At 50.4% G+C, this 68,560-nt stretch overlaps 5 protein-coding genes and 1 long non-coding RNA gene across 10 annotated transcripts in view; 4 read left to right on the forward strand and 2 right to left on the reverse strand.

Annotated features, from left to right (window-relative positions):
• Positions 1–6,107: 6,107 nt before the first annotated feature.
• On the forward strand, positions 6,108–14,037 carry CEACAM18 (CEA cell adhesion molecule 18). 3 transcript variants are annotated; one of them, XM_042970437.1, is made up of 4 exons: positions 6,108–6,756; positions 7,154–7,435; positions 8,722–8,857; positions 13,569–14,037. In XM_042970437.1, the coding sequence occupies exons 1-4, from the start codon at positions 6,648–6,650 to the stop codon at positions 13,585–13,587; spliced, it is 546 nt and encodes a 181-aa protein (XP_042826371.1). In that variant the 5' UTR covers positions 6,108–6,647; the 3' UTR covers positions 13,588–14,037. The 3 variants fall into 3 exon arrangements, 2 of the variants coding, with proteins under 2 accessions (XP_042826371.1, XP_042826369.1); XM_042970435.1 differs by lacking the exon at positions 13,569–14,037 and having other exon boundaries at positions 8,722–9,723; XR_006212128.1 differs by lacking the exons at positions 8,722–8,857; positions 13,569–14,037 and having other exon boundaries at positions 6,665–6,955; positions 7,154–7,234.
• Positions 11,751–22,175, reverse strand: LOC102953054 (sialic acid-binding Ig-like lectin 8). Of its 3 annotated transcripts, none has more exons than XM_042970356.1 (7): positions 21,474–22,169; positions 21,012–21,290; positions 20,739–20,861; positions 19,645–19,893; positions 18,723–18,819; positions 18,132–18,228; positions 11,751–12,744 (listed from the first exon to the last, which is right to left on the reverse strand). In XM_042970356.1, exons 1-7 carry the CDS (start codon positions 21,913–21,915, stop codon positions 12,568–12,570), a joined length of 1,464 nt encoding a protein of 487 aa, XP_042826290.1. In that variant the 5' UTR covers positions 21,916–22,169; the 3' UTR covers positions 11,751–12,567. The 3 variants fall into 3 exon arrangements, with proteins under 3 accessions (XP_042826290.1, XP_015395425.2, XP_042826291.1); XM_015539939.2 differs by having other exon boundaries at positions 20,739–20,786; positions 21,474–22,166; XM_042970357.1 differs by having other exon boundaries at positions 12,652–12,744; positions 18,145–18,228; positions 21,474–22,175.
• An 8,939-nt stretch (positions 22,176–31,114) lies between these two features.
• Positions 31,115–36,877, forward strand: CTU1 (cytosolic thiouridylase subunit 1). The gene is made up of 3 exons (XM_042970376.1): positions 31,115–31,163; positions 34,068–34,612; positions 36,155–36,877. Exons 2-3 carry the CDS (start codon positions 34,105–34,107, stop codon positions 36,727–36,729), a joined length of 1,083 nt encoding a protein of 360 aa, XP_042826310.1. The 5' UTR covers positions 31,115–31,163; positions 34,068–34,104; the 3' UTR covers positions 36,730–36,877.
• Positions 35,590–36,222, reverse strand: LOC122234357. Its single transcript, XR_006212132.1, has 2 exons — positions 36,131–36,222; positions 35,590–35,799 (listed from the first exon to the last, which is right to left on the reverse strand). It is a non-coding gene; the product is annotated as an uncharacterized LOC122234357 (long non-coding RNA).
• An 11,102-nt stretch (positions 36,878–47,979) lies between the features above and the next one.
• Positions 47,980–52,541, forward strand: KLK14 (kallikrein related peptidase 14). The gene is made up of 5 exons (XM_042970416.1): positions 47,980–48,371; positions 49,161–49,332; positions 51,034–51,287; positions 51,392–51,528; positions 52,116–52,541. The coding sequence occupies exons 1-5, from the start codon at positions 48,332–48,334 to the stop codon at positions 52,266–52,268; spliced, it is 756 nt and encodes a 251-aa protein (XP_042826350.1). The 5' UTR covers positions 47,980–48,331; the 3' UTR covers positions 52,269–52,541.
• A 15,092-nt stretch (positions 52,542–67,633) lies between these two features.
• KLK13 (kallikrein related peptidase 13) overlaps positions 67,634–68,560 on the forward strand; it is a 4,531-nt gene continuing 3,604 nt past the window's right edge. Inside the window, exons 1-2 of the mRNA XM_007074203.2 lie at positions 67,634–68,095; positions 68,338–68,560. The exon at positions 68,338–68,560 is cut by the window's right edge and continues 43 nt beyond it. Of these exons, the coding sequence (XP_007074265.1) occupies positions 67,794–68,095; positions 68,338–68,560 (525 nt within the window). The 5' untranslated portion in view covers positions 67,634–67,793. The remainder of the gene's footprint in view (positions 68,096–68,337) is intronic.

Genomic DNA, 68,560 nt, shown 5'->3' on the forward strand with positions numbered 1-68,560 from the left:
CCACCTAGGTAAAAATATACATGTGTGCATGAGTATGTATGACATATCATATAACATGTAACATATCAAAACTGAAAAGTTTCAGACAAAAAACGCTGGATATCTCTCCAGGTGGTCAAACCATTACAGGTGATTTTTTTTTCAATATATGAAATTTATTGTCAAATTGGTTTCCATACAACACCCAGTGCTCATCCCAAAAGGTGCCCTCCTCAATACCCATCACCCACCCTCCCCTCCCTCCCACCCCCCATCAACCCTCAGTTTGTTCTCAGTTTTTAAGAGTCTCTTATGCTTTGGCTCTCTCCCACTCTAACCTCTTTTTTTTTTTTTTCCTTCCCCTCCCCCATGGGTTTCTGTTAAGTTTCTCAGGATCCACATAAGAGTGAAACCATACGGTATCTTTCTCTGTATGGCTTATTTCACTTAGCATCACACTCTCCAGTTCCATCCACGTTGCTACAAAGGGCCATATTTCGTTCTTTCTCATTGCCATGTAGTACTCCATTGTGCATATAAACCACAATTTCTTTATCCATTCATCAGTTGATGGACATTTAGGCTCTTTCCATCATTTGGCCATTGTTGAGAGTGCTGCTATAAACATTGGGGCACAAGTGCCCCTATGCATCAGTACTCCTGTATCCCTTGGGTAAATTCCTAGCAGTGCTACTGCTGGGTCATAGGGTAGGTCTATTTTTAATTTTCTGAGGAACCTCCACACTGCTTTCCAGAGTGGCTGCACCAATTTGCATTCCCACCAACAGTGCAAGAGGGTTCCTGTTTCTCCACATCCTCGCCAGCATCTGTAGTCTCCTGATTTGTTCATTTTGGCCACTCTGACTGGTGTGAGGTGATATCTGAGTGTGGTTTACAGGTGATTTTTTAATAGTATTAATCAAATTAGGCTAAATAGTTATGTATTTTATTTATAAAGATTTTTTTATTTACTTATATTTTTCTTTATACTTATTTACAAATGTAAACATGTATGCTTGCATAAATATTTATATGTATATTTAGATAAATAATTATCTGTTTATTTATCATAAATATGAATATATTTACAAAGGTATATTTAGAGGGGCTCCTGGGTAGCTCAGTCAGTTAAGCATCTGACTTCGGCTCAGGTCATGATCTCGCGGTTTTTGAGTTCAAGCCCCGCCCCCCCACCCCGCCCCGTCAGGCTCTGTGCTGACAGATCAGAGCCTGGAGTCTGCTTCAGATTCTGTGTCTCCCTCTCTGTCTGCACCTCCCCCAGTCATGCTCTGTGTCTCACTGTCTCTCAAAAGTGAATAAACATTGAAAAAAATTACAAAAGAAAGTCTGATGTCTTCTATTTATTGTGCTTTTTGGTATTTTCCAGTTTTCCTAAAAGTAGCATAAGGTGTTTTTGTTGTTGTTGTTGTAACCAGGGTAGAATAGTATTAAAAAATTTTTTTAAACTAAGGTGGATAAATAATAAGCTACAGCCGCCATAAAGTCATTAAGATAACATCCAACTCCCCAGCCCCGCCTGTGCTGTGGTTCAGAGTCCATCCTGGGACTCAGAGGGGGATGGGGACCAGCAGCCCAGGGCTGGAGACACAGGTCCGTGAAGGGGCAGAGGAGGCGGCCCGATCCCTGGAGAGACACCTAGCCCAGGAGAACCTGAGCAACCCATGGACCTTTCCAGACCCCGATGCAGACATTGGAGGGAGCTGGTTCTCCTAGGTAAGAAAGCTGAACCCACAGGACAGGGGAGGGGTAGAGGAGAGGTGGGCAGGAGTGACACCAGGACTTTCATGAGCTCACACACCTGGGCATATCGCGCCCATAGACCCTCTCTCTGTCTCTCTTTCTCTCTCACACACACACAGTGTTCATCCCCATCTGTACCCAGGAGTGATGAACTTGGACCCCCACACGCACTTGCTAGAAATGACCTCCTCTGTGTGCCAACCTGTCCTGACCCCTTTCCCCACCTCTCCAGCTGGACCTCTTCCCAACCACTCTTTCCCCCCAGGACCCTCTGAGCCCCCCTGACAGGGACAACTATCATGCCTCACTGGCCACCCTGGGTCCTGTCCTCAAACACCACCAGTGTCCTCACCTGGAGGCCTGAAGCTGGGGGTCTCAGGTGTCTTTGCCCCCTCCATGGATTCAAGGTTTAGGGTACACAGAGAGTGGATCTCCGTGTCTTAGGTGATGACAGATCCCCACCCACATGAATGCACTCCACTGAACTTAGATGCTAAGTCAAAGACGTGTGTAGACAGTCTTGGGGGACTTAATGTACCCAGATATCACCCGAGCTCATACACTGGGTTCTGCCTCATGATAAGGGATGCTGCGATGTGGCGGTGGCTGAGACAGCCCCCCTGGAGCCCAGAGTCCAGTGTGAGATGTAGATCTATCTCCAGATTCTGATGACCCAGAGTGATGGGGACAGGGATGAGGGGATCCAGGAGGCTGGGGGAGCCCCAAGGGGCTGCCTGACCCAGACTGACAAGGAGGGGACATCAAAGCTGAGAACAGAGGGATGAGTAGAAGTGAGTAGAGAGACAAGGGGGGGGGGGCGGACATGAAGAGGAGGGAGCAGGGATCAGTGTGCCAGAAATGGGGAACAGCAGGTGTGAAAGCCTGAAGTCAGGAAAGAATGTGGTGTATCAAGAAAGCTCTCTATGTCTGGGGCACACAGTGTAGATACTGCGTCTTCTGATAAATGAATGCACGAATGCATGCATGAAGGAATGACTGACTGAATAAGGGGGCTCATGGGGGAAGTGGGGTAGGGTGGGTGTGATCCGAAAAGAAGCTAGATGAATCATACAGACCAGGTCTCTCAAAGAGTGTCTCATAAACCATGCTGAGTGTGAAATTTATCTATAGAGTGCTGGGGAGTCATGGAAGGTACCTGAGCATGGAGAGAGCAGGGTCACATCTGAGACTTTATAAAGATCCACGTAATTGTCATTTGAGGATGGGTTGGAGACTGAGTATCCAAGGAGGAAGCCAGGCTGGAAGAGGGTGAGGAAGAAAGGGGCTGAGGGGATGGGAAAGAGGAGACAGGCTGGGGAGTTAGAAACCCTTGGTGTGCTCACCAGTGTCCCTGGTGATCATTGCCTGGACAGTGTAAATCAATCTTCTCTCTCTCTTTCTCTCTCTCATTCTCTCTCTCTCTCTCTCTCTCTCATTCTCTCTCTCTCATTCTCTCTCTCTCATTCTCTCTCTCTCCTCTCCCTGTCTTTCTCTCTCTCTCTTCTTTCTTTCTCTCTCTTTCTCTCTCTTTTGCTCTCTCTTTCTCTCTCTTCTCTCTCTATTTCTCTCTTTCTCTCTCTCTCTCCCTCTCTCTCTCTCCTCTCTCTCTCTTTCTCTCTCTTCTCTCTCTTTTGCTCTCTCTTTCTCTCTCTTTCTTTCTCTTTTGCTCTCTCTTTCTCTCTTCTCTCTCTCTCTTCTCTCTCTCCTCTCTCTCTCTTTCTCTCATTCTCTCTCTCATTCTCTCTCTCTCTCCTCTCCCTGTCTTTCTCTCTCTTTCTCTTCTTTCTCTCTCTCTCTTTCTCTCTCTCTCTTTCTCTCTCTTTCCTCTCTCTCTCTTCTCTCTCTCTCTCTCTTTCTCTCTCTCTCATGTATGTGTGTTTTGTTTGTCTTCTTCAGCCAGTCTACTGGCCTGTGGGATCCGCCAAGTCTACAGCCAAATCTCCATAGACCCAGAATCACTCTTAGGAATCAAGGGATTTCGGACCATCCTGGTCCTCCAGAATGTCCCCCAGGATGTTCAAGAATACAGCTGGCACCGAGGCACAAATGACACTGCAGAAAATATGATTGTCAGCTACACACCTCCCTCCGAAACCTGGCAGTCTGGGCCCATGTTCAGTGGACGGGAGAATGTGACCAGGACAGGTAGCCTGGTGATCAGGAGGTCTGCATTAAATGACACAGGGAATTATACCGCGAGGGTGGACTTTGGCAACAGGACCGAGAAAGCAACAGGCTGCCTCAGTATTCAAGGTGAGTTGGCAGGTGGTGAGGTTCCTTGAAGATCATAGTGTCCAAGTGTCTCCACCCCTAGGTGACACTGGAAGGCTTGGCAGATGGTAGCCTAGCCTCTCCTGCAGAGATGGGTCACTCATTCCCGTCAAGGGTCCTGTTCCATGGTCAGGGTGTCAGTTATCTACTGCTGTGTAATAAACAGCAGCTTCAAACAGCATCCATTCATTATCATGCTCTCCTGTGGGTCAGAAGTCCAGGCGAGCGCTGTGCTCTGAGACGCACAAGGTGTTGACCCGGGGCTGTGTTCTCATGTATGGCTCTGTCCACTGGCATTTCGCATCATGGCTGTTTGCTTCTTCAGGGTCAGCCGAATTCTCTCCCCATGGTTTGCTAACCAGGAGTCTTAAATAACAAAAGGTAATGTTCAGACTGACAGCCCATCACTTTTGCTTTATTACCTAGGTTAGAAGAAAGTCACGGGTTTCACCCAAATCTGAAGAAAGGGGATTATACAGGCTGGAGATCATGGGGCCATCTTGGAATTCTGTCTACCACAGACAGTTCCTGGGGGCACCACAGGGCTGGAGGGGAGAGTGTGGATTTGAAGACAGGAAGTCCTGTGTTTATCTCTGACTGTGTATATGTTGCATGGCCCTGAGCCTTTGTCTTCCCTCTGTGGTGTCCTCAGTTTCCTCATCTGTAGAATGGGGCTAGTATCTACCATTGTCTGTTGTAAAATTAAATGGAATATTTGTCAAGTGAATGGGACTCAGATAATGGGAAAAGTTATTATGGAGAGTCCAAATGCTAGCTGTCACTCTGAATTCTACCCATGGCTCCTCAGATGGGGGTGTTCTGGTTTTAGGGTCAGAGTTCAGAAACAACCATTAGGTCACATGCCCATGCCAAGAACTCACCATTATTGCAATGGATGCCACAGGGATGGCTCAGTGCATAGGACAGTGGGCTCAGGCTAGTGCCCACACATCAACCACTCATGCCTACACCTTACTTCTCTGTCCCTCTCAGTTCCAGGGCTGCTCTCCTGCCAAGACCCCAGTTCCCACCTTACAACTTATGGCTTCTCCCCAAACCTAAAATTCCCCTTGGAGAGAAGCAGAGCTTGGGGAGGCAGACCCCACCCTTAATGTCTCCTTTCTGCTTCCCCCAGAGTTGGAAAATAAGCCGGGCATCTGGGCTAACGCCAGCTCTGTGGTAGAATATATGGATCCTGTGGCCGCCATTTGCTATACCAATGCCACCAATGTCAACTGGTATGTGGAGTACACACAGGTATCCAGCAATGACCGGATGACAATCTCCCCGGACCTCAAGACCCTCATCATCCACAGGGTCAGCCGCTATGACAAAACACTTCAGTGTGAAACAGAAAGCATTCCAGAGTTTCCTCGGAGAAGTGAACCTCTCTCTCTCTCCGTGGACTGTGAGTGGTCTGGGGTCACAGGAGTGATGCCAGGGGTAGGCCCAGGGCCTCCCAGAGATGTAGCAATGAAACAGAACTGAAAAGCGGGAGCACCATAAGCCAGCCTGTAGCCAGCTGGATCTGGGTTTGAATCTCAGCTTTTTGGACTCAGAATCACCCTCACTGCACAGAAGGACCTGCTATTCAAGATGGGAACCCAATCCCCACTCCCCAGATTAGAAATAGTATGACTTTGTTCAGATCTGGCTTTTGTAAAGAGGGGCCTGATTACAACTAATAGTTTCTTTTTCGTTTTATTTATTTTTGAGACAGAGAGACAGAGCACGAGTGAGGAGGGGCAGTGAGAGAGGGAGACACAGAATCCAAAGCAGGCTCCAGGCTCTAAGCTGTCAGCACAGAGCCCAGTGCAGGGCTCAAACTCACAAGCTGTGAGATCATGACCTGAGCCGAAGTCGGATGCCCAACAGGCTGAGCCACCCAGGTGCCCCACAACTAATAGTTTCTTGAAAATGACATTCAATGGGGTGCCTGGGTGGTTCAGTTAGTTGAGTATCTGACTTCGGCTCGGTCATCATCTCGCGGTTCATGAGTTCAAGCCCAGCATCGGGCTCTGTGCTGACAGCTCAGAGCCTGGACCCTGCTTCTGATTCTGTGTCTCTCTCTCTCTCTCTCTGTCCCTCCCCTGCTCACGCTGTCTTTCTCTGTCTCTCAAAAATAAATAAATGTTAAAAACATTCAATTTATTAAATTTTCAGATCCCAGGTTCCCTTGAGCCTTTTACATCCAATGATCTTTTTATTCCGGTTTTCTAAATTTAGCAAAATTGCCTTCACTTTTCCTTTTACTCACATTGAACTGCTCTCTTAAACAGTTTGATTTTAAAACTAAATGACACATTTCATACATTCTCTTTTCTGCATGACCCTCTTTGGTCGTCCACCAGGGCAAGTACGCAGCCCAGCCAGACCTCCCCAAAATCTCAAACAGGTCTGGTAAAACCTAAGACATTGACTTATAAATACAATGAGCCTTGGGTCTTACAATGAGCCTGGGACCTTTCACCTTGACCAAACTTTCACATCTCTCAACTGCGAAAAAGCACAAATCTTGAACAGTTTTCACATCTAACTCCGGAACCATGTGGAGTCTGTCAGATTTCCTAACAAGCATGCTGTGGCAATCATGTGAAGAAAGTGGTCACAGAACAGATAGCTTCTGACCTCTGTACATGGTTTACTGGTCAGAGGCTTGCAACCAAGAGCCAGGACCCTTGGCCTGTAGCTGCTCGGGGAGATTCCTCCCGGGCCATAGAGGGAATTGGCTTTGTCCCTTCGTGGGTCAGTAGGGGACTACGGAATCCCTAGTCCTCTCTTTTCATCTGTAAAATTGATCACAAGTGTTGTTATGGGAATGAAGCCAATGTGTCAGCCTGTAAAAGAGTCTGGCTTGCAGGGGGCCTGTTGTACGGTTTCTACTCTATCCTTGTTTTACTCTGATGTGAAGGGCAATCACAGGGCTGGCTCATAGTAGGTGCAGGTAACGGAAAACATTATAATTATAGTTGTTTTTGGCACAGCCGCCTTGCATGTGTTGGCTCTAGGGGATGTTTGGGGTGCAGAGTGGGGGCACCTGCTGGTCGGCGGGGGAGGGGGGGCTGCATGCGGGTTGAGGGAAAGAGACAGGATCCCGAGGGGTCAGAAACACGGTTCTGAGACTTTTGCCTTGTCTCTGCAGATGGGCCAGACAACGTGCAGCTGAGAACCAGTCACAGCATCTTAAATGGCATCTTGTCTGCTGAGATCGGCTCCCAAGTACACATGGAGTGTAAAGCCACTTCCCGACCCAGTCCCAAGTACCACTGGACCCACAACGGCTCCCTCCTGAGCCTCTCAGGGGCAAAAATCATCCTCCCAAGTCTGGCCTGGGAGCAGATGGGCAGATACAGATGCATCGTGGAGAACCCCATGACTCAGCTGGCCATGTACAGGGAATTTCAGATCCAGGTGCATAGATCGGGTGAGTACAGCAGCCCCCCTCTGGGGCTCATGCCCCACAAATAACTCCCACGTCCATGCTTTTGCCTCCGTAGTGCCCGTCATCAGAAATGCCGTCTCCACCTTACAATGCCATGCCCACGACGGTTGGGTAAAACCCCCATCCTCTGAGTTCTAAGTCTGAAGCTACCCCCTGTCTGAAGCCCTCAGGGACCTCAGATCAGAGCAAGGGTGAGCTCCAGGGAGATATGGCCAGCCAACATTTACTGAGCACCCTACTAGCTATGTGACCCTCACAGTCTCCCTTCAGAGCAAGTGACTGTTTTTAACACCACCTCCATTGTACAGGTGAGAAAACTGAGCTATGGGAAGTTTAAGTGCTTTATTCAAGGTTCCAGCTCCAATCAGCAGAGGAGGCAGAGTTCAAATTCTGGCAGTCTGACCTTACAGCCTGTGCCCTGTTTTGTTGGACTGCCTTGAAAGGAGGCGGGGTGGGGGAGCGGTGGTGGTGTAAGGGAAACAGAGATCTGTTGTGGACGCGGTGTGTGGAACTTGGCTTGGGAATCAATCTGTAAATGGGAAGAACACCTCTCTGAGCCTCAGCGTCCCCATCTGTAGTGTCAAGATAATAAAGGTCCCTGTATGACAGGGCTTCTGGCAGAATTCTGGCAGAACTAAATCAGACTGTGCACGAGCAGCAATCAGTCTGGCTCATCCCAGAGAGTGAGCCACAAGCACAACTCAATGTGAGCTGGAGATATTTATTCTGGTCTCTCCACACTATTTACTAATCACCTGCTATGCACCAGACATGACTGACAAACGTGCACAATTATGCACCGATTCATAGCTTTCTACTCCGCTGGACCGTGAGCTTTAGGAGGACAGAGCCTGGGAGAACTCTTTGCTCACCATTTGCCTCCATTGCTTAACATGGTGCCTGGCACGTAGTTGGTGTTCAGTGACTGTGCAATGAGTTAATGACCCTGTGTAACCAGCACCTCTGACCCTGTCACTCTCTACCACCTTGAGCGGGTTTATTCTTTTCCACAGCACTTCCTGGCACCTGCGATGATATTAGACATCTCTTTGCTTAATTGTCAACTGTCCACTTGCCAGCTGGAATGTTAGCCCCATGAGGGCAGGAAGGGTTTTTGTTGTTGTTGTTGTTGTGCACTGGTGAATCCCTAGCACCTAGAACAGTGCCTTGTACACAACAAATGTTGATAAATTTCTGAAGAATGAATGTGTGAGTGAGCAAGGTGTTGAGTGATGGTGTTCCTAACCCCCATGTATCCTCTTCTCCAGACCACAGTCATGTTGTGAACAGAGGCTTCTACATCTCAGGAGCCAAAGTGGTGTGGCTCATCGTGATAACAGTCCTTAGCAGCGTCTATCTCTGCGGAATCCTGATCTATATGTTGATCAGCCATCTCTCCACCAGGTGCCTGTTGCCCTGGGTCAAGGGTGGGGTGCTGGCTGGGGGCTGGGTCTCAAGAGCACTGCCCTAAGAGTGAGAGGCAGAGCCAGAAGGGAGAAGGGACAGGCCAGGAACTGGTTGTCAAGAATCATCTGGGGCAGACAGAGAGGTCGAGGACCAGAAGCCAGTAGCAAAGAGGGAGAGCGTAGAGGTGGTCATGCCTCCAAAGACCAATGGGGTTTCACCCAATGACTTCAGCCCATTTCCTTTGTGTTTACGATGTCGATATGGAGGCCCACCTAGAGGGGAAGCTGTGAGAACGAGCGGGGTGGGTGCCGAGCATCCAGCATGAGCCTGGTACATGGTAGTCACTAGTTAGCAAGTGAAGCTGGGGAAACAGATAGTCAACTATGCAGAGGAGGAGACTGGGCAGAGGGAAGGTTCTGATCTGGGTTCAAATCCCAGCTCTGCCTCTAGCCTGCTGGGTGGCCATGAGTAGATCACATTCCCCTCAGGTCCTCTTAGCCCACCTGGAGCATGTGAAGGGGAACGCCTGCCCTGAAGGGTAATGCAGGGGCTAGAACTTACCTGGGAAGATGAAGCAGTCAGCAGCATTCTCAGTATAGAGTAGACCAGAATTTGTCAACCTCAGCACTATCAATATTTGGAGCCAGATAATTATTTCAAGTGGGGATGGGGTATATGGCTATCCTGCACACTGTACCATGTTGAGCAACATCGCTGGCCTCTACCCACTTGGTATCTGTAGCAATTACCTCCACCACTCTAAGCGTAGACAACCAAAAATGACTCTAGGCATTAGAAAGGTCCCAAGGAGGTGCCTGGGTGGCTCAGTAGGCTAAGCATCCGACTTTGGCTCAGGTCATGATCTTGCGGTCCGTGGGTTTGAGCCCCACGTCGGGCTCTGTGCTGACAGCTTGCAGCCTGGAGCCCTGCTTCGGGTTCTGTGTCTCCCTCTCTCTCTCTGCCCCTCCCCTGCTCGTGCTCTGTCTCTCTCTGTCTCTCTCAAAAAAAAAAAAAAAAAGAGGGGCGCCTGGGTGGCTCAGTCGGTTGGGTGACCGACTTCGGCTCAGGTCGTGATCTCGCGGTCTGTGAGTTCGAGCCCCGCATCGGGCTCTGTGCTGACAGCTCAGAGCCTGGAGCCTGTTTCAGATTCTGTGTCTCCCTCTCTCTCTGACCTTCCCCCATTCATGCTCTGTCTCTCTCTGTCTCTGAAATGAATAAACATTAAAAAAATTTTTTTAAATAAAAAAAAAAGAGAGAAAAGAAAAACCTTTAAAAAAGAAAAGAAAAGGTCTCAAGGAGAGCAAAATTATCTTGATTGAGAACCACTGAGGCATGATGGAGATGATGGTGATGTTAATGCCGTGGTGACAATGGGTTTGATGGTAATGATGGTGGCAGTGGTGGCCGTGACCACAGTGAAGATGACTGTGGTGGTATCGACCGAGGTGATGATGACGATTTTAGAAGACACATTCTTTTTTCAAATCATTTACTTTTTCGATATGGAACCTCTCTGCGATCATTGCGTGGTCTCTGTATCACGAAGCTTGCAGTTATCGACCATCAGTGTGACAGCCCATTTGTGCATTAGTTTGCCGTGTGTAAAATGGGTGTAATACTGACATTGACCCCATAGGGATATCTGTGCTCAGGCTTTTTTTTTTTTTTAATTTTTTTTTTTAACGTTTATTTATTTTTGAGACAGAGAGAGACAGAAGAGCATCAATGGGGGAGGGTCAGAGAGAGGGAGACACAGAATCCGAAACAGGCTCCAGGCTCTGAGCGGTCAGCACAGAGCCCGACGCGGGGCTCGAACTCACGGACCGCGAGATCATGACCTGAGCCGAAGTCGGACGCTTAACCGACGGAGCCACCCAGGCGCCCCTGTGCTCAGGCTTTTTGATTTTAGCCATTCTAGCCGATGTGATAGGGCATCTAATTGTGATGAATTTTCGTCTCCCTGATGTGCAGTAGGGTTGACCAGCTTTCCTGTACTTGCTGGCCATTTGGATCTCTTGTGAAATATATGGTTGTGTCTTTTCCCCCATTTTAACAGTTAGGTTATTGTGTTATTAACTGGTAATAATTCTTTATATATGCTAAGTTCAAGCCCCTTTTCAGAGATATATATATATTTTTTTTTTCTCCCAGTTTATGGCTTGTCTTTTCATTTTCTTAATCATGCCTTTTGATGAACAGAAGTGTTTAATAATATATATATTATATTTCTGTCGGACAGCATTGCTGCAGAAGAAAATCTAGGAGAATATTTATGCATATGCATAGATTTCTTATAGGACATTCAAAATAGTAAGCATTATGTATATATTTACATATATATATGCTTACTATTATGTATATATATTACTTACTATTACTACTTACTATTACTTACTATTATGTATATATATTACTTACTTACTATTACTACTTACTATTACTTACTATTATGTATATATATTACTTACTTACTATTACTATTAGCATATATAATGCTTACTATTTTATATATATATATATACACACACACACACACATAATGCTTACTATTATGTATATATATTACTTACTATTACTTACTACTTACTATTACTTACTATTATATATATATATATATATATATATATATATTACTTACTTACTATTAGCATATATATAATGCTTACTATTATACACACACACACACACACACACACATAATGCTTACTATTTTGGATGCCCTATAAGAAATCTATGCACATGCATAAATATACTCCTAAATTTTCTTCTGGAGCAGTGCTGTCCAATAGAAATATAATGCAAAGCAAACACGTAATTCAAAATTCTAGTAGCTATAATAAAAAAAACTAAAAAGAAACTGCCATGAAAAAATGCTCAACATCACTCATCATCAGAGAAATACAAATGAAATTACTTTTAATAATAGTCTAAAAGAACCAGTATATCCAAAGTATTATCATTCCAACAGGTAATCAATATGAAAAATTGTTAATGGGATCTTTTATCTTTTTTTTTTTTTTTTGCATACTAAGTGTAGCACCTCTTCAGGGCCATGTGCGGCTAGTGGTTACCATATTGGGCAGCACAATAATAAAATATTTATAGTTTTCACTTTTACTTTTAGGTTTACGATTCATTTCAGACTAATTTTTTGCATGTGATGTGAAAAAGGGGTCAAGTTTCATTGTTTCTAAACCTTGACCTACTTGTTCTCCCACTACTTGTTGAAAAGTCCCTCCTCTCCCAACTGAACTGACTTGGTGCTGTTCAACTGACCATATACACACACTCTGTTTACGGACTTGATTCCGTTCTACACCACAGTGTCTTGATTACTCTAGCTTTATAGTAAAGTCTGATTTCTCCAACCGTGTTCTTCCTTCACTAGATTGTTTTGCTATTCTAGGTCCCTTGCATTTCTATATAAATTTCTCACCATGAGCTTACAGGTAGGCTTCTCATCCCTATTTCACAGAGTAGGAAACTGAGGCACAGAAAGGCAGGGATTGGTCTGTCGCTTACTTGGTAAAGGCACAACATATGACTTTGCACTTGAAATACTCTGTTTACAAAGCTTGTGTTCTTTCTGTCGTACTCACAGCTCATCACCTGGAAGGCTTCTAAGTCTACAGGAATTGGCCCCTGACTTTTTCTTTGCCCTTCAGGGGCCAAGATCTCTCAAGCCAGGGTGGGGTCTCAGCAGTCTCTCATTTGTGAGTCCTGATCTCTGAGTACTCAATACTAGGGGCCACCTGTTCCTGTGGGCAGCAAGTCTCTGTCTGGTGAAAGTTGAGTGTTGCGTAATGGAGCTCTTCTTCCTCCCGTAAGGAGGGGGTGGCGGCATCTGGGGGAAGGCTGCCTGCCCAGGCTTCAATCAGGAGACCCTGCGTGAAGGAAGAGAAAAGGGAGTCAGAACCAAACAGTGGGGGATAGAGTGAGGCAGAGAATACCCAGGAGAGAAGTCCATAAATTCCTTCATCCATTCATCTCACATACATTTTTGTGGAATTCCCTCCATTCATACTTTCCTCAAATATTTAATACATAGCACTTTATTTGATGCTTGTGAATCTCATTAATTTGCCACAACAACCCCATAAGGAAGATATTATTATTGTCCTCATTTTATCGATACGAAAACTGAGGGTGAACCAAGAAAACAGCGTGCTCAAAGTCCCCGGTGAAACCAGGATCCAGCCCAAGTCCTTTCTGACCCCAAAGCCTGGTGTCCTACTGAGGCCCCCTGTGTACGAGGCCCTGAGCTGGGTGCTGCATATACTGTAATGAGTACAAGAGATGTAGGCACTGACCTCTTGCAGCTGACTCTTTAATCGAGGGAGGAGGCAAGAAGCAAGTTAAACAAGTAAGTATCTAATGGTGAATTATGATATAATGGACAGGAACTGGGTAAGAGAGAGAGAGAATTACAAAGCCTCAATTTGAGCGCAGCACCTGTCCTTAGGGAGCTCACAGTTTCGTGGACAGACAATCAGTCAAAGAAATTATGTCCCTACGACATAGGCAGAAAAATAACCCCCCAAAGATGCCCACACCCTAATCCCCTAGGACCTATGAATGTGTTACCTTACATGGAAAAAGGGATTTTAAGGATGAAGTTAGATTAGGGATATTGAGATGGGGAGTTTGCCCTGGATTATTGGGGTGTAACCAATGTAATCACAGGGGTCTTTATCTTTACAATTAAAAGGAGGCAGAGAGGGACTTGAAGATGTTATACTCATGGCCTTGAAGACAGAGACCTGGGTCACGAACGAAGGGATACAGATGCTCCTGGAAAAAGCAAGAAAATGCCTTTCTCCCCTGGAGCCTCCAGAAGGAACTCGGTCCTGCCTGCCAACGCCTTGGTTTTAACCCAGTGAAAACTTGTGGACTTGGATTTGTGACCTCTGGAACTGTAAGATGATAAATGTATGCTGTTGGAAGCCACTAAATATGTGCTGGTTCATGACAGCAGCATGCTGTCCCCGCCCTTGATGCTCTGCTGCTCCCCGCCCTTGATGAGAGAACACTTCAACGGAACGATTCCTGTTTTTGTTGATTGTTCAGAGTAAGAGTTACACACACACACACAACCACTTCCTGACACCATTGTTACCAAGGCCTCTGCTTCGTGAAAGCCACATGGGCCCCTTTCAGTCCCCGCCTTTCTGGACTTTGCAACAACAGAAAGGTCATCCAACCGCTTGTCTTCCCTAAACAAAAGCGCTTCTTTTCTGGACTGCAAGGTGTCCATCAGCAGTCTCTTTGCTGCTTGCTTTGCATTTCCCTGACCCCTAAGTATTAGAGGGGCCCCGGATACCTCCAGCCCATTCTCTCCCTTGAACTGTAGACTTTGATCCAGTGGTGTACTTGAAATCCCCGTTCCCTCGTCCAAAACTCACACAGAACATATTCAAACGGAACTTCTCCTTTACTCCCCCAAATCTCTTCCTCCTACAACCTTCTCAAGCACGATGATTGGTGCCTCTGTTCTTCTGGCTGCCCACAGGAAACATCTAGGAGTCATCCCGGACCCCCTTCTGTCACTCATATCCCACCCTCAATCCATTAGCAAACTCCATTTAGCCTTAACCTCAGACTTCATCCGGAATGCAATCAAGCCCCACCCTCATGACATCTTGGTTCCAGCCACCATCATTTCCAGCCGGAAATGTTCCTCTAGCCTCCTTTTTAACTTCCCTGCCACATACAGTCTCTTTTGCACTTAGTGGCCAGAGGGATCTGTGAACATGAAAGCTGGATTGTGCCCTTCTTCTGCTTCAAAGTCTCCAGACGCCCACAGTGGACTATGTGTGCAGACATGATTTACAAACACCCTGACTTCTTCAAACTCATGTCCCATTTCTTGGCACTTGCCTCTCTCTGTCTAATTACACAGACTTCCTGCTGGTCCTCCATTCACTGGTCTGCCTCCCATTTCTGAGCATTTGCACCTGCTGTTTCTTCTGCCCAGCATGCTCTTTGATCACAATAGATTGCAAACTCTTGAACCTCCTTCATGTCTTTGCTTAATCATCGCTAACACAAACCACAGGCCAAACCTATGGAATGGGAGAGAATATTTGCAAATCATATATGTGAAAATACCCAGGATATTATCCAGGATAATATCCAGGATATATAAAGAACTCCTACAATTCAATAATAAAAAACCCCAAATAATTCAGTTTTTTAAATGGGAAAAAAAAAACACCTTGAATTAGACATTTCTCCAAAGAAGATATACAATGGCTAACAAGCCTATGCAAAGACACTCACCACTGCTAATCATTAGAGAGATGCAAATCAAAAGTACAGTGAGCTATCATCTCACATCCATGAGGAGTGAGATGATGCCCACTATAACAAACAAAAAAAAATGAAAAATAAAAAATAGCAAGTGTTGGCAAGGATATGGAAAAAATGAGCCCTTGTGCACTGTTGGTGGGAAAGTAAAATGATTGCAGCCACTGTGGAAGACAGTATGGCAGTTTCTCAAAATTTAAAATGGAAACTCCCATGACCCAGCAATTCCACTTGTGAGTGTTTATCCCCCCAAATTGAAAGCAGGATCTCAGAAAGATATTTGCATGCCCATGTACATTGCAGCATCATTCACAAACTTAGCATCCATTTGCAGAAGAATGGATAAAGAAGATGTGCTATATACATTATTATATACAACAGGATATTATTCAGTCCTTGGAAAGAAGGACATCCTGTTACAGGCTACAACATGGATAAACCTTGAGCACATTATGCTAAGTGAAATAAGCCAGTCACAAAAATACAAAAACTGCGTGATTCCACGTCTGTGATGTATCTACGAAAGCCATCAAACCTACAGAAGCAGAAAGCAGAATGGTGAGTTTCAAGGGGCAGGAGTGTCAGGGGAAGTGGGTACTCGCTGTCCGATGGACACATACAGAGTTTGTTTTGCAAGACGAAAATGTTCTAGAAATCTGTTGCACAACTATTCACTTAAAAATGGCTAAGATGGTAAAGTTACCACAAAAAAATAAAGAACAGAAAAAACACAAGCCATCTCCCCAGCACCCCTGGTCTCTGTGCCCTTCACTTTCCCCCAAGTACACGTCTGCCTTTCACATTGTAGTCACTTATTTGTTGTTTGATTGGTTGTTTATTTGGTTTGGTTGTATCCCTCTGTCTAGACTAATACTTCACGGAGCCCCAGATGAACAATTTTTTTTTTTCAGAGATGAATCCCCGGCACCTGCAACCCCTCCCCTGTCACTTGGGAGGGGCTCAATAGCATTTCCCAAATGAATTAGTAAATAAAAGATACATGGTACTCTGCTCAAAACCCTCCAAAGACTTCCAGTCTGAATACAAATGAATGAAAAGCATGACATTTACATCAGAGCATGAAGGCTGAACAGGAATGAAGAAGTGGAAATGAGAAGGAAGAGCATTTGAGGAGAGAATAACAGTCCCTGTAAACACCAGAGGCACAAATACCCTTGTTCAGAGGAGTCCAGTGTGGATGGAGTGGAAAGTAAGAGTGACTTTCTGAGCCAACTAGAGCCTAAGGCAGAAGAAAATACATGTGCATATATATATATATATATATATATAATGTTTTTGTGTTTCTAACAGTTTTTCACCCACATTAAAATAATTAAAATATTATTGCAAACTTGAAGAATGCATGTACTAAAACATTACTTTCAGTTTAAATATTTTATTTATACCCGAACCAGAATTTATGATAATTTTGCTTTCCTGGTTTTACTGGAAGCAAACGCAGAGAGGACATTTTCAAAATCAACCTCTCTGCTCCTTTCATTTTCAATTGAGAATACTGCCATGTTTGAGAATTTCTCTGGGTTCAGTTATGATCTTAGATAATTTTTTAATTTTTCTTTTGGAGAGAGAGAGTGCATGAGCAGGGGAGAGGGGCAGAGGGAGAAAGAGAGAATCCCAAGCAGGCTCCATGCCATCAGTGCAGAGTCCAACACGGGGCTCAATCTCACGAACTGTGAGATCACGACCTGAGGCACAATCGAGAGTTAGATGCTCAACCGACTGAGCCACCTAGGTGCCCCTTAAATAATTTCTAACTAACTTCAGTCTAGTGATCCTGTCATTGTTTAGATTTTTTAATATTTTACTCACCATGGATGTTTTGCCTTAATTTTGTTTTTTTAAAAATAGTACATGAAAACATTATTTATCTGGATTACGGAGATTTTGGAGCACCTCCTTAAGTTTTGCATCTGGGGCAAGGGCCTTCTTCACTTCACCCTAACCCTAGTTCTTCTGGAGAGGTAGGTGCTCGAGAGGCCAGGATATGCAGGGCTGCAGGAGTTTGGGCTCCTGAGGAGTTTGGACTTTATTCTCTAGGTCAGGGGTCCGCAAACTATGGCCCATGAATCAAATATGGCCCACTGCCTGTGTTCGTAAATAAAGTTTTATTGGAACGCAGCTGTGCTCATTCATTTGCATATGGTTTATGGCTGTTTTCACTCTGCAACAGCAGAGATGAGTGGTTACAACACACTGTAAAGTGTGCAAAGCCAAAAGTATCTATCTGGCCCTTGATAGAAAAAGTTGCCAGCCTCTGCTTTAGACAATGGGGGCAAACAGGTGTTTAAATGCAGAGTAACTGGATAATGGTGGCTTTTATTTTATTTTTTTTTAACGTTTTTATTTATTTTTGAGACAGAGAGAGACAGAGCATGAACGGGGGAGGGTCACAGAGAGAGGGAGACACAGAATCTGAAACAGGCTCCAGGCTCTGAGCGGTCAGCACAGAGCCCGACGCGGGGCTCGAACTCACGGACTGTGAGATCATGACCTGAGCCGAAGTCGGACACTCAACCGACCGAGCCACCCAGGCGCCCCGATAATGGTGGCTTTTAGATGACTGCTTGGTGTAGGACAAGGAAGGTGAGAGGCAAGGAGATGAGGAGGTCCAGGAAAAAGATTCTGAATCCTTGGCAATGATGGGGGTCAAGATAGAGAGAGGGGGCGAAGCTAGCTGTCCTTAAGAGGAAAAATGGACAAGATGTGGTGAATTTGGGGCTGTAGGAAAGACAAGGAGGAGAGACAGAAGGTGACTCCTGCATGCCTGACAGGAAAGAAAGAGGAGGGAGTGGTTGTGCTGTCCCAAAGATGGGGAATCCCCAAGGAGAAGGAGGAGGAGATAAGGAGAGGAACTTTGGCCATGCTCAGTAGAGCCATTCTAAATGCCATCCTGGGATAGGTATCCAGGCAGGATGCTTGATGGCAAGATGCCCAGGTCACTCACCTGAGACACTGACCTCGTGACAACGTTTGCACTCTCCATGCCTGTATTCTCGGTGCCCACTGAAGGCTTTGTCACTTTCTTCCTGTGGGATCTCACTCTGAAAGAAGAGATCAGAAAGCCTTTCAGTCTGGCCAGCTCAGCATGCTGTGGGCAGACTGACCCCTTCCTCCATTCTTTCTTAAGGGGCTGGAAGGGTGATGGAGGTGGGAGAGTGGTGATCCCATTCTAGAGACCCTAGTGTTGAGAATGCAGGCCTTCCTATCCTGGACAATGGGGACAGAGGCAGGGGAGGAGCAGAGAGAGAGGGAGACACAGAATCTGAAGCAGGCTCCAGGCTCCCAGCTGTCAGCACAGAGCCCGACACGGGGCTCAAACCCACGGACCACGAGATCGTGACCTAAGCTGAAGTCGGATGCTTAACCAGCTGAGCCACCCAGGTGCCCCAAGAGTTCCATGACAGACTCACCCAGGTGCCATCGACCTCCTTCCTGCCCTTGCTTCAGATTCTTCACCCACCCAGGTCCCTCCATCCTGTGCTCGCCTGCCCTTCCCACCCAGGGCTATCCCTCCCTCCCCAGGGTCAATGCTCACAGGATGATGATGATGCAGAGAACCAGGAAGATCAGAGCCGTTGCACCTGCTCCCCCGACTGCCCCCAGCAGCCTTTCTGATAAAGGCCATGCTTTTCCTGCACACAGATTGAATTATTGGTGATTCCTCTCCAAGGACTTGGTATCTTCTCCCACTCCCTGTGGGACCCTAGATTTTTCCAGCCCCCCTGCCAGCCTCAAAACACAGGAACTTGGGGCTGGGGGAGGGGATTAGGGCCAGGTGAGTGAGGCATACAGGGGCTGGATTGCAGCCTGTCTTTATTTAAAATGCAGTTACTTTGTTCATTGAGATATTTATTTTATGTTCATGTATATTTTTTAAAAAAGACTGCGTTGCAGTCTTACTTCTATTACTGAGGTTTCTTGGCTTCTCCTTAAATTAAAAAAAACTAATGTTTATTTTTGAGGGGGGGAGGGGCAAAGAGAGAGGGAGACACAGAGTTTGAAGTGGGCTCCAGGCTCTGAGCTGTCAGCACCGAGTCTGACACAGGGCTCAAACCCAGGGACCATGAGATTATGACCTGAGCCCAAGTCAGACACTTAACTGACTGAGCCACGCAGGCACCCTGGCTTCTTCTTAAAGTTTGGGCACATGGTGGCCTCCTCCCTGCCCCACAAATCAAGGATCTTGTGTTCTCAGACACACCTGGGCAGGCCCCAGCCCCTCTCCTCCAAGACCCACCCCTTTCCCCTGGCTTCCCCTCTCAGCCTTCACCCCACCCTACAGCTGGGGTCTGGCTGGAAGAGGACAGTGATACTGGAGGTAGCAGGGAAAATCCAGGGGAGCACAGACCAGAGCTGACATCCCCTTTAAGGGTCAGGGGGCGCGGCTGGGGAGCCCCGGGGGTGGGGGGGGGCAGGTGCTGTTGTTCTTCTCCAGCCACCCCCACAGATGCACTCACTCTGCAGCAAGAGGCTCAGGGAGACGTGCTGGGAGCCCACCGCGTTCTGAGCTCGGCACGTATATTCCCCTTCATCTCTCTCCTGTACCCGAGGCAGCTCCAGCACCCCCGGGTTCGGGCTACACAGGGTCAGGTGCCCCTGGGCCCAGCTTAGCCTGGCAGGGGGGTTGCTGTTGACGACACAGACCAGGCGCAAGGACTGGTTCTCCAGGACTGAAAGAGATGAGCCATTCTCCAGGGCTGTGGGTGCTGGAGAAAAAGAGACTGAGGGTCAGAGAGACAAAAAGAGAGAAAGCAGAAGGATATGAAAAGAGACCGGATGAGGGGACGGGGAACAGAGGTCAATTGAAGTGCAGGAAAAGGCACACTTTCTCCCCTTGATGGTGGGAATGTGCACTTGTCCACCCTCCATGCAGGACAACTTGGCCGCATTTCTCAACTTGGAAAGAACATAAAAGCTACATTTTGCTTTTAGGAACTTACCCCACAGACATACATACACTTTGCTGTGAAAGGTGACACAAGATTACTTACTCATCATAGCATTTTGGTTAATACAGTAAAATGAACGCCATGATTTTCCATTAGTGGAAGACGCACGCAGAAGCAGAACCCATCCACGTGAAGGAATACTGCGCAGTCACAGAGCAGAAGGAGGACCGTCTGTGCTACTGACAGCAAAGGGCCCCTTAGATCCTTAGCAAACACACTGAGGCTCAGAGCATTCTCTGCACACGAGACACTTTCCGGGAGGGAACTGGACATCTGAGGCCGACTTTGCTGTGCGTTTTGAATACGTGTCCGTGTGAATAGATTAGCTGTTCAAAAGTACTCAGATAAACGGTTGGTAGGAAAATAAAAGGTGAGGGCGTCCGGAGATGCATGATAAGGGGCAGTTCTGCCGGGTGAGTATCGCCCTGTTCTTGCTCTCCTGATAACAGGGGGGAGGGCAGAAGTGGGGGAGGGAGGGGCCGAAGGGGACAGCTGCTCACAGGGCCATGGGGGCCGGGGAGGGGGAGGGCCTCTGGGGGACCCACAAGAGGGACCCGGCCCTGCCCTTGCTCCCTGCACCCTAGGAGGAGCCCCTATCCTACCTGTGCCGTTTTCTTGGAAGACAGCGACGGTCAAGTTCCACGGAGAATCTGGGACAGAAAGACATGGCAGATTGGCGGCAACGGAGAGGGCTGGTGGACATTGGCCCTCAGTCCCCACGGGAGCTGCATAAATGGGAAGAGGGTGGAGATCCTCCTGACCCCCTCCCAGCCCACATGCCAGGACCCAACACCCAATGTCCCAGGCCCTGACCCCCCAGCCAACTGCCCTCAGGACCCCATCAGGGATCCGGGTGGCCCTGGCCCAGTTCTCACAGGACACGTTGAGGTGAATGGTCCTCATTGTGGTCACTCCGGTCCCAGGCAAGGTCACCTGACAGGTGAGGTCGGTGCCGTGGTCTTGCAGCCGTGGGGTGAGGGTGAGCACAGAGGAGAGGTGGGTCTTGGGGCCCAGGGAAGCGAGGGCCGCTGATGTCCAGGAGAAGATGGGGGGCGTGCCCCACTCACAGGCCCAGGGCACAGAGCAGGTCAGGTTACTGGGGTGTCCAGACTCCAGGGTCCCCGAGATAAGGATGTCAGGTGTCTGGGTCAGGGCTGGGGGGAGATGGGGAGACACGGGGATCAGGAGGAGGGTCCGAGGTGCAGCCTTGAGAGAAGCCTCAAGCTTTGGTCCAGCCCCTGCCTCTGAGCCCCAACATGCATTACCCCCAGCCCCTCCCGGGTTGTCCTGGGACCCCCAACCTTCCCCTGTGGCTTCTCCCACAATCTGCTCCTTACCTGTCACACGCACGGAGAGCTGGTCACGTGTGTAAGTATATCTCACAGAAGGCCCTCTCTCCACCCTAAAGACATATGTCCCCGAGTCCCCTCTCCGTACATCTCTGATGTCCAGGGAGCAGTCGTAGTCCTGGGGGTTTCCGAGGAGGCGGAATCGGCCCTGGGACTCCTGCTGCACTTTTCCATCTGGGTTGTTTGTGGCCACTAGAACATCCTGTTGTACACCGGCCCCTTTCCGGAACCAGTAGCCGAGAGCTGGGGTAGACTCAGACCAGCCTTCCCAGGGATAGAAGCATCTGCAGGACACTCGCACACACAGGCCCTCCTGCCCCTTTGCGTCCTGCACTTGCAGCCAGTAATCCCCCTGTGGCCCCCTCCCGGCCCCCCTCTGGCCCTCGGCCCCCTCTCTCCCCCAGAGCAGGGCCAACAGCAGCAGAAGCATGTCTGGGCTTGGAGGTGCCGGGTCCCCGGGGAGCCTGTTTCTCCGGGTCTGTCTCTCAGAAGCTAAGAGCTGCAAGACTGAGAGGAGGCCCCGACAGGAAGGTGACAGTGATGTCAGAACAGTGGCCCTCGTCAGAGAAGGAACCTCGCACGCAGACGCTGTCAGGGCCGGGACAGCCCTTGGGAATCAGCCATCCACCACCGCATCTCCACTGCTGGGGATCCTGGGCCTAGAGGCCAGAGAGGGTGAGAGCCTCGCCCAAATTCACACCCTGTGCAGGGCTCGAGCCCCATCTCCTGCCTTCCTGCCAATGCCCCTCCCCTTCTGGGGTTATTTTTTTGCAAAGTGAAAAAGGGTTCCTTTGGGCCAGACCACCTGAATCGCAGGCTGTACATGTCTGTGGAACTCATGTGGGGACATAGGGACCTGAGAGATGGGGGAGGCCAGGGGTGGAGGTGTGAGGAGGTCAACTGTCCTCCCTCACTTGGAATCCACATGGTAGGCCTCCCCTCCCTGCTCATGAGACCACACACTAGCCCCAGGCACTGCCCCTGGAGTCACTGTCCAGCAAGGAAACAGTAGGTGTTGGTACCCAGAGCTCCCTGTGACAGGGGACACACAGGCAGAGGGAGGTGCTGTTCATAGGAAGGTTGGAGGTTGGAGGTTGTGTCCTAGGAAGACTGGGCACAGGGAACACTCAAGCAGGGGAGACAAAGATTCCAAGGACATTGAGGGGAGACTGACACAAAGGACACATGGGAAACTGAAGCTGTGGCTGTACACAGGGTTGGTATGGGGGGAAGGGCAGAGGAAAAGGGACCAATTTTGAAAGGGGTAGAAACTTCCCCCTTTGTTGTGGTTGTCTGGGTGCCAGGACGATTTCTTCACCGCTGGTATCTCACCCTTTTTTCTATTGCTCCAGAGGGTGGCGGAGTCTGCCAACCTCTGGGGCTTTGCCCGTGAGGGCTCTGGTCCCAGGAGTCAGGTGTGCAGGAGACACGGAGTGAGGAAAGCCAGCTGGGTGTCATCCACTCTCCAGGTGGGGATGATTTGGTGAGAGAAGAGACGTGCACCTGAATTCACAGAAGGTTATGTTTAACTGTGTGGCTGGGGGCTTGGAGGAGGTTCTGGGAGGTTCTGGTGCCTCCTTCGACCTATGTTGGTTCTCTTGACACACTTGGGTGGGGGGAATATAAGATACAAAGAAGAGGCTCCAACAAGAACAACTCAGTGATTCATCACAAAATAGAAACAGAGCATTGCAGGCACCCTGGACCATCCCTTCGATCCCCATCCCTATTGCACACCCCACTCCTCCCAAAGGAGTCCCTGGACTCACTTTAATGCTGATTGTTCCCTTGCTTTTTTCTTCATGGTTTCATCACCCGAGCATGCTGCTTGTACTATGCAGTACTATGCTCATGTTTTTCTTAAGACTGTGTATGCACAGAGAACATTAGTCTGTTTTCTTCCATGCAACTTCATGAATCTTCCCCTCCCACGTTACCCCTGCCCTGAATCCTTACCCATAACCAGGGGCACAGTCAGCACTGGGGTCACTGAGAAGGGAAGGGGCAGGATTTCGGCATGCATAGGCACTCCTGCACCATCATAATTCCTGCAATGCTGCCACGTGTCACCCTGCAGCCCCATCCCCCTGTGCTGGACTACACACAGCAGGGTCAATTGCAGCCTCTCTATAGTCAGAAGGGTTGGGCCATGTCCAATCTGTTTCCCATGGTCCCCGGTTTGCAAAGAAAAGCAGAAGAATGAGGGGCACCTGGGTGGCTCAGTCGGTTAAGTGTCCAACTTCGGCTCAGGTCATGATCTCGCGTTTTGTGAGTTCGAGCCCCGCGTCGGACTCTGTGCTGACAGCTCAGAGCCTGAAGCCTGCTTTGGATTCTGTGTCTCCCTCTTTCTCTGCCCCTCCCTGCTCATGCTCTGTCTCTTTCTGTCAAAAATAAATAAACATTTAAAAAAAATTTTAAAAAGAAGAAAAGCAGAAGAATGAGAAGGAGAGATATGGGGAAATCACAGAGAATCTAGCTGTGTGCAAAAGAGGAACTTATAACCAACAGGCCATCAGAGCTAGGAGGCCTTCTAGCCCCACTTCTTTGATTTTCAGAAGAAGACACTGAGGTCCAGAGTGGGCAAATGAATTGCCCAAATCATATGTGGGTGCCCTGCCTCATGCACCACTGTCTACACATGGAGCTACTTAATCAATCTTTGTCAGACCAGAATTCATTGAGCTGGGAGATGAGTAGCTTATGTTAATCTGAGAGGGAAGAATTATCAACTTTTCCCATGAGATGGAGAGAAAATTTCATTCATTCATTCACTCATTCATTCAACAACCATTTACCTTATGCCTTCATGTTTCCAGTAAAGGGGTGAATATGAGAGATGTAGCTCTTGTCTTTGAGGGGAGTAGCATCTCGCTGGGAGACAGATTCCTGACAATTCCAATGTCACAGGGTAGGTAGCTGGGATGGGGGAGGTGAAGGCTAGGGATGGCTGAGGGGGATGGGTGGGGGGGGGGGACAGCGGGAGCTCTTGCCCTTTTGAACTGCAAAGTGGGTCCTCAGAGACAAGTTGACATGGTAGGGACTCTCAGGCAATCTCAAGGGATGTGAATTCCACAGGTGATCTTGGTACCCTGAGAATTCCTGGACTCTCAGGTATTATGTTCCCTATCACACTCAGTCTCCTAATGTGCTGGAAATCGTCCTCCAGCTACCAAGTTTTGTGCTCTGTGACCAACATCACCTCTGCCCCAGCAGAGGAGGGGCCACCACCCACAGGGGCGCTGTCTCCAAACAGGACTTACCTGGCTGGGGGTGGGAGGTGGTCCCTGGGAAAGGGTGATGGTGCTGTCCGTGGTTCTGAATCAGAGGGGAGTGCTGGCTTTGGGCATGTCCACAGCTCTGTGGAGGGGCCTGATCACACAGAACAGGGATCCTAGGTCTGGAGTCAGTATAGTCAGCATGTCAGATGTGCTGGAGAGGGCTTAGGTCTACCTGGAAGGGAAACTCCAGGGGAAGGGAACTCCCTCAGGGGAAGGGAAGGTCTCAGTCTCTCCTCCTTATCCTTCTATCCACCCTCAGAAATGTCCTATGGACAATGCCAGGCTATTGCCACTAGTTCAAGAGCAGGGAAAGTGAAGGTTCTGTGTTGCCCTTTTACATATCCGGTTCCATTTCATTTTCTGAACATCTCTGACAGAGAGGGGTAATCCCCTCATCACATACAGCAGGCAGCCAAAACTCAAGACAGATGGGCAGCTGTAGGAACTAGCTTCCAAAGACCACCCCAAACAACCCTGGCCTTCCTTACACAAACATGGAGCTCCCCTCATTATGAGATAAAATTGTTATTATTATCTCCTCCTCTTGAATCAAGGTTGGGTCCGTGACTACTTTGATTAATAGAATGTGGAGGACAAGATGTTCTAAGACTCATACAGCTCAGATATTAAGAAGGCTTGGTAGCTTCCACTCCTGCCTCGCAGAGTCCTGGGTGTCTGTGTAAGCAACCCAGGGGACTCTGATGGAGAGAGAGGCTACATAGAGGAACCCTGAGCCTCAGACATCCAGGCCCAGCCCCGGCCACCATCACAACATAACTGCCCAGAAGAGCCCAGAGCAAGACACGGAGTGAAACTGTCCAGCTGGGCTCTGACCAATTTACAGCACTGTGAGACAAAATACAATGATTGTTCAGGCTCCTGATTTGTAGGGTGGCTTGATGTGCAGCAACAGGTAACTGAAACACTAGCTTGCACAAATCATAGCTAATAGGTAAAAGGTAATGTTCTGGAGGTTTACAGGCCTGATGCATTTTTCTACATACTGTATTTTTTTTTAATTTTTTAAAAATGTTTCTTTACTTATTTTGAGAGAGCAAGAGAGAGCAAGTGGAGGAGGAGTGGGGGGCGGTGGTGGTGGAGAGAATCCCAGGCAGGGTCTGTGCTGTCAGAGCAGAGCCCAGTACAGGGCTCAAACCCATGGACTGTGAGATCATGGCCTGAGCCGACATCATGAGTCAGAGACTTAACCAACTGAGCCACCCAGGCACCCCTTTTACGTACTGTATTTAAAGGATGGCTCTTAAATGGAGATCTAAAGCCTTCAGTGAAGACGCCTGTGGAGCTTTGCCAGGCTGGGACTACATTTCCCAGAATCCCCTTCCACGTTTGCATCCAGGTTAAAGCTGGCTACAAGAGAAGGGAGAAGTTGAAGCAGCAGCCATGGGGATCCGAGGGTCAGTGGAGGAGCAGGAACTATTGCAGCTCTCACACCCTGTGGCTGCTCTGGTGGCTCACCTTTGTTGGCTTGACATTCCAGCTGCTCTATTGCTGGGAGTGAAGAAGGTGTTGGGGGAAAGTGGCTGAATTTCCGGGAGCAAGAGCCATTGAGCCCTGGTACATTGATTGGTCCACCAATCCAGGGGGACACAGGTGGCCCAGAGAGAAGTTCACAGTGACATGCAAAGGATCCAGGAAAACAGTGTGCCTGTTTCTCTCCTTCTAAGACATTGTCCCAGGATCTCTTTAACCTGACAACTAGGGCCATTTGCCTATTCACAGGAGCCCCATCTTCCCTGAGCAAAGGACAGGATATGGCCAGCGGTCTCAGTAGTCAGAATGACCAATGCCCAGTTTTGTGTGTGTGTGTCTGTCTGTCTATGCTGATTAAATGCCCAAATTAAACATTATTTCTGGGTGTGACTGTGGGGGTGTTTCCAGATGAGATTAGCATTTGAATTGGTTGACTTGGTTGACTCAGTAAAGTAGATAACCCCTTCCGGCTGCCAGTGGGCATCATCCAAGGTCTGAGAAGAACAAAAGGCAGAGGAAGAGTACTCATTCCCTTCCTGAGCTGCGACATTGGTGTTTTCTTGCCCGTGCACTGAGATCTGCAGCATCAGTTCCCCCTGGTTCTCAGGCTTTGGGACTCAGACTGGAATTACACCTCTGGCTTTCCTGGGTCCCCAGCTTTCAGGTGGCAGATTGTGGGTCCCCTCAGCCTCCAGTATTGAACCAGTTCTTCATAGTAAATCTCTGTTTGGTTCTGTTCCTCTGGGGAACCCTGTCTAGCACAGTCAAAAGGGGGACAAACAGATGAAAGCAAGACCTCATGGGCCATATTTCCTACTTTCTCATTATTTCCATGAGAAATAGAAGCCACTGAAAGTGGAAAGCTAGAGAATCAGAGAGTGAAACGTCCAGATTTGTGTTTTCAGGTGTTCTCTCCAGCTGCCCTGGGGGAGGGGGCGGGTTGGAGGGGCATCTGGAGTGGAGTCAACAGTCTGGGGCCGCCGACCATCCAGTATTTCTGTTGACAAAGACTCCTGTCACTAAATGCAGCATGGCCCTCTTGCACAGTTGTGACCCCTAAGAATGCTGGGCTTTACTCCGCCCGTAGTGTGTGATAAGTAAACGCTTGTGGAATGCAGACCATTAAAAGTACAAATTTAGGGGGGAAAGGTGACAAATGTGGTATACAATAGGAACCAAATTTTGAGTTAAAAACTGTATAGTGTTAACAAGATGACAAAGGCTAGTCCCTGCATCAGAGGGCTGAGACTGGGTGGGACAGGAGGGAACAGGGAAGGGAGAGGAGGTGCATAGATGGGGGTAGGGGCAGGTAGAACACAAAGGATCAGTCACAGGGTGTGTGGGCCAGGTGTTTCCAGGAAGAAGCTGACCATGATGTCCCCATATCTGTCCCTCTGGACTCCAGATCCACACCTTAGTCCCATCTCAAGAAGGGCGGAGACTCGGTCAGGCCTCTCAGCTCTGCTCCCTGGGGGCCCCCACACCTGCAGGGACAACATGGCTCTCAGATCAGAGAGTCACCCCTTTAATTCTAACTACAGGTGAGGTGGGACAGCTCAGCCCCACCTGGAACTCAGGGACTTCCTGGAGACTTCCCTGGAGAGGGATAGGCCCGCTCACCTTGTGTAGTAGATCCAGGTGAGGCCATAGGTGAAGAGGAAGCCAGACCCCATGAGGGCCCCTCTGAGCAGGGTGAGGACCAGGGGCATGAGCCCTCCTACTCCTCAGTCACACAGTTGACGGAAGAGGGGCTTTCTGGGGAAGTGGGGTGGGGGGGGGGGTGGGCAGGGGATGAAGTTCTGGCCCTAGGCCCTTCCACATCCTAAACACCTGGCCAGGTTGTCCACCCCCAGAATCTGTGTTGCAACTCACTTTGCACAGAGAGGCTGAAGGAAATGTTTTGGGAGCCCAGTGGGTGCTAAGCCTGGCAGGTGAATTCCCCTTCATCTCCAGCCCCTATGTGGGGCAGCTCCAGGACATCAGGTGCTTAGGGTTGGGGGAGGGGGGCGGCTTGTTAGGGCTTTTCCTTCCTGGGACCAGCTCAGCATGGCAGGGGGTTGCTATTGGACCAGGATCCAGTGGGGGGTGGTGGAGCTGAGAGGTGTGCCTCTCCCACTTCCCAAACAGACACAGAGGGTGCACGACTATTTGACCCAAGCCCATGTATAGACTCCAGGAGTCTAGAGTGGCTGAAAGATCCTGGAGGGAGAGAGGCTTAGCTGAGACTAGAAGGAGGAGAGGAACTGGTCATATTAACATATGGAGGAAGGCACCTCAGGTAGAGGAGTGACAAGCAAAGGCACTGAGCCTTTTATCCCCTGGAAAAAGATGTTTCCTACTGAATCAATTCCTTTATGGACACATGGCTATGAGCCTGGTAGATGAAAGGAAATACAAATATCTCTGGGACCTGCTAGAGAAGACAGGGAAGTTTCTGCACCTGATAAGCTGAGGAAGTCACCCTGGGGTGCAGGGGAGCCACCAGAGGGCTCTGAGCGGGGAAGGGGCAGGGTAGGCTATGGGGGTAGGGAAACCTTTCTGGGCCTGTTCTATGTGGGACACAAACTTGACGGGAGACACCAGAAACCAGGAGGCTGGGCAGGAGGAAGGAGCAATGGTCAAGGCCATATGGGTGAAGGGGAGGAGGCAGGACAAAGAGGGGATGAGGAAGGGAGCAATTTGGGACATTTTCTGGAGATAAAGCTTACAGGACCCATTGATTCATGGGGGTGGGAGAAAAAAGGAGGCATGTGGAGTTAGTCAGGAGTCCTGACCCAAGTAGCTGGGGGGATGGAGACCCGTGTCCCCAATTTCTGCACTTCAAAGTCATATTTGGACCCTGCACCAAAGCTGTTAGAGAGACCCAGACTCCACCCTCATTTCCCACCCTAGACTCTTCTGGCTCCTGGCCCACTCACCTTCCTACAGCATGGATTATAGCAGCACTACCAGCAGCAGAAACATCTCTTGAACCATAAATGCCAGGCACTGTCTTGGGACAGTCTGGTCACCACGGTCTCAGTATGGGAAAAGTGGTTAAAAACACACACACACACACACACACACAAGAGGAAGCCAGTGGATAGGAAAAGGATAGTAATTGTATGCATTAGTGCAACTTCAGACCCCCAGTCGCCAGAGATGAAGAGGTTCTTGGTCCTACTCTGCAGGACTCAATGAAGTCTGGAGAAGGCAAAAGACCCCCAAAAGTCATACTGGCTGATGTATCTTTCATACTTGGAAAGCTTCATAGAAATCGGTATGATTTCTGCCATTCAGTACTTGCCAGTGAATTTTTATCCCCTGGAAAAAGATGTTTCCTACTGAATCAATTCCTTTATGGACACATGGCTATTTGGGGGTTTTGTTTCTTCTTGAGACCGTTTCGGTAAATGAAATTTTTCTTATAATTTTTACACGTCATCTGAATTTTAAAATGAAATAGCATATATTTGAGTGAAACATCCCCTTATATTGTTCTTAAAGCAAAAGACATTGAAGCAAAACATACACGGAGAAAACAGTTCAGTTTATAAAGATAAGCTTGATCAATTTTCGTACGATGATGACATTCCTGGAATAACCACCTAGATCAAGAAACCCCACCAGCACTCATTCTCAGTTACTCCCCTCTAAAAAAGTAACCACTATAAGTAACTTCTATCATCATTGATTAGTTTTCTGTTTTTGACTTCGATGTAGTTGGGATCCTAGTGTCTGGCTTCTTGTGCTTAATATTTTATTGTGAGAGTTACCCACACAACAGCTATCCATTCATTCTCACTGCTGAAAGAGTTTCACTGTGTGCATATGCCATACGCTATACAATAGGATATTTGGGTTGTTTCTAGTCTGGAACAATTAGGAAGAGTGCTCATACAAACATGGCTTTGATGTGAATATGCACTTTTGTTTGGTGTATTTTTTAGAGTGGGATTTCTCAGTAATAATCGAGAGGGTCTGGGTCTCCAGGCCCCTGGGTTACTGGACCTCTGAGGCTCCAGGACCCCGAGCCTAAAGACTACTGAGTCTCAGGGGTCTGGGCCTTTGGATCCCTCAGTCTCAGAAGTCGGGGTCTCGAGGGGTCAAGCCCTCTCTCACCGGCTTGCCATCCCGGAGCTCCACCTCCTGGTGAAGGGAAGTGTGTACTACCCGGTTCGCTGGCCGGGACCTCAATCTCACCCACTACCCAGAGCCAGGCACACGTCCAGAAACCACCCCCCACCCCCCCAACCACTAACAGCTAGGCACGCGCAGAGACCTCAGCTCACACATACTGCTACCTCTCCCTATCCGACAGGCTCATGCGCACAAATACCACCCGCACGTGCACGCATAGATCCACTCAGAGCCCCGACCCTCGGACTTCCTGCCCTGAGCATGCGTCACCTCCACCTTTCGCACTCTCGAGCCGCCGCAGCACTCCCATCCTCAATTCCCAGCTGCAACGCCACCCTCAAAGGGTAGAAATCAATGCTCTACAGTGTCTTTAAAAGCCTGTAATAATCCCACGAAAACAGATAATCCGAATACAGCTACTTCGCCTTTTAAGTGTCCGGCACGGTGACGGTGACAACGCACTGCGACAGAAATTCTTTCTGTCTCACCGTCACAGAAACTCTCTCTCTCTTTCTCAGCTCTGCCGCGTCCTAAGCCCAGGCGCAGGCGCATAAAGGAAATCGGGCAGTGCACTTTAGCAATCGGTAGAAAGGGCCGCAAGGGTTGCTGGGAGTTGTAGGACTGAGAGGCCTAGTAGGGGCAGGAACTTTGGAGTTGCCGCATGGGGTTCTAGGAGCAGTAGGCAAGACAGCCCCAAAGCCTTGTGGGAGTTGTAGTCTCCGGAGCCACTTCCGTGCCAGACTTCCGCGTGTGGGGCTGTTGGGACGTCCTAGTACCGCGTTCTGTCCAGGTGAGTAGTTGCTCCTGGAGCGTGTGGGCCCATGGGCCCCCGCTCGTTATTGCGGTGCCATGTGAGGTCGAGAGCCTCGGGGAGTGGTGACACTAGCGCCTGTGTCCCAGAGGCCTTCTGGCCAGGATCCCCACTCTGGGCATTGTGGTCCATCCTGTCTCTTGCCCGTCCACCCCTTCCACCAGGTGGGGATTCCACGATCTCCCTCCCCAACCCCCATGCCATTAGGCACATCAAAGAGGCCCCTAGTGTGTCCTCGAGCTTCTGTTCTGATAGAGGGTTCACACACTATCATCCTGACAAGGCTGTAATCCAGAGGCATCCCTGGGGTCCGCGTCTCTTCTGGGGGCATCTATTATTACCTCATTCTACAGTTCTTTAACCTAGCGCCGACACTGTTCCAAGCCCAATGTGAGGCTGGTGGACGAGGCAGACCCAGTCCCTGACATTAGTACCCCGAAGGAGACAGGTCGGCCACCATGACGGGTAGAGCCATGGTCAGGCTGGGATGGAGGCATCTTGGCGGCTCTGTGAGCCTAGAGGGGGCGCCTGACCCAGACTGGATTCATAGTCTTCAAGGGGAAGACACTTAACAGGCATTTCAAACCTGACGTGTCCAAATGGAATTCCTGGGGACCCTCCTGACAAAATGGCCCCATCTTCCTCCCCGGTGCTGTGGCCAAAACCTCCAAGTCACTTTGCATTCACCTTTTCTCATCAGCCCCGCCTCCACCACAATCCAAGTCTTGTGCAAGTCCTATGGACTCTGCCTTCGGAACGGATCTAGAATCCCACCCTTCCCACCTCCACTGCCCACCACCCCCACCCAGGCCACTTGCATCTGTCACTGGCTATTGCCATAGCCTCCTCACTGGCCTCCCTGCCTTTGCTCTTGCCCCCTAAAGGATGTTCCTCACACAGCAGTCAATGGAATGGGATCGTTTTAAAATATAAATCAGGGGCACCTGGCTGGTTCAGTCAGTTAAACATCTGACTCTTGATTTCGATTTCCGCTCCGGTCCTGATCTCAGGGTTGATTAGTAATATCGAGCCCTGTGTTGGGCTCCATGCTGGGCATGGTGCCTGCTTGGGATTCTCTCTCCCTCTCCGTTTGTCCCTCCTCTTCTCCCTCTCTCTCTCTCTCTCTCTCTCTCTCTCTCTCAAAAACAAAACCCTTGTCAGTTCATATCCCTTTCCTGCTCAGAATCCTCCTGTGGCTCATATCTCCCTAGAATAAAATTCCAACTCCATATCATGGCCTATGAGCCTCTGACAATCTGCACAGACTCAACACCTGCCAGGGTCTTCCTCCTTCAGGAGGCAGACCTCAAAACTGGGTGACTGTAGATTTAGGGCAAGAGGAGGGATGAGTCCAAGGTGACTTTATGTCCTGTCCTGCGAAGGGGCTAGGTGGAAGGTGGTGATGCTCTCAGGAGACAGGAAACAGCTGGGCTGGAGCAGGTTTCTGCCTCGTGGAATGGAGCCTGGCCAGTGTGGGCACTTGGGATCTGGGAGAAGGCCTAGCCAGAATCCTCAGTGGGGCATTTGGAGGACCAGCTGGATGGACATCACAATTCAGAGTCACCTACAAGGAGAATGGGCTGGGTGGGACCCGAGGACCATGATGAGGACTCTCCAAAAGAGACTGGGATTCAGCAGAAGATAAACCAGGGCAGCAGAGAGAGGATCAAGTCAAAAGTCAAAGGAGAAAAAAGTTTCAAAGGGCTGTTGCTCAGCGCTGACAGATGCACCTGATGGTCACCATTGATGGCTCCTAAGCGTTACTTGCTGGCCCCGGGACAGGGAGGAGTTCTCTGAGCAGAGGAAAGAGCTGGTGCAAACACCTTCCAGTAGGTGCATCATGGAGTGTTTGAGAGTAGAGACCAGCATGACTGAGGACAGTGGGCCATGAGGTCAGAGAAAAAGGGAGCCAGGTCACAGAGAGCCTCGGAGCCACTGGCTTTTCCTAAAGTGAGAAGGGTTGCACGGGACGATGTATAGAACATACCGGGCAGGGTCCGCTGGCTGTCCTGTGGAGAGGAGAGGAGGGTGGGCAGAGTGGAGGCAGGGACTCTGGTGAGGAGCCTCCTGCAGTATTGCTCACATGAGGGTGGCAGCCGTGGAGATGGGGAGACGCATCGCCTTCTGGGTTAAAGCTGCCGTCAAACAGGATTTGCTGTATGCCATTTGGGCATTTGGGGTTTGAGGTCTGAGGATGTGGAGAAACGGTCAGGGCTTGACATTGTAATTTGGAGTCACCGGCAGGGAGAGGAAGAAGAGTGGCGAGAGCAGGTCAGCGTCCCGGAGCCCAAGGCATCTTGCCTGGGCAGCTGACAGGATGGAAGTGCTCTTTACTGCAGGAGAAGCAGGCGTGGGAAGAAGAATCGGGAATCTGGGTTTTGAGGCGCCTGTTAGACACCTTGAGTGGCACTGGTCCCTTGCCCCAGAAAGTCACAGACAGTAAACAATAGGTCACATGAGGTCATTCCACATATGGTGGCAAATCCCAGAAGCAGATAACCTGCTGGGAGGCTCCTGCACTAGGCCAGGCTGGAGGCCATGGTAGCTTGGGGAGGGGATACTGGGTTTACCAGGCATGTGGGACCAAGGAGGGTGTAGCTAGAGGATTGGTTTTGGCTGGGGATGGAGGAGGTTGGAGGAGGGGGACGGAAAGGGGTCAGGGATGGGCTTATCCATGTTTTGATACATCCGTAGAAGCTTGTGGGAGATTCTGACACCAGAGCAGAGTTGAGCCCAGCCCTGGAGGCCCAAACACCCCACCTCGAAAACAAAAGCAACCCCAGATAGTCTCCTTTGGAGATGTGATCCAGCAGCCTCCCCGGAGGCATCGACCCCGCAATCCGGAATCCGCACGTAACCTGCCTCCCCTCTCTCCCTGTCCAGGGGCAGCCAACTCCTCCCCGCCCGCCCGGAACCCGCGATGCCCGCCCCGCAGTGCGCCTGCTGCCACGCGGCGCGCGCCGCCCTCCGCCGCCCGCGCTCCGGCCGAGCGCTGTGCGGCGCCTGCTTCTGCGCCGCCTTCGAGGCCGAGGTGCTGCACACGGTGCTGGCGGGCCGCCTGCTGCCGCCCGGCGCCGTGGTGGCCGTGGGCGCCTCCGGCGGCAAGGACTCCACGGTGCTGGCGCACGTGCTGCGCGAACTGGCGCCGCGCCTGGGCGTCTCGCTGCGCCTGGTGGCCGTGGACGAGGGCATCGGCGGCTACCGGGACGCGGCGCTGGCGGCCGTGCGGCGCCAGGCGGCGCGCTGGGACCTCCCGCTCACCGTCGTGGCCTACGCCGACCTCTTCGGGGGCTGGACGATGGACGCCGTGGCCCGCAGCACGGCCGGCTCCGGCCGCAGCCGCGCCTGCTGCACCTTCTGCGGGGTCCTGCGGCGCCGCGCGCTGGAGGAAGGGGCGCGCCTCGTGGGAGCCACGCACATCGTGACGGGTGAGCGCGGGCGCCGCGGCCGAGGGGCGCGGGGCGGGCGCTGCAAGGGGGCTGGGCGCGTGCCCAGCAAGGGGTGAAGGAGACGCCGGGGGTGCCCGAAGTGGGGGATCTCCACGAGAAGGGGGTGCGCACGCCCGCTGAAGGTGCGTGGGCAGAGTGTGTGCGCGCCGGGGCTGGGCGCGGCAAGCTTTGAGTCACTGCCTTCGCTTTGGCCACGGAGGGGTGCAGGGGTGCTCTCCGGGGGCTGGGGCTGTGTTCCCTGCAGTTTCCAAAATGACATTCTCTGTGTCCCTTCACAAAAGGAGGCGAGTGAAGTGACACCACCCATCAGAAGCCATCTGTAGTCTGAAACGCAACTCTTTAGACCCCCCTTCTCTGTCGGCCTCTTCTCTCTGAGAACTTGAGAACTTACTCTCTCCCAACCGTTGCTTCAACACGTGATTGTTGACCATCTCCTCTGTACCAGACGCTCTGTAGCCTCGAGCAATACCTAACCTCGGTTACCTCATCTGTAAAACGGGGTTATTAATAATATCGAGGTCCCAGGGTCGTTGGGAATAAAGTGAGTTCTGTGTGAGGCACTTGGACCAGAGATTGGCAAACAGCAGACCTTACAGAGATGTTTGCCTCCTGATGCTGCCCAAGGCAGCCTCTGCCCCTGCCCTCCCGACATGCCCATAATTATAACCCGGCAAGTGCCGCTAAGGAAAAATCACACAGACTTTGCCAGTTTATAACAGGAGGACCCAGTGAAGGGGGAAGCCTGGAGTTAGGAAGTGGTTCCTGAGTGAGCCTGATCTGAAGGCCGCCTGAGTAACCAGTGAAGGGCAGACCCAGTTGTTGGGGTCTGAGCAGAGGAGGTGGCTGGTGCAAAGGCCCTGAGGAGGGGAAGTGTGGCCAACTGGAGAAGCCCCAAGAGGACCGGTGTCTGTCGGACCAGACAGACTCAAGTATAAGACGACAAGATGCAGAATAGGTAGACGTTTAGGTGACGTTTATGGTGACTGTTGAGGAAATACCGAAGCTCTCGCTGGCCTTCCTGCACGCGGTGACCCGCATTCCCCGCACTGGGACAGCAACACCTCCACTGACCGTTAGAGGCCGCTTTGACTTCTCCGGTGCCGGTGCCGTGTGACGTACACCTTCAACTGAGACTGACCCTCCTGAAAAAGCAACTGGCACAGGGCCTGGTTGGCGATAAGTGGGTGGCAAATGAGGGCACCCCGGGTTGCCTCCTGGAGGCCTGTGTGTCCCCTCTCGTTTCTCACTGTGCCCACCGCCCACCTCCACCGGGCTGTCGCGCGGTGCCCAGGGGTCTCCACGGCCCTGTCCGGCCCTCCCTGCTGTTCTCCACGCACCCTCCCCCCCGCCCCCATCTCTCTCCTGGTCCTGGCGTCCTGCAGTGTCTGGGGGTGGGGTGGGGGTCTCCAGCCCGGCTCGCCCACTCTGGGCCGCTCTCCAGGGCCCCTCCCCGTCCGTCTGGGTCCCTGCTGCCCCACGGCGGCGCCCCCATCTCACCGGCTCCCCGTCTCTCTCCCCCAGGCCACAACGCCGACGACATGGCGGAGACCGTGCTCATGAACTTCCTGCGGGGCGACGCGGGGCGGCTGGCCCGGGGCGGGGGCCTGGGCTCGCGGGGCGAGGGGGGCGCGCTGCCGCGCTGCCGCCCCCTGCAGCTGGCCTCGCAGAAGGAGGTGGTGCTGTACGCGCACTTCCGCCGCCTCGACTACTTCTCGGAGGAGTGCGTCTACGCGCCCGAGGCCTTCCGCGGCCACGCGCGCCACCTGCTCAAGCTCCTGGAGGCGGCGCGGCCGTCGGCGGCGCTGGACCTGGTGCACTCGGCCGAGCGCCTGGCCTTGGCCCCGGCCGCGCGGCCCCCGCCCCCCGGCGCCTGCTCCCGCTGCGGGGCGCTGGCCAGCCGCGCGCTCTGCCAGGCCTGCGCCCTCCTGGACGGGCTGCAGCGCGGCCGGCCCCGCCTGGCCATCGGCAAGGGCCGCGGGGGGCGCGACGAGGAGGGGTCGTCGGGGCCGCCACCCCCGCCTCCCAGCGACCCCGGCTCTGCGCCGGGCCCCGCCGCCGGGGGGTGCGGGGCTGCCTGTAAAGAGCGCTGCGAATAAACCCAAGGGACCTCCGCCCGGGCTTCGGTGCGAGGCTGGGAGGGGGACGGACGGGACCGGTCGCCGCCGACCCCGCAGAAGCTGGGGGCCGGGACTCCTGGGTCTGAGGGAGGAGGGGCTGGGGGCCGAGACTTCCGGGTCTGAGGGAGGAGGGGCTGGGGGCCTGAACTGGGTCTGAGGGAGGAGGGGTTGGGGGCCGGGACCCCTGGGTCTGAAGGAGGAGGGGCTGGGGATCAGGACTCCTGGGTCTGAGGGAGGAGGGCCTGTGGGTTCAGACTCCTGGGTCTGAGGGAGGAAGGACAGGGACCAGGACTCCAGAGTCTGAGGGAGGAGGGGGCTGGGGGCCTGGACTCCTGGGTCTGAGGGAGGAGGGCCTGTGGGGTCAGACTCCTGGGTCTGAGGGAGAAAGGACAGGGGCCAGGACTCCAGGGTCTGAGGGAGGAGGGGCTGGGGGTTAGGACTCTCGGGTCTGAGGGAGGAGGGGCTGGGGGCCTGGAGAAGGGGCTGGAGGGGTCAGTACTCCTGTGTCTCAGAGCCGGTAGGAATTAAGGGGCTGCTTGCATCACACTCTGCCAGGTTCTGGGCATGCTCAGGAGAGTCCTAATGCTTTTATAGGACCTACTATGTGTCATGTCTGACTGTTGCACGAGAAGTAAAACCGCTTCACTTGAGGGACTCTCATTTACAGTAACCATGTTTACCTTTGAGCGCGGCACACGGTGTGGATGCTGCACCATCCGGTTTCATCCACAGCGCGATCTCATTGGCTGTGCGGTCACCTAGGGGGAGTTTGTCCCTCTGAACCCGGGTGGGGGGAGGATGGCCAGAGTTGGCCTGTGGTTCAGCACCATCCTATAGAAATATAGTGTGAGTCAAATGTGTAATTGTCAGTTTTCTAACAGCTTATTTTTTAAAGGAGGGGGAACAGGTGAACTTTTAGTAATATATTTTACTTGACCCAAATAAATATATTTGATCTAAATATCCAAAATATTACCATTTTAACACGTAGGCGCTATTTTTAAAACTATGAGGTATTTTACAGGCGCTTTTTTTTTTTTTTTTTTTGTACTAAGCTTTTGAAATATAGTGTGTCTGTTATAGCCCATCTGCCTTCGGATTCAACCACTGTTCAGACGTCCCATTTGACCCGAGGGCCCCAACAAGGGAACTGGGAAGATGCTGTCCTAGGCCTTGGCCACAAGAGGTCACTGTGCCCACGCCTGTGCATCAGGTGGCCATTGCTGGCAAAATCAGGTCTCTGCTGCCCACTTGGGAGCTCTGCTCTCTGGCCCCCCCACCCCCACCCCCACCCGGGACCCCCTGGTCTGAGCCAGCCGCCAAGGGCGAGAGGCACAGTCTGGCAGAAATATTAAGGCCCCATAGGAAACCTTCCTTGACCTCAAGACCTGTGTGTACATGCACTCATTCATTCTGCAAATATTTATTGAGCACTTCATTTGTGACAGCCGTGAACACATAAATACCTTCCCTAATGGGAGAGGCCAAAAAGAGAAAGGAGAAGAATAAGTTGAATATATAGTATGTCAGATGGTAATAAATCAGGGGATGGAAACATGCCCACATTGAAGCAGGTGTACTGTAAGCCCTGACAGTTGGGTTTTCTTTTTTCTTTTCTTTTCTTTTATTTTCTTTTCTTTTCTTTTCTTTTTTTTTTTTTTTTTTTTTTTTTTTTTGTAACTTTTAAATGTTTATTTATTCTTGAGAGAGGGGGAGAGTCAGAGAGAGGGGGAGACCCAGAGTCTGAAGCAGGCTCCAGGCTCTGAGCTGTCAGCCAGCATTCAAACTGCAAGATCGCAACCTGAGCCACCCAGGCGCCCCTGGTTTTCTCTTTTCTGTAATCCAAGTGCCTGACTTAAGCTTTGCTCACCAAGGCTTCCTCTTCAAAGATGGCTATCTCAGTAAACAGATTTCCAGTCAGACAACTAGATAAAAAAAAAAAGCCTGGCTCCCTCCCCCCACCCCCTCCAGGCACCTTTGTTTTAGAGATCTTAGCTGATTTCCATAAATCACCAGCACCTTGTTTTTCCTCTTCCCAAGCTTTAAATTCCCCACTCTTCTGTGGTTTTTTTTTTTTATGTTTATGTTTATGTTTATTTTTGAGCACGAGTTGGAGAGGGACAGAGAGAGGAGGGAACAGAGGGTAGGAAGCAGGCTCTAGACTGACAGCAGAGAGCCTGATGTGGGGCTTGGGAACTCATGAACCAGAAGATCATGACCTAAGCCAAAGTCTGGCTTAACTGACTGAGCCACCCAGGCGCTGCCCCCGCCCCCCAACTCTTATGTTTTAAATTCATGAATAGTGAACCCTTGAAATCCTAGGCACCCCCCCCCTTGATCCCAATAAAAGCAGAACCCCAGACACCCATGCACCCACCCTCCACCGTGACTTTGCTGTATGGCCCGTGGTATGCCATGTGATTTCCAGATCCTGTAAGTAATAAACCTTTTTTTTTTTTTTAAGTTTCCTGGTGGTTACTCTTGAGGGCAATCTTGCAATCATGAGAACCCGGGTTATCGATGGGCTGAGACCCACACAAAACAGTGAGGTGGACAGAAAGGCCTCAAGGAGAAGGTGGCATCTGAGCCAAGACCTATCCAACGTGAGGCAGTGAGCTCTGCAGATGGCAGGGAAGAGCCTTGTTGGTGGCAGCACAGCAGTCACAGACCGAGGCAGGGTAATGGGGGAAGAGAGGGCTGAGAGGGAACAGAGCGTATAGGCTCAGCTTTGGTTTTGAGACAGAAGCCACAGAGAGTTTTGAGCAGAGGAGTGAAAAAGGTCGTGCCTTTATTCACGCAGCAAACATTTGCTGATATCTCCCAGGGACACTGAGGCAGCCCCAGTCCCGGCCCTCAGTGGTTTCCTCAGGTCTCCCCACCTGTCTGGTGGGGAAGGCAGACATGGAGGGACTCGTGCTACGGTCAGGGGAGCTAGCCAGGGCACCAGGGAGTCCAGAGGTGAGGTGCCCAGCTCAGCATGGGGTGTCACAAAATGCCTTCTGAAGGAGGCAGTGTTAAAACACTGAGGGTAAGAATTAGCACGAGAATGGGGTGGGAGGGAGATGGGGCTGAAAGAATGGCAGATAGAGGCCTGCAGGCAAGGAAGGACCTTGAACCTGTTTGGAAGGGCTGCTAGCAGGCCAAGATGGTGGGGGAGGAGCTAGCCCAGGGGGACTGCCAGGGGAAGCCAAACAGAGCAGAGGCAAAGGGGTGGGATGGTGGGAATGGATGGGAGGGCTATTTAGTGAGCACTCACCATGGGTTGGAAAGCCTACTAAACCCTAGGGTGTGTTTGTAAGCATAAGAGCTCCTGCATGAACCCCAATACAAGAGGAGTCCTTCCCAAACAGACTGAACAGAAATAATGATGTTTGCCAACGTAGGCAGAAGGCCATAGTAAACACGGGGCAGTCTTTTGCTGAGGGAGGAAACCATAGTAAGCATGGAGGGCAGAGCAGGGATGTTGCTGAGGCAGGAAGCCCCAGTCATCATGGAGGGAGGTTTTGCTATGGTTTTGGCCTTGGTAAATGCAGCCCCTACGTAAGCACAAGGGATCCTTCATTCTTGTTGAGGATGGCAGTGGATCTGTGAAAGGATCAAGGCTGATAGGGCAGAAACCGCATCCTCCAGAGTCACTTGGAATCTTTCTTCCCTGGAGGGATTTAAAGCCCAGTCTCAGAAAGATGGGCTTTCCCTGTCTTCTCCTATGTTTTGCTCTCCCGAGGCTGGATAATTGGAGATTCGTGCCAGGTCTGAAGAGGTAGAAGCATTGGGTACAGAGATTCTGGAGGGAAACAGATTTCTGGAGAGAAGCAGAGATCCTGGAGGGAAGTAGATTTTTAGAGAGAAGCAGAGATTCTAGAGAGAAGACGACTGAGATAAACTTACTCCTTCAGCCTGTTTATACAGAGCCCCACTTCATGCCAGGTACCAGACTAGGCTCAGGGGTTTCAGCAATGAATCTGCTAGATGAGGTCTCAGCCCTCATGAAGACTCAGTTCAAGTGAGAGAGATTTTACTTCATTCCACAAATGTTTACTGTGTGCCTACTATGCACCAGGGCACAGAACCAGATAAGGAAGGCAAAAACCCCTGCCCTGTCAGAGATGGCACTCAAGTTATGGGAGACAGAATCCATAAGAATGAAAGTAAATAAAACGTGAGGGACATCTGATGGTGATAAATGCCATAGAGGGGGGAAAAAAGAGAGACAATGAACAAGGAAGCAAAAACATAAAGCAATTTTAGATTGAAATAAGGCATAGGAAGGAAACTAACAAGAAGAGAATGTCTGCTCCAGACAAGGTGATCACAGTGGCAGGAAGGGTATCCCAGGCAAAGGGATCAGCAAAGACAAAGACCTAAAGTGGGACAAAGACCCTCAACTACCACACTGGGAAAATCAAAGAAGTGCAGGGGAGCTGAGGCACAGAGCATGATGGAGTGATGAGGTTGGAGGGATGGATATAAGCCAGACAGAATGCCTTGGAGGCATTTGGGTTTTATTCTATTTGCATTGGGGAATCATAAATGGGTTTGAAGCACGTTTTAACATGATACTGTTTAAAATTTTAAGAACGCTTTGGCTGCCGAGTGGAGAACGGACGTGGCATTGGTAGGGGGGTAGGAATAAGGGTCAAACGTGGAAGCAGTGAGACTAGTTAGGATGCTATTGCACCTGTCCAGGTGAGAAATAAACACGGCTTGGTGAGAGAAGAGGGCAGTGGGTGGATTCCATGGCTATTTTGGTGCCGAGATGACAGGAATTGCCAAAGTGGGAGGTGGGTGTGAGGGAGGGAGCAAGGACCACTCCCAGCTTTTGACCCAAGCAACAGGGAAAAGGATGGTGTCGGTGTCGTTTACTAACAAGGAGAAGACTCAGGGGGAGGGTGGGAGTGGACCCACCTTCTCCCACTTTTTAAACTGCAATAAATGAGAGATAATAAAGACAGAAGGAGGTGGGGCAGAAATGTTCTCTGGCTGTTGACCTGGCATCAGGGGCGCCCAGGTGTGCAAACAGAGGCTGCCTGGCACGTAGCAGATACAGGTGCTGACTCAGAGCCATCTGAGAGATTACCCAGAAAGTTTGGGTAATCAAAGAGACACGTGAGATCAGCATCAGAGGGGCATCAAGTCGGACGGGCTGAGGTTTGAATCCCACCTACACCACTTGCTCACCATGCAATGTTGGGCAACTAACCTAATTTCTCTGGGTTTTCCCCATCTGTAGAATGGGAGCGATTGTGTGTGGGCCAGCGGGGGGATTAAGGGAGATGTGGCACATGGAGGTACTCGAAAAATTGCCAGCCAGGAGCTGGTCAGGGCCCAACAAGGCAGAGTGAGGGTCCATTTCCTCATCCCCCAAGCATCCATCGCGTGCCGGACTGTGCCAGGGGGATGGGGATCCAGCAGAAGATTCCCTGCCCTCAATGGCATGCAAACAGATTTGAAGACAGAATGGCATGGGGTTTAACAGCTGGATGCCTCAGGTTCCAATCCTGGCTCTGCCCCTTGCACAAGCGACTTTTGTCTGAGACCCCGTTTCCTCACCTGTAACACGGTGCTAATAAGAGTCTCTAAACCTCATGAAGCTGCTGGGAGGATTAAACATGATCATGTTTATGAGGTCCTTGGCAACCTGCCTGATGTTCATTATAGGTGCAGACAGAGACAGGCATTCCCTGACACGGGGACTCAGGAGCCTTGAAGCGAGAGGACCCCCTGGTTTTGCAGTCCCCCAGCCTCCACGGGGTCTGAGACCACCTCCCCCATCGCCCATTCCCACGGTAGCACCCTGGCCCCTATCTCCATCCAGAAGGGCTCCACCTCAGAAGCCACAAAACCCACATCCTACTCCCTGACCACAGCCTCCCAGGCTTCCAGAGCTGTGGGTGTCTCTGCCATACCTGTTCTTCCACCTCAGGGCACCCCTGACCCCCTCATGCAGCCTCCCGCCAAAGCCCCTTCCGTCTGCCTTTCCTATACCCCACAGTCCTTTCCACCTCTAGTGTCCTCAGCACCCCTCCCACCATCACCCAGCCCTGCATGTTCCTGCTCTTTGCTGGAGAAAAACAAAACAAAATCGTCCAACTGCTCAAAAGATGCCTCTTTAAACTGCTGAGTGCCAACTTCACCTGGGTGCCTTCTCCTCCCTCACCTCCTCAACCCCACCCACCCAGGTGCCCCTTGAGATGAGCTGGCCTCCGTCTTCCTGGAGGAAGCAGAAGCCACCCCAAGGGCCCTCCCTCCTCTTCCTGCCACAGGACCCACACCCCACCCGAAACCTCACCCGCCCTTTCCTTCTTCCTTCCTGGAACAATGGAAGAGGCGTCTTTCCTCCCATCTGGAGCTAATCCCACCACTCAGGCAGTTGCACCATTTGCCCCTTTGTTCTCGGGCATCTCACTCCCTGTGGTTGTTAAGAGCTGTCCGCCTGGGTTCGAATCATGGCGACACCACTCAGCGTTGTGTAAACTTGGGCGGACGACTTCCCTTCCTCATCTGTACCTTGAAGATAATAAGAGTGTCTTTCTCACGACACCATGGGAAGGCTTTGGTGAGCTAATTTATGAAAAATGCACTCAAACACTGTTGGACCCACAAATCAGTGCACAAATGGAACAGACCTTCAAATCGCCTTGGAAAAGACAATGAAAGAGTCAGGTAATGGAGCAGAGAGCCCGATAGTCCTGGAGTTTGAACGTTGCCTCTTGCACTGACCAGCTGGGTGACCTTGGACAAGACACTTCTCCCCTCTCAGCCTCAGTTTTTCTGTAAAGAGGGACAAGATAGTACCTATCCCTTAGAGTCCATACTTTCCATGGCCTGACCGCCCTCATTTCTTTCTATTGTTTCCCCCTTACTCACTCTGCTCCAGCCACATTGGCCTCCTCACTGCTCCCCAGACATACCTCAGGGCCTTTGCACTTGCCACTCTTTCTGTCTAGAACAGTCTTTCCCCAGAGACCCCCAACCCACTTAGGTCTTTACCCAAAGATCACCTCACTTGCAGCTTTCTTGACCCTATTCCCCTCCCTACTTTCTTATGATTTTTCATACATTCATAAGTTGTAATATCATATATTGTACTTATTTAACTTTCTTTCTCTTGATTGCCTCCCCCCCCCCCCCCCAAATATAAGCTTCAGCAGGGCAGGGATTTCTGTCTGTTTTGTTCATGGCTATATCCTCAGTGCTTAGAACAGTGGCTCATGCTCAGTGAGTGCTCTGTGTTGTTGAATGGAGTGAGAGAGAATGAAGGAAGGTGTGAGGGGGAGAGAGAGGCAGAGAGGAAGAGAGGGAGGGAGGCAGGGAGAAAAGAAGCTAGCCCACATGAAGAACTTCCTTGGTCAAACAAAATATGGCACATCCATTAAGTGGCAGATGATTCCACTTAAAAAAATGGATAAAGAAGATGTGGTTTATATATACAATGGAATACTACTTGGCAATGAGAAAGAATGAAGTCATGCCATTTGCAGCAACATGGATAGAACTGGAAGGTATTATGCTGAGTGAAATAAGTCAGTCAGAGAAAGACAGACATCATACGTTTTCATTCATATGTGGATCTTGAGAAACTTAACAGAAGACCATGGGGGAAGGGAAGGGGAAATAATAGAAACAGAGAGGAAGGGAAGCAAACCATAAGAGACTCTTAATACAGAGAACAAACTGAGGGCGGATGGGGGGCAGGGGAGAGGGGAAAATGGGTGATGGGCATTGAGGAGGGCACTTGTTGGGATGAGCACTGGGTGTTGTATGTAAGTGATGAATCACGGGAATCTACCCCCAAAACCAAGAGCACACTGTATACACTGTATGTTAGCCAGTTTGACAATAAATTATATTTTTAAAAAATAAAAAGGAAGGAAACTCTGAAACACACGACAATACGGGTGAAATTTGAGGACATCGTGCTCAATGACATAAGCCAGTCACAAAGTGATTCAGCTTCTACAAGGCACCTGGAGTGGTCACAGCCATACAGACAGAAAGCAGATAGAGGTTACCAGGGCCTGCAGGCGAGGGGACAGAGAGATAATGTTGAATAGAGACAGAATTCCTGTTGGGCAAGATGGAAAAGTTTTGGAGATAAATGGCTGCAATGATTATACAATCATGCAAATGTACTTCAGGTCACTGAACTGCCCACTTAAAAATGACTTAAGGGGTGCCTCTGGGTCGTTCAGTTGGTTAAGCGTCAGACTCTTGGTTTCCACTCCGGTCATGATCTCATGGTTCGTGGGTTCCAGGCCCGCATTGGGCTCCACGCTGACCGTGCAGTGTCTGCTTGGGATTCTCTCTCTCCCTCTCTCTCTCCCTCTCTGCCTCTTTCCTTCTCAAAATAAGTAAACATTTAAAAAATTTTTTTTTAATGATTTAAATGGCGAATTTTGGGAACACAACACTGTGCCCAGCCTGCAATAAATTGGAGCTGTTTTCATCCTTCCTTCTCTCCTTGCCAACCCTAGCTGGCCACACACCTGTCTCCTCCCCCTCTTCCAGTCCCTCCAGCCACCAAAACCTTACAGTCTCCCCTCTATCCTTTTCCCCAGTGGCCACCCCGCTGTGTCCCACTTCCTCCCTAAAAAAGTTATCTTAGCTTCCCCAACAGCACCCTTTCCTGGCCTTCCTCCCAGCTCTTCCCTTGCTCCTTCTCAGCCCTCTGCCCCCTAAACCGGGGGTCTTCCTTGGGGTCCTGGGCAGATGTCCCTGGTCTTTCCACTCCATACAGTCTCTGGGCGTGGGCTCCAGGCACCCTGGCTTCCGGTGCCACTGGTGCTGAGAACACCCCACCTCTCTCTAACCAGACAGCTCTCCTAAGCTCCAGACCGGGGTCTCCAGTGAGGACCCTAAGGGATCTTCTCGCTTGCTCAGAATCACCCTCGGGCTTCTGCTTTTCCTGGCCACGTTTCCCCTCCAGCCCTCTGAGCTCTGTCCCCATCCTCCGGCCTGAAGGTCTCTACTCAGAGCCCCTCACCTCCTTCCCACCCCACCCCACACACACTCCCTCCATGCCCCAGGCAAACACCTGCTCATCCACAGCAGGCCCCAGCTTAGACAGCTCGCCCTTCAGGAACCCTTTCTCCACTCTGGGGTTCCATCAGGCCCTTCCACGTTCCCTGTCAGAGGGCACATCACCCCGGACTGAGTTTCCTATTGCTGATTGGCCTTTCCCATCAGACAATAAGTTCCTTGAAGGCAAGGACTCTGGCCATCTGCTCATTCATTCGATCATTCATTCATTCATCAAATATGTTTTGAGCGCTCATGTCATGGCCAACAACACTGCTAAGCAGGTGGGTGGATTGGTGAACAGGTCGTCTGGGTTTTAGATTCTGGAGGGAAGGAGCTGAGTAACCTGGGAGGTCCAGGGCTGGGCTGGGAAGCGATAAGCTGTGAAGGGACCCTATTTGTTCTTGTAGCCCCAGCTGTTTACTTGGGCTCCCTCAGGTTCACTAAAGTCTTCTCCTTAAGCAGAGGGTTCTTTTGAAGCAGAGGTTTCTTTTGAGACCTCCTGTTCACCAAAGTCTTCAGCACAGTGGAGGGTCACCATGAGTCCATCCAATCAAAGGTTTCTGCTCAGGGGAAGGGGGCAGGGCTTGTGTTTACCAGGAAATTCTGTTTGGTGGCTGTTTATTTTTAAAATCCATATTAAAAAAAGGACAAAGACATATTTATGGACTCCAAGAAATTGCTCGAAGAGTAGAGTCCCAGGGGCTCCTTCCCTCGGCTTTTTAACCGTATCAGACCCAGGAATTCAATGAGGGCCGTTAGCCAGACTACAGGTCTCCTTCCAGGTCAGCTCTTCAGGTGCCTCTATTTGCCGGTGTGCACGTGTGCAAATATCTGTTTCTATGTAATGTTACCTCCTGTGTAGGTCCAGGTCACCACAAGGGTCCCCAGCCCTCCTGTGCCCCCAGGGTGGGATGGGGGTCTTTCCTTCTGGTTTGCCAGGGCCCTGGCCGCCTAAAGCAGGGAGCTCCTTAGAGCCAGTTCACAGGCAACCGAAGTGCACACGGGGAGCCCGGTGTGTGGGTTCAGACACACTGAGTCCCCAGGTGCAGACCAGACTAAGCAGCAGCCCAGGCAAAGAGGAAGGAAAGTGGTTTGGGAGCCAACCCCGGGGAGGGAGGGGAGGGAAGGGAGGGTTCTTGAGAGAGGGAGAGTGCACAGGCTGCCTCCTGAGTCACCGTGCCCTGCTCAGGCCCAGGGACAAATTGCAGTCATTAGGGAATTTAAGAGGCTGGGGAGGTGCTGTACTGAGGGCAGCGTGCCCTACCCCAGGTTAGGAGGGGTCCCTTGGACCCAGAGCACCTCCTTGGGCTGTCTGGAGCCCTCCCCCACCTCACTGTTGTCTCCGTCTGTCCTCTCTCTAGGTCACCATCTCTCACTCTGTCCCCGCCCCTCTGCCGAGTTGGGAGACACCAATTCTCCACTGCTCCTTCTCCTCCCCGCTGGGGTCCCTGCTCCCCAGACTTTCAGGACTGTGAGAACCACAAAGCCAGAAAGCCTAGGGGACAAGACAGTCCCAGGTGTCTCCTGCCCTTCCCCGCCCCACTCCCTGCCTCCCTCTTCCTGGCTGCTGTCACCTCCCATCTCTGCCTCCCTGTCTCCTCTGAGTGCGTCCCCACCACGTGCTGTGCCCTAGCTCCCTTGGTCACCCCCTCACCTGCCTGGTCCTGCATCGTCCTCCCCCTCCTCCAGCATTTCATCCTCCGGTCCTCCTGCTATTATTTTGTGTGTTTGGGGTGGGGGAGGGGTGGTGATCCTGCCTTCCTTCTCTCTCTTCACTCGGTTCTCTTTGTGTCTCTGTTCTGCCTTCAGTGTCTTCCTTGTCTTCCCTGTTTTTCTGTTTATTTCTTAGCTTTCCCACATTCCCTTCTCCATGAATCACTGTCTCTGTGCTGCGCCTGCCCCACTGTCTCCCCCCCCCCAACCTCCTTTGTCCCCATGTCCACATTCATCTTCCTTCTCCTTCCCCATCTTTCCTTAGTCTCTCTCCCTCTGACACTTGTCTCTCGGGTCTGTGTTTCTCTGACCCTTTCTCTGGTTCTCCACCTTCTTATGTTACTTCTCTTACATTTCCCAGTCTTCTCTGTGTCTCTTTACCCCCAACCCTTACCAGCACCTTCCCCTGAGCCACCCACTCTGTCCACCCTGCCCTGAGGTCCCCCTCCCTCCCTGGGTTCCTCCCAGATTAAACACCTTCCCTGGGCGGGTTCTCATTAATGTGGTGGCTGCTTCTCTGACCAGAGAAGGGAGGGAGGAGATGGGACCAGGGAGTCCTGGAGTCCTGGAATGGGAAATGGGCAATAAAAAAATGTCAGGAGAAGGGCGGGGGTGGGGGAGGCAGGGCCTGTTGCCCAGGCCAGGGATAAAAGGGCTCCACAGAGTGACAAGGAATCAAGGCACCACCCCCCTTCCTGCACACACAGAGACGCATCCACGTCTCGAAGGGTCTTGGTCTCTGTGTAAGGCCTTCACTGTCTCTGTCCCTCATCTCTGGGTCTCTTGCCGCCTCCTTCTCTCTCACTTTCTCTTTGCATTTGCCAGAACCTGACCTCCAGACCCCAGAATGCTCCTCCTGTTGACAGCACTCCAGATCATGGCTCTAGGTAAGACAGCAGTGAGATCCGGAGTATGGCAGTCCCCTAGGCATGCTGAGAAGAGATGGAAAGTGTTCCCTGGGACCCTGGGGTGCTCATGGATGACCTGATGAAAAGACAGCAGGGTGGTTTGGGGGTCGTGACTGAGGGGCATGCAGAAGGGGCCTGAATTCTGAGTTGTGGAGATATCAGGATGCAGGAGTCGAAGGAGATGGGGAGGAATAAATGAGGAATTGTGGAGAAGTATCCAGTGGTGTCTAGGTTTTATTTAAAAAGGAGGGCTGCAAAACTAATGGAAAGATGGCATGTTGGTGGTGGTGATTGTGGGCGTGGTGGTAGGTGGTGTGGGTGTGTAGTGAGACAGTGGATCCTGGGGGTCCACACGAGTGTGAAGATTGGGTAAAGGGCAGGGAGCTCCTTGAATGTGTTGGAGAAGAATTAATGGGAGGAATGGTGGTATCCTGTGAAAAGTGGTGGTAGAAAGTATTCATGGGAGAGTAGAGTCAAGGGTAGTAGATATGTCAGAGCCCTGGATGAGGCAGCCATGGGATCAAGTAATATACTATGGAGGTGATGGTGGGGGAGGGGTGGGTGTCAGAAAACTCCCTGATTGTGTTGGGGCAATAATGGAGGCAACATTGGGCATATCTCAGACTGGGTGGGACAAATAGAGGCAGGTGGTTTAGGAGTTAGGAAAAGAAAAGGGATTTGTGGGTCCCAGACGTCCTAGAGAGTTGGGGGTGGAAAGCATTTGTTCATCTGCTTTCCCCACCACACCCCACCTCTGCCTATTCCTAGCCATGGCACAGAGCCAAGAGGATAAGGACAAGATACTTGGTGGTTATACATGCATCCAGAACTCCCAGCCATGGCAGGCGGCCTTACTGGCAGGTCCCTTTCGTAGTTTCCTCTGTGGAGGGGTCCTGCTGTCAGGCCAATGGGTCATCACCGCTGCTCACTGTGCCCGCCCGTGAGTAACCCCCTCCCCTATTCCTGTGCAGGGTGAATTCTAGAGTCTAGAGTCCCAGAGCTCAGCTAAGAACCTAGAGCATTGTGTTGAACCTAATGTAGTAGCTGGATCCTGGTTTGGGGTCTAGATAAGAGCCTAGAATTACCAACACAGCTCAGAATATAGAATCCAACCATAAATCTTGAACTCGGCTTAGATTCTGAAAGCAGATTGACAGTTTAGAACCCATATGCCAGCTTAGAGTCCCACACAAAAATTAGAAGCTAACTTATCTGGAGATCCATCTAGAGGCCAAACTCTACATAGAGACCAAGATTAGGAGCCCATTCCAGATTGGTGGTTCAATTGAGGGCACAATCTACATTCAGAAACTCAGGACCCCTCTCAGAACACTGCCTAGAATCCAAAGCCTAGTCTAAAACCTGCAGTCCAGCCATAAATCCAGGACTCTGATTACAGCTAGAACATACAGCTCCAGGCTCTGGGCTCAGAGTGTAGGATAGACAGAACCAGAGCCCATTCTAGGTACAATGTTTAATTCAGAGTCTAGTCTATAGCTCCTTTTTGAGAGGCCTAGAACCCAAACCTCAGCCCAGTGTCTAAATCCCAGAATGCAGACCATAATCTGAAGTCTCATAAAGAACTCAGAAGTCTAGACCAAACCCTAGAACCTAGATCCCTGACAAAAGCTCACCCAGTACCTATAAACACTAAGATATAATTCCATAAATTGAAGTTCATGTCAAACCTAAAGCCCAGAACTCAGCCCAGTGTCTAGAATGCAAAGTCCAGAGTGCAAGACAGCATCCAGAAACTTGGATCCAAGCAATAACCTGGAGCTCCATCTTGAACCCAGAGCTCAACCTGAGGTCAAGGCTCAGACCAGAGTCTAGAAGCAAGAGCCCAGACCATAACTGTAGTTCAATCTAAAACAGAGCCCACCCAAGAATCAAAAACTCAGATTGATGTTTAGGAAAGACAGAGCTCAAACCATCGTCTAAAACCCAGGCCATAAACCAGAGTTTAAGCAAGAACCCAGAACTCAACCTAGGAACTGAAGCTCATATCCATGTCCAGAATCCATAGTTCAGATCACAGTCCATTGCTCAATATAGAATTGAGCCTACCCTACAACTAAAAGCTCAAATAAACATCTAGAACCAAGACTCATACCGTAATGCAGAGCTCAGAATAGAATCTGCAGTCTATCCTAACACCAAAAGCTCATACCCATATCTAAAACGCATGCCATGATCCAGACTCCATCTAGAGAACCCAAATTCTAGCTTCAACTCAAAAGTTCAAAATGTCTAGAACCCAGAAGCCAGGCTGGCACCAGGATGGAGCCTCTCAGGAGCCTCCTCCAGGATATCAATTCTGATTTAGAGCCTAGAGCCATAGCCCAGAGTCTCAGTTGGAACTCAGAGCCTAGAACCCAGCACTGAGCCAAGAACCCCCAATCATTACCTTACACCCAAGCCAGAAACCACAACACAGCTCAAGACAGAAAGGGGTGGATGGTGGGATTGACCCAAGGGAGAGCCCAAGCTATGAGAAAGGGCACAGGAGTCCAGCTGATGTTCCAGAGTTGGTTAGACTTGTGGGAAATTCATCAGCAGGGAAGGGAAAGGGGCCAGAGGATGGGGAGTGGTCCCCAGGTCAGATCCTGAGCAGTGCTACTTTTGGGGGGTCATGGGCCAGGATCCTTCATGTAGCCCTGGGCAAGCACAACCTGAAGAATTGGGAGGCTACCCAGCAGGTGCTGCGTGTGGTTCGCCAGGTGCGACACCCCCAGTACAACTCCCGGACCCACAACAACGACCTGATGCTGCTGCGGCTGGAGCGGCCTGTTCGGCTGGGGAGGGCGGTGAAGCCCATTGCCGTGGCCAGTACCTGCATGAGCCCAGGGACCCCCTGTCTCGTGTCTGGCTGGGGCACCACATCTAGCCCCATTGGTAAGTACTTCTATATCCTGGAAATGAGGGGCTGGGGGACTGGACTTCTGGGTCTGAGGGAGGAGGAGGTAAACCCGACTCGTAACCCTTCAGTGTACCCCCAGCCAGGTACCCCAACTCCCTGCAATGTGTGAACATCAACATCTTCTCGGATCAAGAGTGTCAGGGGGCTTATCCCGGAGCCATCACTGCCGGCATGGTCTGTGCAGGTGTTCCGCAAGGAGGGAAGGACTCTTGTCAGGTGAGGTGCAGAAAGGAGAGCTGGAGGAAGGGGATTGTTTGGGGCTGGCACTTGGGTACCAAAGGATCTCAGGAGCATGAAAATCAGAGGAGGTATCCCCAGAACTGAGAGAGATTGTAATAGTCCAGCTGCATCCTAGCTGTATACCCTTGGGTAACAGGCCTAATCCCTCTGTCAGACAGGGGTAGCTCCTCTTAGAGCACATGGTGGAATCAGATGGTAGTTCATGGAAAGAGTTCAGGGTGGTGCCTGCACTTAGCTCTGATCACTGCTCTCATTGCTGTTATTATATTTGGTCACCTGGAAATCTGTGCTCAGCACCTCTAGAGACCTTAGTCCATCCCTGAGAGGTGACTCCAGAGACAGGGAGATGTAAAGAGGCACACACAGTTTTCTAGAGCAGCACAGTGAGCCCCAAGGCGAAGAGACAGAAGGAAGCGTGAAAAGGGAAGGCAGGGATATCTCCAGAGCCCTGTCCAGGGGTCTCAGCCCACCTCTTCCCCATCTCTGCCTCTTGAGTCCTCCACACCCACGGCTCTGGCCATCTGTCGTCCATGGGTGTCTCCATCTCGGCCTCTCCCCTTCAGGGCGACTCAGGGGGACCCCTGGTGTGCAAAGGACAGCTCCAGGGCCTCGTTTCCTGGGGGATGGAGCGTTGTGCCCTGCCCGGCTACCCTGGGGTCTACACCAACCTGTGCAAGTACCAGACCTGGATCCAGAAAACCATACGGAGAAGATGATTGTTGGTATGACTTAACGTCAGCTGCCCAGCTGTCTCCCCAGACCCTGCTCTCTCCACTCAAGACCCAGGAGTCCCAGCCCCCAGCCCCCCAGCCCTCCTCCTCCCTCAGACCCAGGAGTCTAGGCCCCCAGCTTCTCAATGGGGACCCCTGGCCCAGGACTCCCCTTTCCCAAAGAAGTTCCTTCAGGTTTTCTCTCCACTCCCCAACAACACCATTATTCAAGACCCTTCGGTACAGGGACAAGAGCATGAAAACACAAACTGGCATCATACCCCAAAGAAGACAGTTTTCAAAGCTTAGTGTCTCTAAAAACTAGATAAATAATAATAAAAATGGAATAATCCTAAAGTCCATTCACCTGTTCATTTAATTCATCTGACAGATATGTACACACAAGTGGCTGAATGGGGTCCGTGTTGTTCCCTTGGAGTCACCCTCCATTCCCTACATCTGGTGTGGTAGAGGGAAATGCCCAGCCTCGCGGCATGACCCTGAACAAGACCGTCCCTCCCGAGGCTGGGTCCTGTGAGCAGGGACTGCTGAGGTCCAGGGCAGGGAGGGCAGAGACCCACCTTGTTTCTTGGAAAACCCTATGCAAATAAAATGTCCTCTTTCTCCTAATCAGATCTCAGGTGAGGAGAGTTGAGTTAATCACCTGCTGGAGTTCAAGTCCTGGCAGAGCTCTGCTCTCATTTTATTTCTTTATTTCTATCTGTCATCCCTGGCTCCGGTCCCCTCCCTCCCCACAGGCACCAACACAAATGGCCTTGAACACCATGAGTCCTTGCAAAACATGCCTGTCACAATGTGTTGCTTCTCATTTACATGAAGCCATTGTGTTATGGATCTCATTCTCTTTCTCACTTTCATTCATCAGACTATTTATTGGAGGGGCGCCTGGGTGGCTCAGTCGGTTAAGCTCCTGACTTCGGCTCAGGTCATGATCTCACGGTTCGGTTCGTGAGTTCAAGCCCCATGTCAGGCTCTGTGCTATCAGCCTGGAGTCTGCTTCAGATCCTCTGTCCGCCCCTCCCCCACTCTTTCTCGCTCAAAAATAAATAAATGTTAAAAAAATTAAAAATAGAAGACTATGTATTGCCTACAACAGTGCACCAGGCATTGTTCTAGGTGCTGGAAGTTGAGCTGTGAACAAGCCAGATAAATCTAAATGCCTCCCCCAACAGAGCAGACACTCTGGCAGAAGGTGATAGACAAGAAACGACCAACATAATTTAAAAGTACAGTGGAGAGGCACTGGGCTGACTCAGTCGGTGAAGCATATGACTCTTGATCTTGGGGTTGTGGGTTTGAGCCCCACCTTAGGTGTAGAGATTAGTTAAACATAAAATCTTCAAGGGCCCCCTGGGTGACCAGTTGGTTAAGCTTTGGTTCAGGTCATGATCTCACAATTCATGAGTTCAAGCCCCACATCGGGCTCTGTGCTGACAGCTCAGAGCCTGGAGCCTGTTTCAGATTCTGTGTCTCCCTCTCTCTCTGCCCCCTTCCTGCTCACGCTCTGTCTCTCTCTCAAAAATAAACATTAAAAAATTTTTTTTGAAAAATAAAATAATAAAAGTAAAGCAGAAAGCCCCTAAGAGTGAAAGGTCAGTAAACTTGAGCCAGGAGACCAGCCCAGTGTGTACCAGAGCCAGCTCAAACCAACCCATAAAAGCCAACTGGCCAGTTTTTAGGAATTTTGACAGCCAGTTGGTAAACACAACCATTATTAAAAATTAAATTACATTGGGGTGCCTGGATGGCTCAGTCGGTTAAGCATCTGACTCTTTTTTTTTTTTTAATGTTTATTTTTGAGAGAGAGAGCACAAGCAGGGGAGGGACAAAGAGAGAGGGAGACACAGAATCTGAAGCAGGCTCCAGGCTCTGAACTGTCAGCACAGAGCTTGACTCAGGGCTCAAACTCATGAACTGCAAGTTTATGACCTGAGCCAAGGTGGGATGCTCAACCGACTGAGCCACCCAGGTACCCCAAGCATCCAACTCTTGATTTCAGCTCAGGTCATAATCTCACAGTCTGTGAGTTCAGAGCCCCGCGTCGGGGTCTGCACTGGCAGCTCATATCCTGCTTGGGATTCTTCCTCTCTCTCTGCTCCTCCCCTGCTTGCACTCTCTCTGTCTCTCAAAATAAATAAACAAAAACTTTAAAAATATTAAATTACATAAACTTACAATTGAACGATGAATATTCAAAACAAGTTCAATTAATACTCAACATTCATCAATTCCTCATTATTTTCATGAGTATTTATATACTTTGAAGTTATATTTGTCTTATTGCCTTACATCTGTCACCGTGAGCTCTGCACATCTCTTTCTCACTCTGTGTCCTGTGAAATTGTCCTGGGAGGTTGATATCAGCCCAAGCAGGAATACTTGTGCCACAGAAATTGGCAAAAGCGGGGCACCTGGCTGGCTTAGTCAGTTGAGTGTCCGACTCTTGATTTCAGCTCAGGTCATGGTCCCAGGGCTGTGGGATTGAGCCCCACATCAGGCTCACTGCTGGGCGTGGATCTTGCTTTCATTCTCTCTCTCTGCCCCCCCTCTTTTCTGTCTCTTAAAATTAAATAAATAAATAAACAAACAAACACATAAACAAACAAATTAAAAGAAATTGGCAAAAGCTTTCTTTTCTTGGAGAGCTTAAATCCTTACCCTGGAGAATTAACCCTTGGGAAATCCTTGGAGAGTTAAATCCTTACCAGCGCAGTGTGGGACATGTGAATGTCCCTAGGAATGACCTGATGATCCCAGCCTCTGTCTCCTCATAGTTCTGCACTGGGACACTGCAGAGCTCAGATAGAGTGGAAGGCAGTGTGGCCTCACCAGTGTTCACGTGCTCTGCTGTGAGGGACAACACAGGACCTGAGAGTTCTCAGGTGCTGGGTCTGGGAACCGCATGGCTACAGAAATTCCAAAGATTGTTGGGACATGGAGGCTGCACCTTGTGTCCAGGTGACACAGACACACTTTGGCTCACATATGCAACAGCCATACAAGCTCTGTGGAGCAAAGGGGACAAGAGCAGCTGTGTACTAAGGTACCTTCAGGCCCCTGGTGAGATGATGATACAGCCATGCTGTAATTCTTGGCCTGTATCCTTCTATAACGCTAAATAAAAGTTGTGGTTTTTTTTTAATTTTTTTAAATGTTTATTTATTTTTGACAGAGAGAGAGACAGAGCATGAGCAGGGGAGGGGCAGAGAGAGAGAGAGAGAGAGACACAGAATCTGAAGCAGGCTCCGGGCTCTGAGCTGTCAGCACAGAGTCTGACGCGGGGCTCGAACTCACAGACTGCGAGATCATGACCTGAGCCAAAGTCGGACACGCAACTGACTGAGCCACCCAGGCACCCCAAAATAAAAGTAGTTTAGATCAAAGATTACTTTAATCTGATTTCCAAACTTATACTCCCTGCTGTGATGGTTCAGTACTGCATTTTATTGTTTCGCAGGTGCACATTCCTTCACATGTTTAACAATTCTGAAGTGGGAAGCATCTTACAACCAGTAGTGTCTTAGCATTGTATCACGATTTAATCGACATAGTCTTTCTCTATTTCAGAGGTATGCAAAGTAATAGTGCAAATACAATCATCAACATCTTAAATTGGATGAAGTAGGGTACACGGAAGGTGGGTGTAGGTGAGGAGTCAGGTTGAGGTACTTTTTTTTAAGTAGGCTCTATGCCCAACATGGGGCTTGATCTCAAGACCCCGAGATCAAGGGTCACATGCTTTACCGACTGAGCCAACCAAGTGCCCCAGGGTCGAGGCATTAAATAGGTGATCTTATTCCACCAAACACTGTGTTAATCATCTGTTCGTGTTGCTGTTTGTTCATCTAGTTTATTGCCTCTAACTGCCACAGAGTCTTCTCCACCTGTGCTGTCCAATATGGCAGCCATTAGCCACATGTGGCCATTTAATTTTTAAATTAAAACGAGCTAAATTCAATACACGTTAAGATTCCACTCATTAGCTGCTCTTGCCACATTTCTGGTGCTCAGTCACCTGGTGGCTAATGGCTGCCATAATTGGGCAGCTCAGATAAATAGAATATTTCCATCATCACAAGAAGGTCTATTGGAGAGCACCACTTGCTTCTCAAAGTGCGGTCCAGGAAACAGCAGCATCAGAATTACCTGGAGCTTTTGTGATGTCAGAGTCTTGGGCCCCAGTCCAGACCAAAAGAACCAGAATCTGCATTTTAACAGGATCCCCAGGGACAGAATGCATCTGAAAGCTTGAGAAGCACCATGGCATACACACAACATGTTTAAAAAATTTTTAAATATTTATTTATTTTTAAGAGACAGAGACGGAGTGCTAGTGGGGAAGGGGCAGAGAGAGAGATTGAGAGAGGGAGAGAGAGAGAGAGATACAGAATCCAAAGCAGGCTCCAGGCTCTGAGCTGTCAGCACAGAGCCTGACCTGGGGTTTGAACCCACCAGCCATGAAATCATGACCTGAGCCTGAGCCAAAGTTGGACGCTTAACCAACTGAGCCACTCAGGAGCCCCAAAAGGCCCACTCTTAATCAATGTCACCAGGTACTAGCAGGTTTTTGCCCAGATAGAAGGATCCCTATCTCCCTACACCCTCAGCAGTGCCTGTATTTCGTTCGTTAGTCCAGCAAAGATTCATTGAATTTTATTATACCCCAGGTACTGTTTTAAAACAAAACAGATAAACACCTCTGCCCCCAGGGAACTCACTTCTAAAGGAGAGGCAGACAGGAAATAAATGAATAAGTAAATACATAAAGCATTACAGATGGGAGTGAGTGCCTTGGATAAAAGTAAAGCAGAGTAAGGGGATAGAGAATGTCAGAGGAGGGTTACGATTTCCAGGAGGTGTTACACAACGAAGGGTTAACTCAACAGGCCTGAGTTGTCCACAACCTGCACAGAAAGAAAGGCTTGCAAGCCTCGTGGTGGCTCAGTCAGTTAAGCATCTGACACTTGATTTCGGCTCAGGTCACGATCTCTCGGTTTGTGGGTTCAAGCCCTGCATGGGGCTCTGCACTGACAGTGCAGAGCCTGCTTGGGATTCTGTCTCCCTCTCTCTCTGCCCCTCCCCTGCTCTCTGTCTCTCAAAAATAAATAAACTAAAAACAAATTTTTTTTAATTTAAAAAAAAAGAAAGTTTTGCCTTAGTGTGTTATTTTGCCTGGTAACGGTGTCTTTGTTTACCTGGGGGCCTTGGTTGTGCCAGATAGTCTATCCTAATAAAAATGACAAGGTAGAGGGTGTCTCAGTGGTTCAGTCGATTAAGCATCTGACTCTTGATTTCAGCTCAGGTCATGATCTCACGGCTTCGTGGGTTAGAGCCCAAGGCTTCGTGGGCTCTTCGCTGACAGCATGGAGCCTGCTTCGGATTCCCTCTCTTCTTCTCTGTGCCCCTCCCCGACCTGTGCTGTCTGTCTCTCTCAAAATAAATAAATAAACTTTAAAAAAAAACTAAAAAAAAAAAAAAACCCGACATGGTAGAGGCCTTTGGGCAGTTTGACCTCTGCAGGGGCTGAGACTAAGGTCAGCTATGCAAGCAGAAGGCCATGTGCCCATGTGACTGACCCCAAATAAAAGCCCTGGACACCAGGGGCGCCTGGGTGGCTCGGTCGGTGAAGCGTCCGACTACGGTTCGGGTCATGATCTCACGGTCTGTGAGTTTGGGCCCCGCGTCGGGCTCTGTGCTGACAGCTCGGAGCCTGGAGCCTGTATCGGATTCTGTGTCTCCCTCTCTCTCTGCCCCTCCCCTGTTCATGCTCTGCCTCTCTCTGTCTCAAAAATAAATAAACGTTAAAAAAAAAAAAGCCCTGGATACCAAAGCTTAGGGGAGCTTCTGTGGTTAACAGTACTCTGTATGTGCTGTCACACATCGCTGCTGGGAGAAACAGGCAGTGTCTGCACAGCTCCACTGAGAGAGGACGTCCAGAAGCTTGTGCCTGGGCCTCTCCTGGACTCCCTTGTGCACCATTTCCCCCTGCTTATTTTATGCTACACTTTTACTTGTAATAAACTGAAACCACAGTATAGCAGCTTCCTTGGGTTCTGTGAGTCCTTCTAGTCATTCGTTGAACCTGTCCTGGGAATTGTGAGTCCTTCTAGTCATTCGTTGAAACTGTCCTGGGAATTGTGAGTCCTTCTAGTCATTCGTTGAAACTGTCCTGGGAATTGTGAGTCCTTCTAGTCATTCGTTGAAACTGTCCTGGGAATTGTGAGTCCTTCTAGTCATTCGTTGAAACTGTCCTGGGAATTCCCAACTATGGTGGTCAGGAAAGTCTTCAAAGAGAGAATGAAAAGAATCGATGAGACCAGACATCTGGCTTGGAAAAGTCCTCCTGTCGGGGGAACAGCAGGTTCTGAGTGTGAGCCTGGCATCAGAAGGGTGGGAAAGAGGGGAGGGTCAATGATGTCAGAGGACCACTGGGGCCAGATGGTGTAGAGGCTTGTCAGCCACCATAAGGACATGGGACATTCACTCTGAGTGAGCTGGGGGCATTGCAGGGTTTTGAGAAGAGGAGTGATCTGTTCCGACTTACGTTTTCTTAAAAGGTCACTCTGGCTGCCACATCAAAAACAGAGTGAAGGTGGATAGGCCAGAAACAGGGAGACCAGGTAGAAAATTTGCAATAACCCCGGGTGAGAGACGATGGCAGCTGGGAGGTGCCAGGTGGCAACGGTGGAAGGTGTTGAGAAACGGTCAGATCGGGGATCTATTTCGAAGGCAGAGCCGACAAGGTTTGGTAATAAAATGGACATGGGATGTGGGAGCAGGAATCCAAAAGAGAGATGAAGGTTTTTTCACTGCTGAGGACTGGAAAGAAGGAGAGACCACCAGTGGAGAAGATCAAGACTCTGCGAGAGGAGCCTGTCTGGACCTGGAGAGCTGCTGAGAGCCCGGGGTTTGGTTTTGGACATGCAGATGTGGGGCAGGCAGTTGGATGTCAAGTTGAGAGTTCAGGAGAAACATCTGGCTGGAGACGTAAATTTGGGAGTCGTCAGCAGGTAGATGGCACGTAAAGCCACGAGGCCAGATGAGATCACCGAGGGAGTGAGTGTAGACTGAGGAGAGGACAGAACCAAGTGCCCAGCCCTGAGGTGCTCCGCCATGTAGAGACGGGCCAGAGAAAGCAGCACCAGACACGGATGAGGAGCAGCCAGTGAACAATGAGGAAGACCAGGAGAGTATAGTGTCCCAGAAGCCAAGGAAAAAACAAAATCTCTGAAGGAACAGAGTGATCCACTTGTTAAACGCTGCTGATAGCTCAAGTAAGATGGGTTCAGCAACATTGAAGCTTTTGGTGCCATGGAGCGGGCTTGAGAGAGACTAGGAGGACAGGAGTTGCAGACAGTGAGTGTAGCCAACTTTTTAGGAGAAATTGCAGTCAAGGGGAGAAAAAAAATGGGCCAAAAAAAAAAATTGGGGCCAGAATGCTCAAGGAGAGCATGAAGGTTTGAGAGGTTTGGTTTTTGTTCCAATTCTTTTAATGGAATAAGGGAGCAACTGTATGTAATATGTTTGTATGTTCCTGGAGAAGGAAAAAAATTGATGCAGGCAAGGGAGCAGAGAAATGCTGGCTGCACAATGTTCCCAGGGAGGTGAGAAGGGACGGGAGGTGAGAAGGGACTTGTGCCTCCACCCCAGGCACAAGTGGAGGGGTCTGTCTTAGCGGGAGGTGCAGGCTGTTCACCTACAGAAATAGGAGAGGAGGCAGAGGATGTGGGCGCAGACACAGGTAGGTGGCAAGAGTGACCTTTTTAGTTTTTGCTATTCTGATGGGTGAAAAGTGGTTTGCTGTTGCTGCACGGCAAAGATGATGACTGGGACCGACATCCTTAACAACACGTACCCAGATACAGAGAATAATTTGTGCGTCTTGACATTTTTTTTAAAGTTTATTGATCTATTGAGAGAGAGAGAGTGTGTGAGCAAGCGTGCACAAGCACGGTGGCTGGGGAGGGCAGAGATAAAGGGAAGAGAGAGAATCCCAAGCAGGCTCTGCATTATCAGCGCAAAGCCCAATGTGGGGCTCGAACTCATGAGCCACGAGATCATGACCTGAGTTGAGATTAAGAGTCAGACGCTGAACCCACTGAGCCACCCAGGTGCCCCTCCATCTCGATGCCTTTGTTTCTCTCTCTGTCTCTGAATTTCCTCTGTTCTCTCCTACCCACCCTGTCTTTCTATCTCTGTGTATTTACCCCTTTGTATCTTTCTCTGTCTCCCCCTCCCTTCATGTTTGCATTGGGGCCTCTCCTCTGAGCCTGGGTGTGGGGCCAACTTTCTCATCCCAGCCAGCCAGCACTTCCAACCAGAACTTCCAGTCCTTGCTTGACAAAGAACCCCATTTTGAAGCCAAGCTAGGGTGGGGCTTCTGGAAACCTCAGGCTACCTCCATTTCCAGCTTTACTTAATTAACAAGCACATCTGTGTCCCTTGGTCTCTGTCGGGCTCTCATCTAAGCAACCTTCAAATATTAACTCATTTAACCGTCCTCTATGAGGTATGTGCTGTTGATAGCACGATTTTGCAAATGGGGACAATGAGTGGCCATGTCGCTTGGCCACTTGGACTCACATCATTTGCGTCTCAACTCTGAACCACTAAGGCCACTGTCTCTTTTTCTAGTCCTTTCTCCAGCCCTGCCCTCTGACAGGGAAAAGACCCTGATTTATGAGACAGTACAGCTGGATTTGGTCTAGTTCTGGGACTTTCAGCAGCTTACTGCCCTCCATGGGCTCCAGTTGCCTTATTGATCATGTGAGGGGATGGAATGCACCCAACTCTTGGTGGGTCTATGACTTCACTTCAACATGAGTCAGCAACCTAAGTCCTGGCCAATCATAAACCCTAATATCAGCATTGACCTGGTACTCACCCCTAAGCAAATACCAAAGCCAGCCACCCCTACTCCAGGACCCAGCCCTTCCCAAGTGAGAAAGCCTTTTCTGGAAGTGTGGACCCAGGCCACAAGAGGGCATAGGTACCCGGACTTCCCACACAAGAGTGTCAGTCACCTCACTTAACCTGCATCCTCCTTCCTCCTGCATCCTCCCTCCACCCAACCTGAACCCAACACTACTCCAAAAGAGTGAACTCAGGACCCACTCTGGGTCCAGCCTTGTGAGGTAAGGGAATTTCAAGGTGGGGAAAGACAATACTCTTTCTGTCACCTTGAGAGAAGCTCACAGCTATGAGCCGGTCCATTCCCATCAAAACCCTACTAAGGGGAGCTTGGGTGGCTCAGTCGGGTAAGCGTCCGACTTCGGCTCAGGTCATGATCCCATGGTTTGTGAGTTCGAGCTCTGCGTCGGGCTCTGTGCTGACAGCTCAGAGCCTGGAGCCTGCTTCAGATTCTGTGTCTCCCCCTCTTTGCACCCCTCCCCCACTCATGCTCTGTCTCTCCTCTCTCAAAAATAAATAAACATTAAAAAACAAAAAACCCTTCTGCAACACAGACACCTAACCTCACATCTGGTTTTTGTTATCACCGTCAACCCACAACACCTGCTCAGCTATATTTCAAAACCTCCCATCCAAATCCTCAATCATGGCTCCATCAACATTCTTATCCCCAGAACCCTCCCATTGAGAACTCAGTCCTATCCTCAAAACCAACTAGAACCCCATCCTCACCCTGTGTCTATTCTCCCCCCAGACTCACTTGCATTCCCAGTGCTGTCATCAGACCCATCCTAAACCTGTCCATGAACTTTTGTTCTCAGTGCAAGGAAAAAATGTGAAAGACTTTGAGATGAACCCAACAGATGTCTCTGATGGAAAACTAAGTAGGTTATTTGATTTTATGCGGTCTCTGCCTCTGTTATTGTCTTTCAGCTACTTTACGACTCTGTAAATTATAGACAGCTGATAGAGTTGCAAATCATTCTTGTCTATAACCATAACCATACAAATGAATTTTGTCAGGTGAAGTACAATTAATTTCCCTCCCCACCCATGTAGAATAAACCAGTTCTCCATCTATTTATAAATCTATTTCAGTATTCCTTATTGCCTCTACCTGTGTGGGTCTTTGTAACATCTTCCTAACTCCATCATTTATTAATGGATCAAAATAAAATCTTTGATGTATGCTTATTTTATATATGTAGGAGAGTCCTGGTTAGATCCCTTAAAAAAAAAAACAACTTATCTTTTGTCACTAGATTTGATCCCTATATCCAAACTTAAACCTCTCCAACATGGACTACACTATTTTGAGGTGAACCTTCATTCTGGCATCTTAATCCCTTATCCTCATTTTGACACCACTGTTCTCTCTCCCAACTTCATCTGATCCCCATCCCGGCTTTCTTCCAAATTCTGACCCCACCTCTGCCCTCCTTAATCCTTAATCCTGCCCCCTCCACCCCCTAGGATTAATTCATGGCCCCACCCAGTCACAGTTCCAAGAGACACCTACTCATTCCCAAAACACCACCTCTTCCTCCTTCCTCTTCCCCATCTTCCTGGCCCCCAGAGCTTTCCGATTCCTGCTTCTCCCTCTCCACCTACATCCCATGGACTCCCTCACCCCAACTGGCCCTGCTCCTTAAAGGCCATTTACCCAAACAAAATATTGCTCTTCCGGGCCCCATCCAAGTCCAGTACAGTTGACTTTCTAAGCCACCTATCTGAAGATTCCCTTCTGGTGCCTGATGGTTTTGGGGGTGGGGATGGGGGTGGGGGTGGGGGAAGGCCAACGGTGGAATCTAGGCATCTCCGCGTGCTGGTGCTGGAGATGAAGTTGGGAACTGGAATTTGGATGTGTTGGGTTTGAGGTCCGGATAAACTTGAGATAAGGCTGTTGATGGGGTTGTGTTTGGGGGATAGGCTGACTGTAAGGGGTATGGTTAAAATTAGGGAGATAGGAATAGGGTGGAAAATGGCCATTTGGAAGCTGATGGATGTAAAGATGTGCACAGGGGTTGGAGAGATTAGAAAGCGGGATGGAAAATGGATTGGTGTTAGGGAGGGCCATTGGGATTTAGGGTGGGTTTGAGGAAGGAAATAGCTTTCCCCTTCCCTCTAAGTGAGTCCTGCTGCCTCCCAAGTTCACAGTGGGTTCAAATGGGGCCTGGGTGGGGCCAGATCTGGGTCCCAGCTTGTCCTGGAGCTCCGCCCCAAGCGGAAGGGCCAAACCCAGACTGGGGGGTGCCAGGCAGCAGCCTACTGAGCCTTTGGGGGTGGAGAGGGGGAGGCCAGCAACAGGGAAATGCTGAGGGCGCTGGGGGAGGGAATTCAGGGGTTAAAAAGCCATGGGTCCAGGCTGAAGTTGGAAGAAGCTGGCGGCGAAGTTCTGCACCCGGGCCTCTCAGAGAGGTAGGGTCCGCCTGGGGCAGGGGCGGGAGCATCAGAGGGGAGGAGTGGGGAGAGGAGGGAGATGTGAGCTGGGAAAGGAAAAGAGGGAGAACAGCTGAGTCAGGGAGATGGGGCGGGAAGCCAGGGGTTCAGTTATAGAGGTACAGATCTACAGAGCAGGGGAGGGTGAAGCACGCTGAAAGATAAGCTGCTTGAGGCCAGGTGCCCGGGACGACCCTGAGAGGGGAGCAAGGGGTCAGAGAGCGGCGGGAGCGGGTACTGAGGCCCCCATCTCGCTGGAGGGCACGGATGCACGCTGTGCACGCCCCCCTGCCCCTCTCGCCTCCTTACTGGGCTCCCCACCGAGGATGGAATTTAGGACGGGGGTGCAGATTCCAGGCCCAAGGCTCTTAATGAAGGAGAGATTTTAGACTGGAAAGTGCAGGCGCACAGGTGGGGAGGAGGGGCGGCCAGAGACGGGGGTTCGAGCCAGCCCTTAACACTTCCCCCACAACTTCTCAGGCCCCGCCCGCCCTGCTCCCCACCCCGGAGCCGCCATGTGGCCCCTGGCCGCTGTGATCGCCTTCCTGACGGTGGCCTTGTCAGGCGGTAAGAATGCGCGGGGGTGGAGGCGGGGTGGCCACCCGAACAATGGTAGGAGGGGTCAGGGCAGGAGGAGGGGGCGTGGGAGCCCTGAGCCCCGCCCACCGCCCACTCGAGGCCGGGTCCCGCAGGGACAGCCCTGAGAGCTTCCTGCTTGTCCCTGCGTGACCTGGTTTCTGGGCCGGGGCTAGCGCACCCTCCCCACCGACCCCAGACCCCTCCCTGGGGCGTCCCCGCTCTGGTGAGCCCGCTCCTATTTATAAGTTTTCTGGATGTTCCTCACCAGCTCCTTCTCTGATTGCCCTACTCTGCAGTGGAAAGCTCACCCCCACCTGCAGCCCGTGCCCCCGCAGCAGCCTCCTCCCCTCTCAAGCAGGGCAATCGTGAGAGTTGGGTTCAGATCCTGACGCTGCCGCTTTGAGCAAGTAATTTAGCTTCTTTGTGTTTTTTAATCTGTAAAATGAGAACATCTAAGTCCCTCCTAGGAAAGGTTGTTGTGAATGTTAGAATAAGCTAATGCGTGGCAGATGGAAGGGGCTGAAAAGTTAGTCGTCATTACTTTATTAGTATTCACTCTTCATTATCAGCTTCTTCCAGAGCCTTCTAGTTTGTTCTTCCTTTAATTCTTGGGGTGACCCCCAAACCTGATTCTACCCTGAGTCGGTCCCCAAAGATTCCTCATGTTTAAGGCAAATTTGCAGGCAGATTCTCAGGCATCATCACCTGTCCACCCATCCGTCCTTCCGTCCATCCATTCATCCATAGCCATTCACCTAACCAACAAGCTGTTGAGCACTAGGCACTGTTCTGGGTGCTGTGCAAGCAGACACGGTTCCTGCTATTAGCATCCAGAGCCTAGCGGGGAAGGATGCAGGCATTATTCAAACAATTACTCAAATAATTAGTTAATAACTAGTTAGGACTGTGACAGGAGGTGATGGCTTCAAGGGGCCAAGCCAGGAGCCTTGAGATGGAATGGCAGCTCCTGGCTTGGAAGGCCACCCAAAGGTCTGGACCCCTGAGCCGAGACCTGAGGAGGGAGGAGTCCTCAGGCACCTGGCACCACCCTTGGCCTGAAGGTGGGGTGGTTTCTCTCCTTTGCTGCCACTCCCAGGACTCGTGCCCTTGTCCTAAGCCCCTCCTGGGCACCACGCCCTGGGCTAGGAACTCCACATGCATCATCTTATGGAGCCCTCAGCAGCCTTATGAGGTAGGAACACTATAATTACTCCAGTTTCACAGCTAAAACCCTGGGACTCTGAGACAGCAGGTCCTGCCCCAAAGACACCTGTGGCGCCTGAGTCAGGATCCTGATGCACATTGGCTGCCCTGTCCCCAGCATCCTGGACTTGAGGTTCTGGCAAACCATATTCATTATTTTAGATCTCATGGTCTGCTTAGAGTCAACTCTTTTTTTTTTTTCAACTTTTTTAAACTTTTTTTTAACTTATATCATTGTCCTAAATGGAAAAGAGCACCCTTTGCTATAAATAAAAGGTAAGAGGAAAACATAAATCCTGCACAATGTAACAACAAAAACAATGTATTTATTGGGTTGGACCATCTGACATTGCCCGTAGTGGGCCTTTTTTGACCTTTCCCCAAACAACAATGGCAGATAAATTTTAGGTTGCCGGCTAAAGGCTTCTGTTTCTTCCAGGTTTTAAAAAGTGAGCTCAGCGAGGATTAGAGAGGTATTAAAAGCATATCAGTCCCATCACGGAGCTCCATTTCTGCTTGGCAAAATGAGGACTGGAAGAGAACTGGACAATGACTCAGTTTCTGAGGCTGCCATTTGATGTCATTTATACCTCATCTCTGTACCACCTAAATGACCTGTGTCCACCAAGACTCCTGTCCCCAATTTTGAGAACCACTGAGCTAATCCCGTGGCTTATGTAGGTGGGGAAGCTGGCCCAGGGAGGAGAAGAGCCTACTGGCCACAGAGCTGGGGACCTGCTAATAATTTTTTTTAATGTTTATTTTTTTTTTTTTGAGAGAGAGAGAGAACATGAGCTGGGGAGGGGCCGTGAGAGAGAGAGAGAGCAAGAAGGAGACACAGAGTATGAGGCAAGCTCCAGGCTCTGAACTCTCAGTACAGAGGCCGACACAGGGCTGGAACTCACGAACCGCAAGATCATGACCTGAGCTGAAGTCGGACGCTTAACTGACTGAGCCATCCAGGCCCCCCGCTAATAATTTTTTTAATGTTTATTTTTGAGAGAGAGACAGCATGAGCTGGAGAGGGCAGAGAGAGAGACACAGAAACTGAAGCAGGCTCCAGGCTCTGAGCTGTCCACCCAGAGCCCAATGCAGGGCTCACACTCATTAACCATGAGATCATGATCTGAGCCGAAATCAAGAGTTGGATGCTTAGCTGACTGAGCCACCCAGACACCCCTATAGCTAATAATTAATAACAGTCCCCACTTACTGAGCACTTGCTCTATGCCAGGTGCCGTGCCCCATGAGAAAGCTAAGCCTGGCAACTGGTAGGGCATCACCCAGCCAGAAAGTGGCACATTTAGGATTGGACTTTCCCATTGTTGATTGCTATGTCTCCAATGCTGGGCATAGTGCCTAGCACACAACACTTATTGAGTGAACACCTACTATGTGCCAGACACTGTGCTTGGTCCTGGGGATATAGCTCTGAATAAAGCAGTTAAGGTGCCTGTTATCAATGGACCTTATAGTCAAATTGTAGAGATTAAAATAAAAAACCCACATAAATGTAAACAAATAGAGAGAGAAATGAATAGTGATCATGGCTCTGATGGGAATCAACTGGGTGAATGTAATAGGGTGTGACTGGGGGGCTAGGAGGGGCAATATTAGACCAGGTGGCCAGGAGTCTGGGATGGCCCCCGAGGAGGTAATGTTTGAACTGAACTGAGCTCTCAGAGTCAAGAAGGACACAGACATGTAGCCTGTAGATTCTGAGTGCCATCAAATAGAATATTTCATATATGTGATGTCCTGTATATGCCCTGTCCACTATGGTGGACACTGGCCATGTGGGGCTCTTGAGCATTTCAACTGTAACGGGTGTGGTTGAAGAATTGAATGTATTTCATTTTAATGAATCTAAATGTAAATATCCACATGTGGCTAGCAGCTACCATATCGAACAGCACAGGTCTAGAGAAAGAACTGTCCAGAATGAAGCAGCAGCAAATTCAGAGGGTATTGTGTGTCTGGAGAATGGGTCCACAAGTCTGGAACAGAGTGTGTGAAGAGGAAAGATGGGAGATGGGGCCAAAGAGGCTGGTAAGAGTCAGATGATACAGAGTCCTGCAAACTTTGAATTTGAAAGTGGTTAGGCTATGGGTTTTATTTAAAGTCATAGAGGCACCTGGTAAATACGTGTTGAAAGGATGGATGGATGGATGGATGGGTACATACTTACTGCCTAGGTAGATCTATAGGTCAGTCTCCATGGTGGGATGGGAAGACGCAGGTGGGGAGAAAGTCAGGCTTGTTCCATGAACTCTGTGAGCCCCCAGTGGAGTTAGCACTTATACAGAAAAGGACATCATCACCTCTTTGCCCTGACTCCTCTCCACTACATGGAAGCTGGCAACTCCCAGAGGCCAACAAATGAATCATCAATTCCTGGTCACCCAGAGCAAAATTCTGACCCTCTCCCCAAGCCCAAGGCCTCCTTCTCCCCCTGAACCCCAATTCCCTAACATTTTCTCTTCTTCACCAGGTATCTCTCAGGAGTATCCCAAGATTCTCAACGGCACTAATGGGACCAGCGGGTTTCTCCCGGGGGGCTACACCTGCCGCCCCCACTCTCAGCCCTGGCAGGCAGCCCTACTGGTGCAAAAGCGGCTGCTCTGTGGGGGAGTCCTTGTTGACCCCAAATGGGTCCTCACTGCAGCACACTGTCTGAAGGAGTATGTGGGGTCAGGGGCGCATGAGGGTAGGGATGAGAACAGGACTGGGGTGGTGAGGGGGTGGGTGGATCTGGATTGAGGATGAAGTCAGAGTTAGGGTTGGGGTTTGGGACTGGAAATGAAGTCCAGAAAGAGGATTTGAATGGGACTGGAGTTGAGGATGTGGAAGGAGATGTTTGGAGAGGAGGAAGGTGGTGGAGACGGGCTTAACCTCTCTAATCACCCCCTTCCTGCACCCACAGAGGGTACAGAGTTTACCTGGGCAAGCATGCCCTGGGGCGTGTGGAGGCCGGAGAGCAGGTGAGGGAGGTAGTCCGCTCTATCCCCCACCCTCAATACCAGATCAGCCCCACCCACCTGAAGCATGACCACGACATCATGCTTCTGGAGCTGCATTCACCGGTCCAGCTCACGAACCACATCCGTGTTGTGCCCCTCTCCCAAGACTGCCTCCCTGCTGGCACC

Source organism: Panthera tigris, chromosome E2, assembly GCF_018350195.1.
Source record: "Panthera tigris isolate Pti1 chromosome E2, P.tigris_Pti1_mat1.1, whole genome shotgun sequence".
In the NCBI taxonomy this organism is placed as follows: Eukaryota; Metazoa; Chordata; class Mammalia; order Carnivora; family Felidae; genus Panthera; species Panthera tigris.

Coding starts and splice junctions, on each gene's coding strand:
- KLK14 (XM_042970416.1), top strand. CDS start 48,332: ATGCTCCTCCTGTTGACAGCACTCCAGATCATGGCTCTAG. Junction 48,372..49,160: donor ACTCCAGATCATGGCTCTAG/GTAAGACAGCAG, acceptor GCCTATTCCTAG/CCATGGCACAGAGCCAAGAG. Junction 51,529..52,115: donor GAGGGAAGGACTCTTGTCAG/GTGAGGTGCAGA, acceptor TCTCCCCTTCAG/GGCGACTCAGGGGGACCCCT.
- LOC102953054 (XM_042970356.1), bottom strand. CDS start 21,915: ATGCTTCTGCTGCTGTTGGCCCTGCTCTGGGGGAGAGAGGGGGCCGAG. Junction 21,291..21,473: donor GCTCTCCGTGCGTGTGACAG/GTAAGGAGCAGA, acceptor ATCTCCCCCCAG/CCCTGACCCAGACACCTGAC. Junction 20,862..21,011: donor CATTCACCTCAACGTGTCCT/GTGAGAACTGGG, acceptor CCATTTATGCAG/CTCCCGTGGGGACTGAGGGC.
- CTU1 (XM_042970376.1), top strand. CDS start 34,105: ATGCCCGCCCCGCAGTGCGCCTGCTGCCACGCGGCGCGCGCCGCCCTC. Junction 34,613..36,154: donor AGCCACGCACATCGTGACGG/GTGAGCGCGGGC, acceptor TCTCTCCCCCAG/GCCACAACGCCGACGACATG.
- CEACAM18 (XM_042970435.1), top strand. CDS start 6,648: ATGGTTTACTGGTCAGAGGCTTGCAACCAAGAGCCAGGACCCTTGGCC. Junction 6,757..7,153: donor TTGGCTTTGTCCCTTCGTGG/GTCAGTAGGGGA, acceptor TTGTCTCTGCAG/ATGGGCCAGACAACGTGCAG. Junction 7,436..8,721: donor GATCCAGGTGCATAGATCGG/GTGAGTACAGCA, acceptor CCTCTTCTCCAG/ACCACAGTCATGTTGTGAAC.